General features: G+C 34.0%; 1 protein-coding gene across 1 annotated transcript; it reads left to right on the forward strand.

Annotated features, from left to right (window-relative positions):
- Positions 1 to 34,085: 34,085 nt before the first annotated feature.
- On the forward strand, positions 34,086 to 59,370 carry LOC143637045 (ABC transporter G family member 12-like). Its single transcript, XM_077104516.1, has 10 exons — positions 34,086 to 34,139; positions 37,945 to 38,228; positions 47,052 to 47,127; positions 49,532 to 49,996; positions 50,125 to 50,247; positions 50,330 to 50,455; positions 51,199 to 51,483; positions 51,674 to 51,946; positions 52,028 to 52,135; positions 59,047 to 59,370. The coding sequence occupies exons 1-10, from the start codon at positions 34,086 to 34,088 to the stop codon at positions 59,368 to 59,370; spliced, it is 2,118 nt and encodes a 705-aa protein (XP_076960631.1).
- The last annotated feature ends 321 nt before the right edge of the window (positions 59,371 to 59,691 follow it).

The raw sequence follows: 59,691 nt of genomic DNA on the forward strand, positions 1-59,691 counted from the left end.
GCAAAACAGCACTATTATTTTAGATTTAAGATACTTGAAAGTCCTCTCTTTGTCACTCAAAAAAAGATTAAAAAATAGATTTAGGGCTGCCCAAGTCAGCCAACTAAAAGGCAAACAGGACAAAACTTTCCTTTTCTTGAGTTGCCTGAAAGTGACGGGGTTGGTCTCACGTGTTAAAAAATTCCCATAAAAGGGAAAATTTTGAGGGAAAATTCCCGAAATTGCCCTTTTTTAAGAGAGAAATACTAAAATAGCATTTTTTTTCCTTAAAATCTTTTAGAATTTGGACTGGCAAGATGCTTTGGGAAAAGATAAAAATAAAAAGGGAGCAGACCAAATTTCGAAAGAAAACCAGGTAGGAGACGAGATTTCGGGAAATAATGAAGGTAAAGTCCAAATTATTTTGTAATCTTGGAGCAAAAGTTTAGATTTTTCCAAATCTTTTTTATTCAAAAAACCGTTTTGAAAGGCTGTTTTTTATGTTTCCTACCTTTCCCATCCATATTTTCAAATTCTTGGAAAAATATATTTTTTTCAATTATACCCTTGAACCACCACCACCACCATGAACCACCACCTTGAACCACCTTGAACCACCACCATCACCGACGCCGTCGGTTGCCGGAGCTCCGGCCACCGTCTTCGGTCTTCCTTTCTCATCTTCACTGAAACCCAGGTCAGAACCGGCAGCTGCGGTGGCGGCGGATGCAACAGGGTCACCGTCGCCGGAGTTTGGTGAAGTTGCAGATTGAGGTGGTGAAGTTGCGGATTGGGATGCAATGTGTGGCCAGGTCGCCTGAGCAGAGGCCGAAGATGGCGGAGGTGGTGAAGTTGGTGGAGGATATTCGGAGGACGATGAATGCGGGTGTGTATGAGATGTCGACGCCGGCAACGGAGGTGGCGGTGTCTCCGGTGGTGGCACAACAGATAGGGTCTTCTGTTGTTGCTATGTAGTATTAATGTGTTTTCAAAGAATTCATCGGTGTCTCCGGCCACCAACTTCACCACCTCCGCTGTAACATCCACGTTTTTGGATTTATAAATAAAATAAGTTTTATGTAATTAGCGTGCGTTGTTACTTAGAATTAATAGAGAATAATAAGATGTAAGGATATGATTAAGGTGGATTATGGGCTTGAGAATGGTTACAGGCCTAAGGTCCATGTGCTTGGGATATTTAATCCCTAAAACCCTAGACATTTTCATTTCACCATCTTCATACTCCAGACACATACACACCTCCTATACACACACAAACCTCTCTTCTTCTTCCTATTCCATCCAAGATCTTTAGAGAGCTAACAAAGATTGATTTCCTATTCAAGATCTAAGAAGGTTCAACTAGGGTTCTAAGAGATTCAAGATCTAATCTAACCTAATCTTTAAGGTACATATTAGGTTAAAGGTTCATCCTTCATTTCATCTTCATCTTGTTCTTGTTTTATAATAATAGATGAACGAATGGACCTTGTAAGTTGGAAACAAAACAAACCGGGCCAAACCGACATAAATGAACTCTAATTGAACCAAGTAGGAAAGTTGGATCTCGATCTAAATAATTAGACATAATATATATACGTATATAAATAAGTTGGAATTTGACTCTAGTTAGAGTGGATTGGAATTCGACTCTAACTGGAGTGGATTGGAATTCGACTCTAGTTGGAGTGGATTGGAATTCGACTCTAACTGGAGTGGACCGGAATTCGACTCTAGTTGGAGTGGACCGGAATTCGACTCTAGTTGAGTGGATTTGACTCCTATGTGACTCGAATGGATGGATTTGACTCCTATGTAACTCGAATGGATTTGACTACTATGTGACTAGAATGGATTTGACTCCTATGTGACTCGAATGGATGGATTCGACTCCTATGTGACTCGAGTGGAATCCAAACGACTCCTATATGACTCGAGTGGAATCTAAACGACTCCTATGTAACTCGAGTGGAACCTAAACGACTCCTATGTGACCCGAACGTACCTAAGTAAAACTTGAAACTCGATTCAAATATGAGAACTTAACCCGAACCCAAGAACCGACTCGTTTAAGGATCATAACCTACAAACTCGTTAAGAACCCTCTACCTTATAAGCATGTTAAAAGAATCGTTAACCTAAAAAGACCGGTTCGTTAAACTAATAAAGTTCGGTTCGTTAAAGTAATAAAGTTAGGATTCGTTAAGATATAAGTTCGCTAAGAAACCGTTAACCCGGTTCGTTAGGGAATCATTAACTTGAAAGTTCGGGTTTGTAACTTATAGAGATCTTAACGAATAAAGATTAGTTTCGTAACCGACAAGCTCGGTGTCGGTTTCATAAATAATAGGTTCGGATTAGTTAACTTAAAAGTTAACTCCGTTAACTCAAGGATATAAAATATCAAAATAGAAAGTTAATACTCGTACGTTAATAAACAGTTAGCCGTGCTCAATTGAAGAAGGGTAATACGCTTAACTCAGAGAGGAACCGACTACAGGTGAGTTCTAGCCCTTTCTCTGTGACGTTTTTCGGGGCTGTGTGCATACTCCTATGTGATAGTTTAAATACTTATCCTATGTGATAAGTATAATATACGTGTATGATTGTGCATCATTGTTATTATTATATGATGGTTTTGTGAATGAATATGTGTATATAAATATTATATACATGAGACAGGTAAAGTATGCACGTATGATAATGAAGTATGAAATGAACATATGGATAGCTGATAGGACATGTATGGTTGTATGGTTATGCGAAATAAAGGGACCCGACCCTAATAATATCGGAGATAGTAGGGACCAAACCCTAATAATATCGGAGATAGTAGGGACCCGACCCTAATAATATCGGAGATAGTAGGGACCCGACCCTAATAATATCGGAGATAGAAGGGACCAGACCCTAATAATATCTGAGATAGAAGAAGCAGGATAGTATACGGTATACCACAGGAAGAGTATGAAAGAAAGTATGTAAATACGTATGCATGTATGAATGAGTAATGGTAAGTAATATACGGAATACGTATCTTCGGACACGTTAAGTATGAATATGAATGTATGTATGTTAATTAATTAACTAGAACTCACTCAGCGTAGCTGACTTTTAGTATGCACGCAGGTGAGTAGGATGAGACAGGTTGCATGAGGGAGACACGTGGCAAATAAAAGAAGACTGGCATCGAAGAAAAGAAGAGTCACATGTTATTTATATTTAATATTTAAGACTTATGAAATTTCCGTTTGAGACAAAATATTAAAGTTATGTAAGAATGGTTGACTTTTATTCCGCGAAATGTTTTAATTAACTCTGATTTTTCGAATTATGTGAATGAGTAAATCCAACCTGAGCAAAAGTAGGGCACCCGGGATTGGGGCCTTACATCCGCCATCTTCGGTGATGGTGGTGGTTCAAGGTGGTAGTGGTGGTGGAGGCTGTAACGATTCCGACGAAACCAGGGATACCCTAACCGGTAGACGACAGTTACGTCATATTTAATGTCGGGTACAGGAGTTACCATAGTAATTATACGAGAATACATGGTTCACTGTATTTATTGTACGTGAATATATAATTCATCGTATTGAATATGCGATTAATCGATCGATAGTTATTGAAACCCGAACGAATCGAGGGTTCAATTATAGACGATATCTATGATATTTAGTGATGTTACGAAGTATTAAAGCTTCGGGATAAGTGGATTAAAGCACAGAAAAAGAATTTCGATTTAATGGTACGACGGTACGTCGAACGAAACCTTTAATACCAAACCGAGCAAGAGATGATCGATCAAGCCGAAAAAATGCGCGATAATTAATAATATGATGTTTTAAGTTAATGAAAGTCATGGTTTAAGTTTTTGAAGTTTTAAATCGGTTTTATATAAATTTCATTTTTAAGCCGAAAAACGACCGTTTTAGCCTCATTTTAAGCCGAATTAAACATTTAACCGAAAAACGAACTGAGCCAGATTATCCAAAACATTATCCAGATCTCCGATATCCGAACATGTGGCTAAGAATGAAGAGGTGGGTCCCACCCCACCCCTTCACATTTCCGATCGGCACCTCCCTTGCCTTATTATCTTTTATTTTTTATTCTCTCAAGCATTCCAACATCCTTCATCAATTCTCTTCACATATAATCTAAAACCGAGATTTTGGAGCAAGAAAAACACGGTAAGGATCGAGTTATCTATGTTTTCACCTTCGTTTCTTGAGATGGTTTGCAAGAAAATGAAGTTTCAATGATGAAAACCGATTCTTGCATGATCAAGTGATGTATACGGGTTATACAAGGGATCTTGGTCCAAGAAAGGAGTTAAACGAACCAAAAAAGAATTTTTACGGTTAAATCTTTGTTTTTAAAGCAATAACCGAAACTATAGTGTAAGAGGCTTGATCGTGAGTGTAACTTGATTGGTATTGTGGTATGTTGGTTTTAGGTTCTGTATTTAGTGGTAGATAAGGCGGAAAGACGAGTTTGTAGCTTGTAGTGGCGGAAAACGAAAGGTATATTCGGTTTATGTCGGTTATGGAATTTTGGGACAGATTGTAGATGGTTTAGAGTTGGGTCATGAAATTTTACAGGGATGATCTACACATGAAAATAAGAGTTCTGTGAATTTTTGGATAAAGGATGAATATTTGGTGAATTTATTGCTCGGTTTTGGCCAAAAATGGTGAAAAATAGTTAAATATCATGAAAAATTCTGGAAAATTTCAGATAAGCTTTTTATAACATTTATAAGTCACACACAAAATTTTAGGTCAGTTGGAGAAGTCTAGGTAGGCTTTTCGGTTAAACGAGTTCTAGGGCTTTCTAGCTCGGGTTTTAGTGAAAATGGCATGTAAAAGAAGATTTTAGTTCTGAAAAAATTACAGGGGACTATGTGGATGGCAGGGGACATCCAGGAAAAATTTGGGATTTTTCAAAGATTGTTTGGTATTTACGACATATTTAGTATTTAAATGGTGTTTAAAAATAGATAAATAAATCTTAAATATAAAAATTAATTCTGGAAATATTTTTATAAAATTCCCCACTGTCAAAAAGTCATTTTTGCAAAATTTCTAGATCCGAGATTAAACGGATAATTATTTGTGCAAAAACAAACTTTTAAAGCTTAAAACGAGTAAACCGGTAAAGCTCGCTTAAGCGAGCTGACTGGTGTATAAAAACCCTAAAAATGAACTATTTTCATATAACTGAGTTAAACAAGTAAAAATAAATCATCCAAAATTAATTCGGATTATTTGAGTAATTTTACCCGATTTAACAGTTTCCGGTACGCTAAAGACGGAAACGGGTCCCGCGGCCAAACGGGGCGTCTAAACCGAGCTCTAATTTCACAACTTAAACTAAATTATCAGTCAACCACTACTCTCGGGTCGTGTGTGACCAAACTCATTTTTGAAACGTAAAAACGGATAACCGTGCTAGGCACGCAAAACGAGAAAAACGACTAATAGTAGTTGTGACCATGGAACTCTAAACGACATCACAATCTGAGTCCGGAGAAGTGTTTATGGGTTAACCTTGCCCCCAGAACGGGTACAGTGCTGGGTTAACAGTGTCCCCAGATGTACCGGTTAACTTGGTTGAAGTTATATTAATAATGAGTGTATAGTAACGATCGTAGGGATCATATTACAGATTGGACGTGTTAACTGATAATGATTGTTGTTACCTGCTTGCATGTGCTAAGGTGAGTTTCACGAGCCCCTTTTTCTGAATTGTTTTCAAATATTTTCCCTGGGTGGAAGCATGTTACTATTGAAATGTTTAAATACATACTGAACGCATGGATTTGCGTGTATTTATAAATATTTGATTGTACGGGAATCGTACGGAATGGGTACAGTACTGGGTTAACAGTGTCCCCAGATGTCTTTGGAAGTGTTACTGGGTTAACTGTGTCCCCAGATGTCTTTGGAAGTGTTACTGGGTTAACTGTGTCCCCAGATGCCTTTGGAAGTGTTTCTGGGTTAACGTTGCCCCCAGAATGAGTACAGTACTGGGTTAACAGTGTCCCCAGATAATATTATATCATGATATGGATTTATCACGGTTTACTCAAATTGTGAAACTCACCAACTATTCGTAGTTGACCCGTTTTCTCACATGCTTTTCAGGTACAACTAAGATGAAGTGATTGCTTACGTGCTAAGTGCTTGATGTGTGTAAGATTTGCGTGCGGAATGTTAGGATACATTATAATAAATAGAATTATGTATCGTATTGTATGATGTGTGTATCACCTAGACGGTAATGAAATACAAGATAATGTAATTTGAAGTATATTAATGTATTCAGTTTTCTTTATAAACAATGTGGTTGATATCAGAGGTGTCTGTTGCATCCCGTTTACGTTTCCGCTGCGGTTACGGGGTGTTACAGAAGTTGGTATCAGAGCCATTGGTTATAAAAGAATTAGGATGTCTTTAAAAGATACCTAAAATATAACCAGTAGCTCAAGTATTATAGGATCTGAATATCAACTAATAATATATGGTGACGGGATCTGGATGAACTTGGATGGACAAGTGAGTTATTATGGTCCGCAACATAATAACAGACTTGTCCGCACGAGGGAATTCAGGGGAAGTCACTGGGGACATTAATAGGTAAAAATGGCAACATATGTGTAAAGTATATGATATTATTTATACGTGCTAATGTGTATATATATATGTATGTACATATCTTGTGGGTACATGTATTGAGAAATGGGACCCGGATAAGGAACCGGGGGATGAAATAATAAAAGTACCGAGGATGCTGGAATTCCTAGAGCATCGGTTGATGATAAGTCTGACTTATCGGGTCACAACTATGATAGCACCAAGTTAGACCTCCCGTTTGACATTAACCAGAAATATCTAGTAACCGTCACTCCCAACCAAAAGTGATAAATCCCTTACCCTACCAACACCGGTACCGTATATCTTAATAACCCCTATGTTCACCCGAACCGCCGACCTTCACGTACGGATGGACCTGTACCTGAACCCATTCTTATTCCATTAAGGTAAATAAATAAATAAAATAAATAATAATAACAATAAATTTGATAATAAATGAGCAGATAAAAAAATAATATATAGAAATATATATATGTATTTCTCACTCTCAAACATATGAGACATACCCCGTCCAGATCGAGAATTACCGATTTTAGCGAACCTAGAACGCCTGAGGACATTGACTGAGCAAGTGATAGAGTTTCCCATAATAGCAATTGATAATAATTGAAGGCAACCCATGTTGCGCGATTACCTTGAACTTTGCAACTCCCTATGTTAACCTTACATCCGTTAGATGCCTATACCCATGTATACTCGAATGGAATGATTACCAATACACAAAGAGGTGTTGGAATCATTATAGCATAGTTGGTTGTTCGCTCGTAGGCGGTATACCGTGTATGCCGGATATACAAATAGACACGGATATTATAACTCCATGGTACGTAATCGTTTGGTGCTCACGGTGAGCATGTATCGGTTATGCTGATATGCAGAAGGATATTGAAATCAAGCGTATTAAACATTAATCTTTGTTGAGAAAGATCGATATGTCAGTTGGTGACAAGAGTTATGAAACATATTTAAACGTTTACCGACGGCAGGTTAAGTCCATATGTTATTATATTTGTGGGACATATATACTAGATACTGGTATGTGTAATATGTATGATAATATTTGGTGTGTATGTGTACCTAATTTTATGATTGAGCTGGTAACGAGTTATACGGTGAGATTAGTATTGATTACTGCATTCGGGATGAGTACGGCAGAATGACATAAAAAGAGTAACTCCAATGATGGAGATTGATATGATTCAGTTGATTGCTCAAGGATAGCAGATGATGATACCGAATGTCGTATCACAGATCACTGCTAGTGTTGATGCAAATGTGATCGCAGAATTATAGATCGAGCAATCACATGAATATGAATATTTCAATCCTTAGTAGTATTACTAAGAATGATAATGTCCCACCGAATACTATTATGACTACAAGTATTAATTATAAACTAAACATGAATAGTAGTCGTAATGAATTCGATCCGGTATGAAGGACATGTTTGTTGGTTGTGTTAAGGAAATTATTAATAGTTTACTGATGGTAAAGGGAGGAATAGATTAGCGAGTGGATAGAAAAGATCGAAATGGTTAAGGATATTGGTATGAGTCTAGAACATTGTGTAGTGAAATATGCTACAGATATGTCGGTAAATTATGTCGTATCGTGATGGAACACGATGGTACAAAATTATAGTTAGAAAATTATTACTCAGATGATATGGTCAGAATTTAAAGTTCTTGTGCTAGAGCACTTTTATTCGAGTAATTAAGCTCAGAGATTGGAAACTGAGCTATGAAAGATAGAAATGTTGTGTGCTGATCACTTAAAACACGCTAATCGTTTGAAGGAATTGTCATGTCTGGTAACATGGTTAATTACTCCTGAAACTAAGCGAAGTGAACGCTATATTGGAGACTAACTCCATCGATAAGGAGTATAGTCAATCCTGTAAAATATACAACCTTTGGAAGGGTTGTGTCACAAGCCAGCATTGATATATTTGACTCTATGGGAAGCGGACTGGAAGGACGTTAGGTGAAACGTCGAGTGTTAAAGAAGAGAAATGATAAAGGTATAGTGCAAGATAGGCTTTTGAATAAGTAGGTATGTCCTACAACCCAGAATTATACTAAGACTAGTTCTGGTGTGAAAACATGAACCGCATGAAGGGTCCTTCCCTGAATGTGGAAAAATATGGTTATCGGCAGGAAGAAGAATGTCAAGTGATAGTAGGCCACAGGTGTGGTAAAGATGGACGTAATGCCCCAATTGTGGAACCAATTGAAGCCACGTGAACCGGCAACCCCAACCCATTCGTGTACAACCACTCCGAACCCAACAACTTCAATAACAATCCATCCAAAGAAATCAAATTATGCCAAACAGTTGTACTTGATATGAATGCCGCAGTACAGAACGTTTCAAGAGAAATTGCCCAAAGTTGAACCAAGGTGTCGTTGGAGGACGAACCTCATGACAAGCGTCAACCTCTGATCAAGCAAGGAGCCGTACTTATGTGAGTAATTCGAATAAAGCACGTCATGATCCAAAGGTGGTATTAAGTATGTTGTAGTTTTAAATCAATAGGCTTCAGTGGTAATTGTACGGTCGCCGATAGAAGTTAATTCCTGTTAACCTCCTATCATTTGGAAAGATACCGATTAGCGAAACTATAGAACCCTATACTGTTGAATTGCTAACGGTAAATCCCTAATGGTTAACTAAATTGTTCGGAATTGTCCTATTATTCTGAACGATTAACCTTTCCTTATTGACCTACGACCAGTAAAGTTAAGAAGTTTTGACGTAACAGTTAACATGGATTGGCTAACTCAACATGAAGCTGAAATCAAATATGAAAAGAAGATGGTTAGAAGCTCTCTTTCGGACGATGAAGCGATTAAATACAGAGAAAAGTGTACGGTATTATGTTACCACTCTAATCTCATCTTGAGATGTTATAATATTTACGACAAGAAGACGTGGTGTATTTAACAAACGCAATTGCCAAAGTATTTAAAAGAAAACATATAGAAGATATCCCGATGGTACGCGAATTTCCACAAGTTTTCCCAGAAGAACTTCCTGGATTACCGCCAACCCGACAGGTCGAATTCAGAATCGATTTAATGTCTCAAGCTGGTCCTGTTGCTAAAGCACCCTACCGACTTGCACCGTCCGAGATGCAAGAATTATCCAATCAGTTACAAGAATTGTTGGATAAAGGATTCATACGACCTAGTTAGTCACCATGGGGTGCACCAGTGTTATTTGGGAAATGAATGACGGAAGTGTTAGGATATGTATTGATTAGGGAGAATTGAATATAGTGACGATCAAGAATAGGTATTCACTTCTTCGAAGTAAATGATCTGTTTAACCAACTGCAAAGGGCGATTTATTTTTTGAAAATTGGTCTTAGATATAGTTATCACCAAATGAAAAATTCAAGAGGAGGACGTTGCAACAACAGCGTTTCGGACTCGCTACGGCCATTATGAATTCTTAGTTATACCTTTCGGGCTAACAAATGCGCCGGCAGCATTCATGGAACTCATGAACCGAGTCTGTAAACTTTATTTTGACAAATTTGTCATAACATTCATTGATGATATTTTGATATATTCGCAACGTAAAGAAGAGCAGGAACGACGATTAAGGAAAATTGTGGAAGTGTTAAAGCAAGAGGAGTTGTACGCAAAGTTTTCGAAATGTGATTTTGAATAAAGAAGGCATAATCCCTTGGTCATGTTGTAAAGCAATAAGGATTTCACATAGATCCAAATAAGATAGAAACCATTAAAATTGTGCCAAGCGCCGATTTTAAGTCTCCCCGATGGAGACGATGGTTTTGTCGCGTATTGTGACGCATCGCGTAGAGGGTTAGGATGCGTGTTGATGCAGAATAATAAGGTTATAGCCTATGCTTCCTGACATTTAAAGGTACACGAGAAAAATTACGCTACTCACGACTTAGAACTGGGAGCGGTTATCTTCGCACTTAAAATGTGGAGACATTATCTCTACGATACGAAGTGCACCATCTTCACCGATCATAAAAGTTTGCAGCACATATTCGATCAGGAAGAACTGAATATGAGGCAACGAAGATGGGTCGAGTTGTTAAGCGATTATGACTGTGACATCCGTTATCACCCCGGCAAGGCTAACGTCGTAGCCGATGCTTTGAGTAGGAAAGGTCGGGTTAAGCCATTGCGAGTGGGAGCGCTAGGGATGATAGTCCAGTCGAACTTTTCGGGCCTGATTCGAGTCGCTCAACGTGAGGCGTTGAAAGAGGAACAGCGAAAAGGAGGAACTTTACGGCAATGAGAAGAATTTTGAACAGCGCGTGGACGAAATTCTCTACTTCAAAAATCGGGTTTGGATCCCGACCCTCCATGACCTTCGTGAATTAATCATGGACAAAGCGCATAGATCGAAATATTCCATACATCCGGGATCGGAATAGACTATTGATGATACGAATATCTGAAAGGATTGTATTAATGGCCGAGTTTGGAGAAAGATATGGTTACGTATGTTGGTGAATATTTAAGTTATGTAAGAGATAAGGCTGCACGTCGAAAACCCTAGGGAACGCCACAACAACAGAAAATTCGCCAATGATAGTGGGAATAAATTATAATGGATTTCGGGACGCAAATTCCCAAGATATATCAAAGGCATGGTGTAAATTGGGTAATCGCGGATCGATTAACCAATCCTCGCATTTCGTCCCAATCCATGACGATTACCACAATGAATTCTCGCTCAAATTCATGATGGTGAAATGGTATCTCGTCGTGGAGTACCATTTTCAATTATCTCAGATCGAAATGGTCATCCTACTTCCATTATTGGAAGGCGGGGAAGGAGGCATCGAGAGCTTGAAGCTTTCTATGGGTGAAGTAATTATCACCAATTTGTTAAATTGAAAATGGGCGTCACTCAAGCCATAAGATTTGAATTGATTCGAGAAACAACCAATCGGATTTATAATATTTAAGATAAGTTGAAAGCAGCGCGAGATTGGCAAAGGATTTATGCCAACATTCAAAGGAAACCATTGTCGCTGGAAAGAGGTGACAAGGTATTTTTAAGGCATCACCTTAGAGAGGTGATATGAGGTTTGGCAAAACCGAAAATAGCTCCTTAATATATTGGACCTCATAAGACTATCTCCATGATTGGTCATTTAGTTTATCGATTAAAGTACTCCAGGGGCTAAGTACTATACATAATGTTTTGCCATGTATACGGATTGAAAAGTGCCTAAGCGATGAGGCAACGAAAGTACTAGTAATAGAGGTACTCATGGAAGACATGCCTGATATCATAAATAATTCCGTAGAATTAGTAGACGGGAAAACTAAACAGTTTGGACGTACCAAGCTTCATTGATTAAGATTAAGTGGAATTCACAGCGAGGACCAGATTATACCTGGTGACGCGAGGGTGAATTCTGAAGGAAAAACCCCCCACCTTTCTCTCGAAAGGGGATAGTGGGCGTGTAAAATTTTGAGGACGAAATTTCTTAACGGGGGGAGAATGTAACGATTCCTACGAAACCAGGGATACCCTAACCGGTAGACGACAGTTACGTCATATTTAATGTCGGGTACAGGAGTTACCATAGTAATTATACGAGAATACATGGTTCACTGTATTGATTGTACGTGAATATATAATTCATCGTATTGAATATTCGATTAATCGATCGATAGTTATTGAAACCGAACGAATCGAGGGTTCAATTATAGACGATATCTATGATATTTAGTGATGTTACGAAGTATTAAAGCTTCGGGATAAGTGGATTAAAGCACAGAAAAAGAATTTCGATTTAATGGTACGACGGTACGTCGAACGAAACCTTTAATACCAAACCGAGCAAGAGATGATCGATCAAGCCGAAAAAGATGCGCGATAATTAATAATATGATGTTTTAAGTTAATGAAAGTCATGGTTTAAGTTTTTGAAGTTTTAAATCGGTTTTATATAAATTTCATTTTTAAGCCGAAAAACGACCGTTTTAGCCTCATTTTAAGCCGAATTAAACATTTAACCGAAAAACGAACTGAGCCAGATTATCCAAAACATTATCCAGATCTCCGATATCCGAACATGTGGCTAAGAATGAAGAGGTGGGTCCCACCCCACCCCTTCACATTTCCGATCGGCACCTCCCTTGCCTTATTATCTTTTATTTTTTTTTCTCTCAAGCATTCCAACATCCTTCATCAATTCTCTTCACATATAATCCAAAACCGAGATTTTGGAGCAAGAAAAACACGGTAAGGATCGAGTTATCTATGTTTTCACCTTCGTTTCTTGAGATGGTTTGCAAGAAAATTAAGTTTCAATGATGAAAACCGATTCTTGCATGATCAAGTGATGTATACGGGTTATACAAGGGATCTTGGTCCAAGAAAGGAGTTAAACGAACCAAAAACGAATTTTTACGGTTAAATCTTTGTTTTTAAAGCAATAACCGAAACTATAGTGTAAGAGGCTTGATCGTGAGTGTAACTTGATTGGTATTGTGGTATGTTGGTTGTAGGTTCTGTATTTATTGGTAGATAAGGCGGAAATACGAGTTTGTAGCTTGTAGTGGCGGAAAACGAAAGGTATATTCGGTTTATGTCGGTTATGGAATTTTGGGACAGATTGTAGATGGTTTAGAGTTGGGTTATGAAATTTTACAGGGATGACCTACACATGAAAATAAGAGTTCTGTGAATTTTTGGATAAAGGATGAATATTTGGTGAATTTATTGCTCGGTTTTGTCCAAAAATGGTGAAAAATAGTTAAATATCATGAAAAATTCTGGAAAATTTCAGATAAGCTTTTTATAACATTTATAAGTCACACACAAAATTTTAGGTCAGTTGGAGAAGTCTAAGTAGGCTTTTCGGTTAAACGAGTTCTAGGGCTTTCTAGCTCGGGTTTTAGTGAAAATGGCATGTAAAAGAAGATTTTGGTTCTGGAAAAATTACAGGGGACTATGTGGATGGCAGGGGACATCCAGGAAAAATTTGGGATTTTTCTAAGATCGTTTGGTATTTACGACATATTTAGTATTTAAATGGTGTTTAAAAATAGATAAATAAATCTTAAATATAAAAATTAATTCTGGAAATATTTTTATAAAATTCCCCACTGTCAAAAAGTCATTTTTGCAAAATTTCAAGATCCGAGATTAAACGAATAATTATTTGTGCAAAAACAAACTTTTAAAGCTTAAAACGAGTAAACCGGTAAAGCTCGCTTAAGCGAGCTGACTGGTGTATAAAAACCCTAAAAATGAACTATTTTCATATAACTGAGTTAAACAAGTAAAAATAAATCATCCAAAATTAGTTCGGATTATTTGAGTAATTTTACCCGATTTAACAGTTTCCGGTACGCTAAAGACGGAAACGGGTCCCGCGGCCAAACGGGGCGTCTAAACCGAGCTCTAATTTCACAACTTAAACTAAATTATCATTCAACCACTACTCTCGGGTCGTGTGTGACCAAACTCATTTTTGAAACTTAAAAACGGATAACCGTGCTAGGCACGCAAAATGAGAAAAACGACTAATAGTAGTTGTGACCATGGAACTCTAAACGACATCACAATCTGAGTCTGGAGAAGTGTTTCTGGGTTAACCTTGCCCCCAGAACGGGTACAGTGCTGGGTTAACAGTGTCCCCAGATGTACCGGTTAACTTGGTTGAAGTTATATTAATAACGAGTGTATAGTAACGATCGTAGGGATCATATTACAAATTGGACGTGTTAACTGATAATGATTGTTGTTACCTGCTTGCATGTGCTAAGGTGAGTTTCACGAGCCCCTTTTTCTGAATTGTTTTCAAATATTTTCCCGGGGCGGAAGCATGTTACTATTGAAATGTTTAAATACATACTGAACGCATGGATTTGCGTGTATTTATAAATATTTGATTGTACGGGAATCGTACGGAATGGGTACAGTACTGGGTTAACAGTGTCCCCAGATGTCTTTGGAAGTGTTACTGGGTTAACTGTGTCCCCAGATGTCTTTGGAAGTGTTACTGGGTTAACTGTGTCCCCAGATGCCTTTGGAAGTGTTTCTGGGTTAACGTTGCCCCCAGAATGAGTACAGTACTGGGTTAACAGTGTCCCCAGATAATATTATATCATGATATGGATTTATCACGGTTTACTCAAATTGTGAAACTCACCAACTATTCGTAGTTGACCCGTTTTCTCACATGCTTTTCAGGTACAACTAAGATGAAGTGATTGCTTACGTGCTAAGTGCTTGATGTGTGTAAGATTTGCGTGCGGAATGTTAGGATACATTATAATAAATAGAATTATGTATCGTATTGTATGATGTGTGTATCACCTAGACGGTAATGAAATACAAGATAATGTAATTTGAAGTATATTAATGTATTCAGTTTTCTTTATAAACAATGTGGTTGATATCAGAGGTGTCTGTTGCATCCCGTTTACGTTTCAGCTGCGGTTACGGGGTGTTACAGAGGCAGCTATGGTGGTAGTGACGGTGGTGGTGATGGGGTGGGGCCGACGCCGTCAGTGATGGTGGTGGTTCAAGGTGGTGGTGGTGGTGGTTCAGGGGTATAATTGTAAAAAATGTATTTTTCCAAGAATTTGAAAATATGGACGGGAAAGGTAGGAAACATAAAAAAACAGTCTCTCAAGACGGTTTAAAAAAAAAAGATTTGGAAAAATCTGAATTTTTGCTCCAAGATTACAAAAATAATTTGGACTTCACCATCATTATTTCCCGAAATCTCGTCTCCTACCTGACTTTCTTTCGAAATTTGGCCTGCTCCTTCTTTATTTTTATCTTTTCCCCAAAGCGTCTTGCCAGTCTAAATTCTAAAAGATTTTGAGAAAAAAAGGGCTATTTTCGGGACTCTCTCTAAAAGAGGCTATTTTGGGAATTTTCCCAACTTTCTAAAAGTCAAGTTCCTTCTTTGTCCCCTCACTAACTTGTCGTCGTCTCTCGTTAAGAGTTCAAGACGGCATGTTTATTAACTCGCCGTCTCCCCGCCATGTTAACTCAAAACTGGTCGTCTCACCTTCATGTTAGCTCAAAACTCGTTGCCTCTTCGTCATGTTAGCTCAAAATTCGTAATCTCCCAACCATGTTAGCTAAAAAAAATTCTACCTTATTTTCACTAAAAACATGGATCCAAAACTAATTTAAAAAATATTTAAATATTTTTAATTTATTGGTTTTTAAATTCTTGTACATTGGATTTTGGATAATAAAACGATTAAGAAACTAATGCATACCATCAAAATGATTTTATGTGTACTTTGTTTAAATACAATTTTCTAAATAACGAAATTTATTAAATTTAATGTTAAGCTAACATGGCGGGGAGACGATGAGTTTTGAGTTAACATGATGGTGAGTTGACGAGTTTTGAGCTAAGGTGACGAGATGAGAAACATGTCGTCTCGAACTCCAAATGTAGAGGCGACGACGTGTTAGTAAAGGGACAAAGATGAAATTTGAATTTTATGGGGATATATTTGGAATCTATCTGTAAAAGAGGGACATTTTAGGAATCCCCCCCATCCCCCATAAATCCAGTTTATAAAATAGTTTTCAAATTTGTCCTTCATTACAAACAATACCCAAAATGTCCATTACTAAAAACGCGGAACGACTTTTTAATCATTTAAGACGACTGGTTCGTATAAGCAATAAAAAACAAACACGTGTCTCTAAAGCTGACCCGGAGGTTGGTTCATGTAGTCAATCTAAGGGTAACAAAGCAGTCGGCCCAGCGACTGCATTCATGTCTATGTTGGGCCGAGTAGATTATGAACATTCTGACTAGATCGTGAACATGTCGACTAGATCGTGAAAATGCTGAGTAGATAACAACTGACTAGTAAACGATATTAAAAACCCAGGCCGACTAGTAAGTTATGTGGGACGAGTAGATCATATCACATGAAGATTTCAAAAAACGTTATCAAAAAATTGGGCCGACTAGATCGTGAACATGCCGAGTAGATTGTGAGCAAATGCCGAGTTGATCACAGCCGACTAGTTTACTATATAAAAAAACAAGGCTGACTAGACCACGAACCATGAGTTTTTTGCAACTGCCATAAATAAGGCCGAGTAGATCATGATATAAAAAAAACACGATCTAGTCGGGCCGACTAGATCACGAGGCGAGTAGTAAGAGACACAAAAAACACGATTTCCAGTCAAATGAAACCATAAACCTCAGCTATCTCCTTTACTGGATTATCCCCCTTACACATTCAAACAACATAAATCACGATGTCGAGGCTGTCAAATGAAATCCCTCCCATAATTCGTCACCGGTGCAACGATGGAAGGGTTATTTATTTGTGCAGTTCAGGTACATCATTCGCACATCTTGGACCGAAGCAAATCCCAGTAGAAGATTTTATTGTTATACGGGTGTAAGTTATACTTATTTTTAACCTATTGTTTTTAGGTTAAGTTTTGTTTTTTTTAATATGTAGCCATTAAGATGTGGTTTTGTATGCTAGTTGGATTCCCCATTGTGCGAAAGAGCGCAAGAAATTGTTCCCGGTCTGTTGAGATCGATTAACAAACATGAAGCCACCTCCAGAGTAAACAAATTGCAAAACAAGTTTGAAGTTGAAAAGGTAAGCATCACCGAGAGCATTACCGAGGGCACAAGAGTTGCACATGAGAGTTGTATTTTCTTTCAGGTGATTTCGTTTTTATAACCTTTTTTGTTTTATTAGTTTTTGTGTTAAGAGTGTAATTGTATTAATGTATATTAGTTATAACCATCACATTAGGCCTGGTTTTAAAATTATCAAGGTGAATTTTATCCCCGTCCATATTTTATTTGTTAAATTTTAAACATTGAGGATAATGTTTGCCTCAATTGTGGGAATGGGGGAGAAATTGAAAATTTTTAAAAGTTTAAAATGTTCCTTGAATTAAGAATTTTTTGCAAAATAATGGAAAATGATAGAAAAATCGAGGGTTATTTTTCAAAATTATTATACAATAAGAGATAATAAAAAACGAGAACGCACTTAATTTGGGACGTGTCGGTAGGCTTAGCCTTGAGAATAAAAGGATAATTTGGTTGTAGACTTAATTGAACTTTAAAATGCTTGATTTTTAGTGGGAAACGCCTTTAGGGTTTTGATTGTTTAGCTAAGCTTGTGTAAGGACCGGAATGAAAGATTAGGCCATACTCAAGCCTTTTGTTAGATTTGATTACCAAAAAGAGATTTTAAAATCTGAATAGTTATTGTATAATGCTTGGATAGGCTTAACGTTAGAGTATGCTAGATGGCTTGTGATATAAATCTAAATGAAAATACTGCTAGTTTATGTGGTTAACACTTCATAGGCGTATGATTTTATAACCTTAAATCCTGTATTGATGGGATGCTCTGGGGTTCGCAGACCATGGGTCTGTATGCGGTTTATCATCTGGGTATGCGTAAATTCTAAGTGGATTTATGTATATTAAATAAGCTTAAAATGAGCAAACCCGCAGTTTATCTGCCAAATCATAAGTCATTAAACATGATCACTACGTGCTTTAAAAAGTACAAACTCACTACTGACTTGATCATACACGCTGTTAGTCATATAGGGTCCCCGTGCTCGTGTCTCATTACCATTAAGAAACAGACCATATGGGACACGTCATATGTAAGCCCTACAGATGAATTCGTGCCTACTCACATATGGTGATGGACTTTGGGGTATTGCTTGATAACGGGGGTATGTCATGTAGTGGGGGCTATTTGCTAATTAGTTACTTACTTGCACCTTAATCGTATATAATAGCCATTCTGGTAGACTTTGATGCTTAAGTTTAGGTTTTGGTTCGATAAAAATATCCATGATTGTCTTAGCTATTACATATGGGCTTAAAAATTGTACAAATGTGCAAAATTTGGATCGTCTAATTTTAAGGTTTAAGTCAAGTTGGGGTGGTCTGGTTCAGTAAAACTATAATGAAGCATGGTAAGGCGGCTTCAGGGCTTTGAGGTGTGGGTTCCATTTTAATCATATGAACTAAGAAAACTGTCACACCTTATTTTTCCCGGTAAGTATTGAAGCATGGGTTTAAGTGGACAACAATATCAGCAATCGCGGATTTTGTGTTCCTTGTGCTTAATTAAGATAACCTAAAAAGCATTTTGTAAAAATGATCTCTGATTCTGATTCCATTGCAAAGTCTTTTTCGGGACGAAAAAGGATAAGTGTGGGGATGTGATGGTTGGTAAAAGTTAGTTATTTTATATATTAATTAGTTATATTTAGGTAAATAATTGAATGAACATTGGTACTTCAAGCGTTGCTATGTGTTTTCAGGACATTGGAAGTTAAGGAGTTTAAACGAGCTAATTCAGAGCTATCCAAATGAAGATTAAGCAAACCTCGAGAAGATGGAAGCATGGGGAAATATATATGGATGGTTAAGAAGGATTCGGGAAAGGTTTGGATGAGAAACTTGAAGCTGAAGCGAAAACTGAAAAAGACGGGTTACCAGGAAAGTGTCTTTTAGTAAAACGAGCATATCTCGGCCTAGAAAATGAGTTACGGAATCCATAATATATTAATTTCGGGTTTCTCAATGAGACAAATTTGAATATGAAGTTAGTTTTCTTTGCGCGACGCGAAGAAAGGGTGAAACAACTTCGCGCGACGTGAACTGACATAAAAAACCGAAAAAGTTAGGGTTAATCACTAATAAACCCATTTAAACCCCCATTCGTCATAACACAACTTCCAGAGGCAGAAGAGGTTCCCAATGACGACTTTCAGCCATCCCGAAGCTTCCAGTTCCATCATTGATCGTATGTTCATCAAGATAAGTGTTTTAACCGATATGTCGATGCTCAGCTAAGTTCCCGTGTTCATTCTAGGCTAGGGTTTGTGTACTTTAACTTATGACCAGATTCAATATGCTTAAAGATTAAGAGTTTGATTAAGTTTATGATTTGATCTTGCTTGTTTATTGCTTTGATTGTTTAAACAATTTATGCCATTGATTATTACTTGTTGCATCACTTGTTTGGTTGTGTTCATCAACACTTAGGGTTAGGCTCTTGTGTCATTGAACTAGTAATCATCGGTCATTGCAATTTAATTGGTTTTCATAACATAAATTGGTAATTTGGTAGGCTAAGTTCAATTGTGTCAACAATTCGGTTAGGATATCGTTTGTCATCACAATCCAACTATTAGGTCTAGCAATTACTACACAATCAAGTCAGTTGAATATGTGATTAAGTTGAATATCACATTACCTGAACCTAGAGTGAATACTTTTCCATAATACTGTTTACAAAATCTTTTTAAGTAAATCATTTAGTTTTAATTAATCTTATTCAAAAACCACTTGGCATCGTCTGTCCGTCTTAGTTAAATAATTAATTTAGTTAAACTTATAAAATATTAAATTAGCACTTTCCTTGAGTTCCTATGGAGACGGCCTTACTTACCCGTACTTATTATAGGTATTTAAGTCTTTAAATAATTGTTTTTGAGTAGACCGCGACAAGTTACATCAAACCCTTATGTCGGCAAAAATTATGGAAACTCCTATTTAAGCAATTTTTACAAACCTAAACGATTTAACAAACCTTTAGCCGTCCCTCAGGGACCCTTGCAGCAATTTTGGAGCAGGAGAGTGATCGGGATCAAGATATTAAAGGCCGGTGCACGAGATTGATCATTAAGCGAGCCTCGAGGTCGTTTATTTGGTTGTTCTTGTGTTTTCATCTATTCCAGAGCATGCATTTGAATGATTATGATCTTTTGCTACTGTTCTTGATGATTGTTGGCTAGATTCCTGTTCTACCTAGGTTTTTGATGATTACTTGGTGATTTACGGATTTTATTGGTTTATTGGATCTTATTGTTAGTTTAATGCTAAAGTAAAAACTTGATTACAATTGTTATGATGTGTATGCATATTTAGGTCTGATTTGTTGTCTTTCTTTGTTCCGCATGTATGTTGAATGTATTTCAGTTATAGATGCATTTTTAGGTTTCTTACTTTGTGTTTGTGATTATTTTATGGTTTTGCTAGACGTAGTATTCCATAGGAACATTGGTTGGTGATTTATGTTCTACCTATCTAGAGACTGAGAGGTAATAGATAGTCGGTTTGTCCTTGGGATTAGATGTTTAGGCTATAACTCTCTGACAAGAGGTTTCCTAGATTTCTCTAGTTTCATTGTAATTCTGTATTTTACCGATTGTTCTTAGGTTACCCCTTGCACTTTAGGGTGTATTGAGATAGTGAGACTGACAGGTAATCTATCTTTTAGGGTACTTCAGTATTGTTGGAGAGACTGACAGGCAATCCAACTAACCGGTAAGTTTAAACGGCCCTTAGTGTTTCCTTTTAGGTCACACCCTGAGAATGATCAGGGATCCACTAGGTTGTCTAAGGGTGTCGTATTTTAAGATCCTGGTTCCATCATAGTTTTCATAGCCGAGAGAGATCCAAGATTCACAAGTATGATTCTAAATCTAGGTAGTGCTTCTCCTATCTTTGAGTTCGTCTAGGGCGTAGAGTTAAAGCCTGTTAGTGTCAGTTTTTAGTTTAATTAGTTAATTGTCAAATAAGTAAAATCATTAAGTTTTAAGTCAGAGTTTAGTTTTAGGTGTCGCTAGTGTCCTTTGGGTTCGATATCCTGGACCTCATTAGGCTTTACTACAGTCAATAGGTACACTTACCTGTCTAGTGGTCTCGCATTAGGAGAGTCTAGGTTTATAAATTTAAAACTAGAGTGTCTAGGTTATTCTAAAAATAGTTGTAGACTTTATGTTTTGTAGAGCTGATCATATTGTACTAAAGCCTAGATATTGTCATATCAAGATTGTACATTGACTATTTTGGATATATATGAAGATTTTAAAGTGCTTCTTGTGTGTTTTCGTTTTTAGTGGATTCCGCACATTAAAGTAAGGGTAGATAACATTACACGCCGATCCTACATCATTACACGACATCAGTCTACGTCATCTTTCAAAATGTAGATCTTGATGGTTTGTTAGGAAATTTCATTTTGAAGGAGATATTGAACGAATTTTATAGCTACGTTCATGTTTTAATATTAAATTCACAAAAAAGTTAACAAACAAAGTTATCACTGTCAAGTGGCAGTTGGCGGTATGGTTTTCCGGGGGAACGCCTAAGCCAAATGTCACACCCCAACCTAAGGCGGAAATGCCGGGGCGTGATCCGATTGCTCACAGCTCGAAGATACTATCATAAATATAAATGACAATATTTAATTAATTATTTTGTTCAAATAATACACACAATAATCAAATACAACCAAACAATTCAAATAAATAAATACAACAAGTCTAAATCCATGTATGTCTTCATTATAATCCTAAGGTCTTTCTAAGTATCCATCCTTCAACTCAGGCAACCTGCATATGCGTAGAAAATGGAGTTTTGTCAACAAACATGTTGAGTGAGTTTACCACCAAGCTTTGACACCAAAAATAATGTTAATATAATAAATAAGCAAAACGTAATAAATGCGGTAATGAAATCAAACCATAAGCAAATAAGTTGTCGACTAAACCATTGCAAGCGAATTGGGCGCCGGTAAATCAACCATGAGCAAATAAATAGAATACCGTTGCCAAGAGAATCGGGCGGTGGTCAATAGAATGAGAACCCAATACATGGGGATATGCGTGACCTATCCGAGCACGAATGCACACATAAACAAGTAAGCACATAACAAATAGATTTGATTAATCACACACAGTTACACGTTTGCTATTTTTGATATGTATGTATAGATAGGGAGAGGATCAAGAGAAAACTCACTTTTAGAGAGAAAACTTAAAAACTCTTAAAGAATTATTTTTAATTAAAAATAAAAAATATTTTCAAAATTCTGTTTTAGCCATTATTCTTATATTTTCTTATATTTCACTCGAAAAATATAAAAAAATAAAAAAAAAAACAAAAAAAATCTGCTGTAATGCACATACGTATTACTGTGCGAGACCGTTGTATTACACATGTGTATTACTATGTATTTTTGAGTTTAATAGTGTTTTATTGCATATATTCAATATTTGTATATTGTATATGTGTAGTAATATTATATTATATGGAAAAAAAATAATAATAAAATAAAAGACGATATGGTGCACATGTGCGTTAATGTTGTATTACACATACGTACTAATGTGTATTCGATGTATGTATTAGTCTTATATTGCATATATACAATAGTGTGTATCAAATATGTACAATGATGTTGTATTCTATGCAATACAAACGCTTTTATATATATGCAATGCATACTCATGCGCACTATACCGACAAGTTTTTTTTTTTGAACCAATAACAACATATAAGAATAATGGAAAAAAAAAGAAACTTCAAAAAAAAATTTTAAAAAAAGTTAAAAATAGTTTTTTAGAAGTTTTTACGAGTTTTTAAGTTTTCTCTTTAAGAGGAGTTTTCATTAGAACCAACCCCTGTATAGATATGTATATATATATAGTATAATATACGCATATGTCCCCAAAACGTTGTAAAAATTGAGTAAAATAGGGGAATGATAAAACTCACCTGATCGAATAAACCAAACAGGAATGTTTATGACAAGAAACGACAATCACACTTCTCGAGAATTACCGACAAGAATCCTAATTAAATAATGTTATAAGTGAATTATAAATGATATAATACGTATAATGGATTTGGGATTTCGATGTGATTTGAGTTACAATTATGATTAGTATGTTATAGATTGAACGATTGATCTCTATGATTATTAGTATTGCAAGAAAAACAATATTATTAGTTACCATTTAACTATAAAAATCATTGTTTGTCATAAAAATCGGATTTACGAATAATTAATTTAAATAAATATGATTTAAGATATTTTATAGCGATAAATGTTTAATTATATAATTATCGTAAAATTTATATTTTTGAAATTTTAACGAAAATCTGATAAATATAGATAACACGTTTAATACGTTTATTACAGTTTTGTTTAAAAAACTAATATATATATATATATATATATATATATATATATATATATATATATATATATATATATATATATATATATATATATATATATGGGAGGGATATTTTGAGAACCATGTTGAGTTTTAAGAACTTAAGAACTCAATTCTAGACCACACATTTAATTAAATGGATTGGAATATGTGGTTGAGATTAAATCTGGCAAAAAAGTCAAAGTAGGAGAGAGAATAAATATGTAAGTGGTTACACTAACTTTTACGTCCGTTACACATGTGTGAAAAGTCGACTCGGTGCGTAAAAAATTCTGTAATTTTTTTACGTGTATGTAACTTACATATATTACGCAAGTGTAAAAAAAATTCGAAAAAAAATCATTACACTGAGTTCTTAAAACTCAAAGGGGTTCTTAATTGAAATCTCCCCTATATATATATTATATAAATATATATTAAATATGAGCAAATTTATAAAGACGTTTTAACAACAATAAATATATTGGTGTCGGTTTTAATAAGAAAATGATGATTTATTATTAATAAGATACATATACTTTATACACACACACACTCACACACAAAAGCTTGTAATGAGATTAATTGACAAGAAACGATAACTCACTGATGTCGGGGTAAATAAATAACGGTTATTTGATTTTTAATATTAATTATAATTTTTAGCAAATCATTTAAAAGAATTAAAAACAATAAAAATATAAAAATACAACAAAAACGGGTTGGCTGGGATTCGGTCTCAGGCTGATGCCGTCTCAAAGAAGTTAACACACACACCCTAGCCATCTGTGTTAGGGTGTCAGTTGATTAACAAGTGTAAACATATAAATATATACAGAAGTTATTTAAAACCAATTTGATTATGAACTCTAGATATTCAGTCATTCAATCCGTTAAACGTTTATTCAATTAAGGTTAGGGCTAATGATCAACAATGATAGGCGATTTCAATCATATAATTCATTACCTGCTTTGAGTTTTAGACATGGGTTAATTAGAAGTCAACAGCGCCGGCCACAAAGTGATGACGAACAGGTACAAACAACCGCTTATAATCCAATTAATTAGGGGGCTTTAGTTCGTCAGGTTATAAAGGAGGTGCAGACGTGATGAATTGAATTATGATGAAGCCTAAGTTATATAATCAATTTTAGGTTTAAGGCGGTTTAGATTATAAATCAAATTCGTATTATTCTTGATCTTGTTTTCCTAATTAACTACGTCGGTTTGGCCGATTATGGCAAGATTAATCATAAACACAATCCAATTCTTAACTTAGATCCTTAATTTAGGCTCAAGTAATCTATACGGATCAAGGTTTCCGGTTAACAGGTCATGGGTTACCGGATTACGGGTTTGGTTAGACGGGTTATAAAGATATTATGCATAAATTGGTCCTTGGAGTTTTGATGTGGGAACGATAGAGGGTTAAAGTTCATGTTTCAGTTTAAAAACGAGTATTTTCTAAAGTTGAACATATATTAAATAAGTATATAAACAATTATAAATTTTATACTAATGTCTCGATAAACGTGCTTACTTTTTTGTTGTTTAAATTTTCCGAACATAAAATCGGTCGGGTAAGGTTGTATGTGGAAAAACCCGAGTTGTTACACCAAACTCTGTAGCCAGCGTGGGCCTGGTTAAAACAACATAGTTTGACCAGAGTGGGCCATCGGGGCTCTCCAAATTTTGAGAGCGGGATAGCCTAAATACAAGAAAGTCGTCGTTCTAAAAAACATAAATTAATAAATAAAAAATATGATTAATATCATTGAATTTATTGTTTCAAATATACAAATTACACTATAAAAAATTTAAACCAAATACATGATATTTAAATAAGTTGATATGCGTGATTGGAACCAGCAACTAGATGTGTTGCTTTCTCTACATCCTTGACTTTACCGACATACAATCATAATGCCGAGTGTTCAAAGTTCTAGATGGGTCGGCTCTCTAAATATCCAGTATGACTCCCCGACGAAACCTTCCCAGCGTAATATGATGGATGGAGCGAAAGCTATGGTAGCTGGAGTAGTGATACCCCACTTCCACACTGATTGCTCACATCCTAATTCTGAGACGACCAATTCTAGCAATGGATACGGACCGTACTAGAATATATTGGTTTTGGGTTTGGACGTTCTGTTGTTTTTTTTTTAAACATGGAAGGCATTTTGCAAGGGTATTGGGCAAGTGTCTGTGTATATTTTGGTGTTTCATATTGTCTACTCAGGATTCTTGGCTATTTATAGAATAAAATGTTAGTATTTTTTAATAACATGATCTAGTCGGCCCGGGTTTTTAATATCATGATCTAGTTGGTACGGGTTTTTACTACAAAAATAGGTATTTTCCACTGATTTTTGCTACGGGAAAAGTCGGTAGCAATTTTTGCTACGAATTAGCTATGGATTAGCTAGGGACGCATCTTGCTACAATTTTGCTACGAATATTCCGTTGCAAATAAAAAATTGTTGCAAAATTTGTAACAAACTTGTGAAAATAAGTATTGCAAAAATGACTTCATGAAAACGGTAGCAAAATCCGTAGCAAACTTAAAAAATAAGTGTTTTAAAAAACGATTTCATGAATCGATAGCAAAATCCGTAGCAAACTTGGAAAAATGAGCATCATAAAAATAATTCCAAAAATTGGTAGCAAAATCCGTAGCTAAATCAAGAAGATAAACATTTAAAACTTCACAAAATAAAGTTTAATAAAAAATCGTTAGCAAAATTCTTAGAAAACTTGAAAAAGTAAAAATATTAAACAATATCAACATAAAATTCATTGTAACTTATAGGCAAAAAAAATAAAATAAAATCCAAAATCCGTAGCAAAGTTCATAGCAAAATAAAAGAGGCATTCGTTAACAACATGTAAACCTATTTTGAATTTCACTTATCCTGAAAAGAGATCCGTCAAAAACCATAAAAACATAGGTCTGAAAATTTCAATATATATATATATGCATGTTCGCGCACACTCTATAATGTTCCATATCTAATACCTTAACACAAGTTTTTGGCCGTTTGTTTGATCGTTTAGATTCACGGTGATCGGCTGTCCTACGTTGAACGAGAACCCACACTAACTTGAATTTTGATATTATAGTGGTTACATTTGGATAATTGGATTTGGTTATCTTTCGTTAATATTATAAAATAAGAAATGGAAAAATAATTGAAATTACTTTTATAAAATTTGTAGTAAAACGAGTACCAAAATGGGGAAAACTAGGTGTCTTACCCATCTTGTTGCGACTGCCTAGTGTGTTTGCTTTTAAATTCTAAAATTAATTGACACCAAATCAACCAGAATCAACGACGTCTGCACTAAATCATACGGAAAAAAACGTGCATTGCGGTGGCGAATCAACAACTCGGTCAATATCAGGTTACGGAACTAAAAGGAAATAAAAAAACGTCTACACCAAAATACAACATATAAACATAAACATATTTAAATAAAGAAACTCGGCAAACAAACAACACATGCGTGCTGCACCGAAGAACTTATGTGAATCCGCCCGAAATTGATAGACAAAAAACTTGTAGCGAACAAATAAATGTATGTTACGACTGCAAGTTGATGCGAATTGGGCCATCAATCTACACAAATACGGTCGGAAACAACAATGTTGGTACTAAACCAAAAACATGACGTTTTAACTAAGAAATTTGTTTTAAATACAAAAGAAAAAAAACAAAAAAAAAAGTATTTTGATTCAAAAATATCGAAGATGAAAAGATAAACCTCAAAACGAATTTTTTGTTAACATCGAATATTTTGTTTCAAAAGATAACTATCAAACTCAAATATTTTATATTAAATAAAATAATAATAAACATTAAAACAATATAGAAATATGCGAGATTAGTTAATACGAAAATGTTAAAATAAAAAAGAAGATGAAAATAAGAAGTGTGAGAAATATTTGTGGTTTAAAATATCTTTAAAAAAATTTAAGAAAAACAATAATAAAAAATTATAATTTAAAATATAAATAAAGAACAAAAAATGTAAAAAAAAAAAAAAACTAAAAGCTAAAAAATGTTTCCCATGTCTTAGTCGTTAAAAAAAGACGAGAAAGACACAATGTAGAGAAAAAGACACAAGATCACCGAATATAACATAATGTCGAGCAAATACAACGCAATGTGAGTGATACAACACAATATCAAGAAAAAAAAAGAGATAATGTAAAGAGAAAAAACGCAATCAATGACCAAAACAAACAGAAAGACAATAATAAATAAAAAAGACACAATAAAAATTTTCCCTCAATATTGTGTCTTTTTTTGGAGCGAGAAAGACAGTGGAAACATTGTTTTTTGTTTAGTTTTTTTTTTTTTTTTTTTTACTTTTTTTCGTTTTTTTAATTTTAAGTTATGATATTTTTAATTATTTTAAGGGTTTTTTTTAATACGGCTACAAATATCAACACACAATTACAAATGCTAGGATTTAAGAAAATAATGCTAATATTGAAAACATTTAATTCAAAATTTACAATCTCATTCTAAAACTTGTCACTCGAATGCTCCGTCTTCTGTTACATCACGAAAAGCAAACCTAAATCATGATCTCCGTCAATATCTCCAGTACATTCAATTAGAATAACCACTAGACGACGAGATCAGAAGATTAAATCGGTTAAGCTTTGTAATCTATGACAACCGCACAGAAGTAGCACCAATAGTGCGTGCCAATTTCCTTATGCCAACTAATTGAAAATACCTACTATATGATCTTTTAAAACGCAATACAACATAATAAAACCCTTCATAGTCATTAAGATATATCAAGACCGAATATGAGTCATCAAGTCCTAATAAGTATTACTATGGCCCATTAAGACATATGTCATATTATTTGTTAGTTACATCTAATATGACTTACCAAAGCCTAATGTAAATCTTTAAAACATAATTTGACATAATAATGGAGAGATTCCATAACAATGCAATTTAAAAAAAAAGTAATTAAGAGGTCAAAAACATCATGAAAGACACATTGAGACCAAACATGATGCGGATATTTCCTATTGAAGAACCTTTGGGTTTAAAGTTTGTTTGACTAATCTATGAGAATTCTTGAGCCGTTTGAATGCTAACCAAGAAAATGGTTCAAATAAGAATAAAGAGTTTCCTAGGAATGGTAAGAACCAATAGATTTTTGACATTTGGTATTAAAACACATGGTAAAAAAATAATTTTAGGAAACTATGTCGGTTATAATAGTGAAAGAGTAATTTTAGGAAACTATGTCGGTTTTTGGTAATTATAAATCTTAACCATTGAACATGATCCAATGGCTATGATTTATTCTTAGTCTTCCTAGAAAACTACTTCTTTTTACTATAACCCTCCCCTGCTAACCAAAACTGCATCAAAACATATTGTCTAAGACGTGTTTATAAGAAACATTTCTAAAGTCTTTTATTTATGGAACAAAAATAAACCCTAGGACATTTTGGAAATAAGTCATTTTAAGAATTTTCCATTTGAGAAAAAATGTTATAAGTATGAACTTAAAAAAAAGAATAGATTTTCCTTTTTTATACGTCACATGCATTTTTGTTTATACAATTAGAGTCATATATCATTTTGAGGATTAAAATGAAAGTCCCACTCAAACAATTAGCCCGCTCCTTATCACACCCCGTTGAGCGATCTGCAGAAGCGTAAAACAGAAATGCAACAGATACAACCGGTATCAAATACATTGTTCATAAAGAAACATTACGAACTAATTCACAATATATTACATCGTTCTAACATCTTTTACAAACTAAGTGATTCAAGCAAACTAGTCCGTTAACTACTTCACTTCATACTCGAATGCTCATAGCATCGATCACAATCCTAACACGAAACACATAAGCAATCTATTCCACCTTTCTGATTACCTGAAAAGCATGTTTAAAAAAACGGTCAACTACGAATAGTTGGTGAGTTTAATAAGTTTAACGAAATCAGTTCTGTGTACTACACATTCATAGTTTGTATGTACGCGCGTATGTAAAAATATGTATTTATGTTTGTATAAATATGTACAGCCGTATCCTTGTGTGTGCATATGCACACATGTAAGTTTATAATATGAATTATAAATTTCGGTAAAATCGTGATTGTTTGTTCGTACTACGTGTTTTCAATTTCCGTGTTTAACCAACCACTGTGGACCCCCTTCCTCCCACAACGATTCCACATAAACTCAACCACTGTGGCCCCCCTTCCGCCCACAACGGTTCCGCGTAACATCAACCACTATGGTCCCCCTTCCGCCCACAATGATTCCACGTAAACTCAAACATTATATAGTGCACACGCAATTAATTAGTATTTTCTACACATAGTATTTACTACGCCTATTCACATAACATGTATATATACACATATACACATATAGTATTTATCACGTATCACCAAACAATGTGGCTCCCCATCCGCCCACAATATGTATAATCACATAATTTTCTTAACATTCATGTCATAATCAAGTTAGTTCGTTTAATAAGTTGCAGCAGAACTTGGCTCATAGGCCATACTCAACTTTAGTTTATAAGTTGCAGCAGAACTTGGCTCATAGGCCATACTCAACTTTAGTTTGGTACTACAGACCACGTTATTCACCCATGCCCGTTACAGACCATGTTATTTATCCATAGCTGTTACAGACCATGTTATTCACCCATGGCCGTTACAGACCACGTTATTCACCCATGGCCGTTACAGACCACGTTATTTCCCCAACCTGTTATGTTTAGCATTATATAGCGTATTTGTATAAACAGGTTGTCACGTACGATTTCATTATGTTTTGGCATTCATAGTGTTTCCATTTAATATATCAATCACGATAATAATCACCTTTCATCAGCACGTAGTTTATCATTATGTTTGTAGGAATTTTTCATATATGAAGGTTCAGGTATTTTTCGTTCTGAACCTTTTTCAAATAGATAATGCATATGAACATGCTTTTCACCCCAAAAATTCGTAACACTGTTTAAAGGGTGGGGTCATGAAACTCAAGGTTTTGTAGGCACTCAGTGCGAGATCGGCTCGGGGTTCGTTTCCCTTGCTATCACTTAGTCTCTTTGCGGTTTTCACCCGTTTTTACTCTCTTAACCCAATTTCCGGGTTCTCGTTCTTCTATACAAGCTAAGTACAGGTCCTATATCACAAACCAAGCATGTATCATCAAGAGAGTAGCCATGAAAGTTAGGGTTTTGGTTAGGGTTCAAAACAGAACTTTTGAACCGTAACAACGTCGTTTAAACCCTCTAATCTGTGTTTATGGCCAAAAAAACTATCAAACCAGGTTCCTAACCATGTGTATGGTCAAAACATGTTTTTGGACAATTTTTAGGATTTTTGCATGGTTAGAAGTGATTTTTGGTAATCAAACTATGTTTATTTGATATTAAACTTGATTAAACATGTGTAAAAGTTGCTTAAATAAGCAACTTACCTTAGGGTTTGGTGTTTTTGGTGTAAGAACAGCAGGGGTGTTAACTTTCTGGAGAAGAATGGACACAAAATATCTCATTCATGTTTATTTATATAAAACAACATTCTAATATATATATTAAAGGCATTTTTTTTCAACTTTGGCGGGCTGGGCTTGTTGGACCCCCTTTTGGGCCAATTTGGCCCACTCTTCTCGATTTACGTCCCCGAACGCAAAATGCCAAGTCTAAAGTTATTTTGGGTTTGGTTTTTGGTGCGAAAAATATATCGGGTACGACAAACAGTGCGAAAACGAGTGTTTTTCGGCTATTTTTGTGTAAATTTACAAAAACATAGTACTTGTTTGTAAAAATTGAAAATATTTTCATTGATCACTTAAAACATCCCCAACAAGTGTTTTGTAGATCCATTTCGGCTTAACGGATGATACAATGCTTGTTTCGGAACTATCTTTCGCGTTTAAATCCATAACGGGTAGTTAAACGAGCATGTTTTCGTTTAACTAGTTTGCTATCATACCAAGGCCTTAATATCAATATGTTGGCTTATCATAGACATATATCACTTATAGATGGCCCCTCGGGATATCTGGGTCATAACCAGACCCATTCGGTTAATCGTTCGTTCGTTACGTAATAAGCGGTTAATCGCTTATTCGATATATGAATACTAAGGTGTACCTGGTTTTTCCATGGATGTCACGCTCCTTCCTCTCATAAACAAGTAAAACCCTAATCTACCCCAAAACCGCCATTTCCTCTTCCCCACCTAGCGATGATGAAGCCCTAATCGGATTCTTCCTCACATTCTTTACTTAATTAGACTCCTCAATCGAAGGTAATCTCTCTTATTCTTTATCAATTAGTTGTTTATTTTTCTAATAAACCTTTATATTTTATAGTAGATGAACAATATTTGTTTGGAAAAGTTTTTGATTTCGTACATAGTTTTTTAATTATAACTTTAATTAGACAATTGTGAATGCGCTATTAGGTACTTCTGCTTGATTTTGGACTTTTAGTTTATTATTATTGGTTTGTATTTTGTCTTATAAACTGCCGTTTGAAAGTTAATTCGATTCATATTTTATATCAATCTAGTTTATTTGATGAGACTATTAGTTTAATGTGAAGTTTTCTTATACATGGAGTTTGGCTTGGCATTAATAATATGCTAAAAAATAGAAACTACATAACGCATCTGCACAGTTTTGGATGTGATTTAGTAGACGTTAATTTTTTTTGGCTGTGATTTAGTAGACGTTAATTTTGGAGAAGCTGATGATGTGGAAGACATTATTCAGAGCATTATGTGGATTGGGTCGACACGAGGGCGAGTGAAGCTTACGTAAATCTCATTACTTTTTGTATGTTTTTTTAACTGCTTTATTGTATAATAATGTACAAGGTTTCTCATTAAGAAAAAAACAAAACAGAGTTTGGTCTTTTTTTCGCCCCAATTAAAGTGTGCACCGGGTACAACCTGAAATCGGACTCGAACTTGGAACCGAACCTATTAAACACAGGTCAGTCCGAGTTTTGAAACGGGTTTTATGGGACAAGCTCATGGGTTTCACTGGTTTGTTAAAAACTACAAACTGTGATGAACGGTTTGATTTGCGGTTTATACCAAAAGCCGGAACAGAACATAGAGTGTTATATAATTTATATCGGGTTTAATACTAAACAAAATGACTAACTTACAAACTGGTTATAGGCATTTACAAACCAATAAATTCTTTAGGTACAAGAAGCTTTTTTAATTTTGTGTAAAGCATTGAACATTCGTCTGTTCTTAAGAATGATGTGTGAATTTAATATTACAGGTGCAATATTTTGAGGAAAAAATAGTTGAGTTGGAACGAGAAAAAATAGCGGAGTTGGAATGATGAAAGGTAGAGAGCAAGGCTATGTTGGAGAAAATTGAAGAAAATGCGAGATTGTACGTTGAAATGGAAGAAAAACTTCAGTTATTGGCACGAACCTAACTACAAAATTTTGTACCAAGTTAAGATATATGAGTTTATGTTGGTAAGCTAAATTTCAGTTTTTATTGTATTACTTTTTGGATGATTTAGATCATTTTATATTACATTTGAATATTTATGCTATTTGGTTTGGATATTTTTCTTTGGTATGATATTTTATAAAATTAGAATATAATATTTACAGGAAAAAAGTAGAAAGAATATTAAAAAAAATATTGATAAGTTCCATCCAAAATCTATGGCTAATCCGTAGCGAAAACATGCAAATTTATGTAACTAATTTGTAGGAAAAATAACCCAAAATCTGCAGCTAACTTTCGTTGCAAAAACCATAGCAAATTTTCGTAGTCAGACCGCAAAATCTTTGAATGAAATTCGTAGCAAAAGTTGTAGCTAAAACTCGGTAGCAAACTTTGTAGCCAAAAATTTTGTAGCTAAATTGCGTACTTATAAAGTTCTAGCAAAATTTTGTAGCTAAATGTCTATAGCTAAAAAAACGTAGCAAAATCACATAGCTAATAATTTGTAGCTAAACATCTGTAGCAAACATTTCTGTAGCAAAATCTATAGCTAATGTAGCTAAAATAGCAACGTCTCCTTTTGAAGCTAAAATCGTAACCAAATTCTAATTTCGTAGCAAAAACCCGTCGCAAGTAAGTTAGCTACGAGACTTATAACTACGAACCAAATCTGTAGCAAATCCGTAGCAAACCGTGTGTTTGCTACCAATTTGCTACAGATTTGGCCGTAACAAATACTTCTTTTTGTAGTAGTATGTGATCTAGTCGGCTCGGGTTTTTAATAATGTGATCTAGTCGGCCCGGGTTTTTAATAAAGTGATCTAGTCAGCCCGGGTTTTTAATATCGTTTACTAGTCGGTTGTGATCTACTCGGTATATTCACGATCTGGTTGGCATGTTCACGATCTAGTCGGAATGTTCATGATCTACTCGGCCCGACATATACATGAATGCAGTCATGGGGCCGACTGCTTTGTTGGCGCTTAGATTGGCTACACGAGCCAGTCGCAGCGTTAGCTTTAGAGACATGTGTTCGTTTTTCATTGGCTATACGAACCAGTCGTTTGAATGATTAAAAAGTCATTCCACTTTTTTAGTAATGGACATTTTGGGTATTGTTTGTAAATGGTAGATAAATTTGGAAAACCATTTTATAAAATGGATATTATGGAATTTTCCCTCAAGAATTGCAATCATTTTAATTCGTATTCGTATTTTTTTAAACATACACATATGCTTTATAAAAACTTACTCAACTTTATCAATAAATTGTGCATTTAAGTTCTATAAAATATACAAATTTTCAAAACTTATATTATGCTTTCTCTATTTTACGGAAAATATATATAAGTTTTATTTTAATTTTTAAATTGGAACTAAGTTATCGACGACTAGTTACCGAGAAACATGTGCCGATAGTGTTTCATTTATTCCAGCGGTAATCTGACGGTAATTGTGTACGTTCCACCAGTGCAGATGTCAACACCTGAGAAGACATGTCGGCCAGTAGAGGCGACATGTTGGCTAACATCTCAACAAGTTTCGGTAGTCCCTCTCTATATTATTCGAGTAACCAGATTATCCATACGAATATACGATATTATCATTGAAGTATCACAAAGAAATACTCATAGATAGCCACTTACAACGAGAACTTTTCAAGAGAAACCTTTATCAGTGATATTTATTTGTTTGGCAGCATAGTTAAAGCAAATGAATAATCTAGTATAATTAAATAAGACCTAATATAATAGAAGAAAAGTCCTTACATGTAACACCCCGGCTAAAGCGGAAACGCCTGAGTGTGACGTACAGATTGCTCAAATACACGTGACACTATTAGGTGACCATAATAACATTACTTCATTTAAATCATCATGTAACACAAGTTTATCAAATAATACAAGTTGAAACAATAAATAAATAAATGTTAAGTTGTTCTTTAAATATCCTATAGGTATGCTATGTGTCTTCTAACTTTCATCCTCGTATCTTTACATCTTTAACATATGTATAAAATAAAGTCAGCTATGAACATAGCTCATAGCTGGTGAGAGTCCCACTGTTTGATATAATACGTAAAAATCATACAATTCATGGACAAGTGATAAACGAGCAAGTAAAGTCCTTTCCAGTTGGTATCAACCAACGTACTCGGGTAATCGCGCAAGTAAGGTCCTTTCCAGTTGGTAACAACCAACGTACTCGGATAATGAGGCCATTTTCCACTCGATACAAATGGACCTGAGTGCAAAGGGGGGCGTATGATCATATTTAATGAGGCTTCCCAATCGTGCAAGTAATATTCGTGCAAGTAATACAAGTAGCACACAAGTCCATATACGAATTGTAGTTTTGTAATAGAAGAAACAATGCTTGAATTTTTATAAGGATACACATGCTACCCCAAAACATTAAAACATTAAAAAGGGGTGGTGAAAAACTCACCTTGAAATCGAAGATAATCATGCCATAAAAGCCGGAAGCAAGATAACAAAACCAAATCAACCGAAAATGCGTTAAAGAATCTGAAACGATTGAATCTCTCGAACTATAATTAAAACAAAACAAAATCTAACTAACGATATTATAAAAGTTATAAGATTTGGTTTTAGGGATTTTACATTATTTTAAATATGTATATTTTATTATTTTGTGGCATAGAATATTATAATATTATATTTAAACCTTAACGGAATTTTAACGAACTGTATTTTAACGAATTTAAGTTAACGAGATGGGATTAATGAATTATTATAAATTAACAACCGGTTATGGTTAACGAAGTATAAGTTATCGAATTAAAACAAATGATTTAAAGCGTAATGACTAAAAGTGAAAGAATTTATTAACGGTTTATTAATATTTTAATACTATTTAATTAATAATTTATTATTAAGAAGAGAACTTTAATATTTATAGAATACGAATTATATCGGTCAAATTTTATCTCGAAAACGTTTACATTAATTTATTATGAAAAACACTAATTATAATAATATTATATTAACGTTTGATACGAAAACTTGATGGGTAAGAAAAGTAGGATTTTTAGACGAAAGATAATAAGATATATTTGTAATTTATTTTATCTAAGTTAAAAAAATAATTTTGCTAGATTTTTACTAATTTTTAAATATTTATTTGATTAATATGTAAAAGAAAAGGTTCTAAAAAAATACAAAAAAAACCATGCTATGACCCGGGTTTGGACCCAGGTTCCACGCCCACGTGATATTACCACTGGACTAGATGAGTTTGCTGGTCTAAGGACACAATTAAATTATATGTATATGTATAACCAATATCATCTTCCTCCCAAGAACCCTAGTTTCAATTCGCCATTTTAGTTTCATGTTGCTCAAATTAGTATAGGGGTTTTGATTATTGGTTAAAAGCAATCAACAAACATATAAAAACTACCTTAAAATGTTCGGATTTGATGGAACACCATAGTTCACCGGAAAACAATACTTACTGCTTTATTAAGGAACTTAGGGAGTGTTTTAGATGAATAGGAGGGTTGGTGCGAGTTTAGTAGAAGGTTTACGCCCTATTTATACTAGTAATTGAGTCTTATGGCGTTAATTGCTCGTAATTGAATTGCTTAAACATGGCCGGCAATTTCGCCGTAATTTACGGGGTTCGTTTGGCCGTTAAACGTGTTATTATGGTTGCTTAATGTTTGTTATTGAAGTCTATGGTCGCTATACAAATTAAACGAGTCAAAACGCGCATTTTTAGGGTGTAACGGAGCTTGCCGGTGCCGAGATTCCGGTCGTCGGAATTTACACCGGAAAAACGTGAGTTGGGAAAATGGGCTGTTGACTTTTTTTGTTAATATAATGAATTTTATACTTTAAGTCCTCCTAATTTCATCATGTTTTTAAATAGAATTTAAGTATAAGTATAACTTACAAATGTAACCTTGTACTTTGAAATTGTTATTAGAAATGCAAATAATGTTATAAAACTTGGATATTTTTCGTATTCTACCTGTATAGTTTGAAGATCGTTTTAAATAGAAACTTTAAATATCGGGGGCTCGATAAATAATCAAAATAAATAAGAAAATGAACGAACAATAATCGTAAAGCATCGTGGACATTATATCAATGACGAACGAATATCAAAACTATATTGAAAAGAACAAACGAGTCAGTTTAACGAATGAGAAGCCATAAAAAATGCCACATAACCACATATATATATATATATATATGTATATATATATATAATATTTATAAATAAAAACCAAAAATTCAAAACGGCCGGTTTTTTTTTTTTTAAAGTAACGAACATTACATTACATATCCTAGTATTGTGATGGCAAGTTGATACAAAGAAGTATGGATCCATATTCTTAGTATTAATACGTAAGCGGGGAAGGGACATTTATGGGTACTACTCATACACTGCTCAATCTTGCACTGTCACTTCATTTTTACTCTCAAGTAACCACGAACCACAAAATCGCTGGCAATACTCACCCAAGAGTACGCTAGAACTTTTTGTTTGTTTATAGTTCTTCAAGTACAATAAATGCCAATAATGAATCAATTTTTATGTGGCAAACATTTTCCATAGAATGAAGCCACCCTACCCACATGAGGTGGCGATGGTGTTGCCATGTGATTTGGAACATGCACCCTATCCATATTGGTGTCCCGTCCTCTCTAACAATTCATATCTATTAAATATAGTAAAAACTTTCGTCTAAAGTAAAATTAAGTCTTTTGACCATATTACCCTCCATGCTCATTTATATATAGATGTGTGCATTTATCATTCTAAGAAGCATTTGTGCATCAATATAGTTGTTACCACTGAAAGATAGATATATAGCGAGAGGGATGGAGATAGATGAGGTGATAATGGTTGATGGCAAAGGGCAAGAGAAAATGGAGGTGAATACAATGGAAGATGATGTTTACTTGATGTGGGAAGATTTAACAGTGGTGCTTCCGAACCACGATTCCAAGAAACACACGCGGCGAATACTAAATGAAGTCACTGGTTTTGCTCAGCCTTCCAGGATTTTGGCAGTCATGGGTCCTTCTGGTTCTGGAAAATCCACCCTTCTTGATTCTTTAGCAGGCAAGTCTTGAAATGAATATTTGCATGAAAATGTTAATATTAGTGCAGTTACATTTGACGGATAGAAAATATTTTAATTATAATAATTTCCTTTTAAAAGACTGAAAATGGTAACCTAAACAATAATAAATAATTGTCTTTACTTAATACACTAGTTTCTGGTTTGATTTCCAAATAGACCGGAACTATGTGTTTTAGCATGCAATAACTATTTGTTTTATTTCAGTCAGACAAAACATAAAAACTGCAATTCTTCTGGCATTGTTTAGATGGCTGTAGTAATTTTGTGCTTGAATTTACACTTAGGTAAAATTTTCAACTTCATCCATCTTTTGTCCTTCAGAAATTTCAAAAGGCTTTATATAAATAATGAATTTCATGAAATTATTTTCTGTCATACTAAAAGAATAAACAGTTATTACGGTATGAGACTATGTGTTTGACGTATATCAAGTTAAACAACGTAAGCCAAAATCAAACTATTAAAAAATTTAAAACCGGACCAAACCATTACTATTTAAAATTGAACCAAACCATTACTAACGGTTTGGCTTCGGTTTAGTTAGAAGATTGAGCTTATTGAGAAGTTATACACAACTAAAGTTCGATTGATAGATATGATGAAACTATAAAGAAGCAATGTCGGTGCTCTAACATCTTACCAGTTTAATTTATGAATATTTTATTGATAGTTAAAAAAAAATTCCAACGTACCATCTCATTTGTAGTATTATTAAGTCCAATCAATGTTGTAAACTTGATATCGAATAAACGGAGTCGTATCACAAATACCTAAGGCAACTGTTTGATATGATTTAAAAATTCTCAAAACTGATTTACTGAAAAATTTTAAAATTTAAAAATTTAAAAAAAAAATTAACTGAATTCTTTTTGAATAATCCGAGCGTGAAGCCAAATCACTAATCAGTTTAGAAGATCAAGTATTCACATTTCATATATCATTTTTTATCGTATAATTTAACTAAAATTTATACTTTTAAAAATTTAATACTCATTTTTTCAAAATCTCTAACAACACATCTACCATTTTTATCTTTAGCTTACTCACTCACAATAATTTAAAGAATGATGATATAAAATGTTGGTATACCAACTTTTTATAATTAGGGTTATGATAAACAAATGGTGTATGGATATAGTTAGATTTTAATAGATTTTTTTTTAAATTTAAAAGTGAGAAAAGGATAGATGAATATGAGATGAGAATGCTATGAGAATTCAACTTTTTTTTAACATAGCAAAGGGAAAAGTATGATATAATAAATATGGATGCATGTCGAAAAAAAAAAGTTTCCCTTCGTGTGCTAGCTTCGTAATTGGCACACTCTTGTAGAAATTAAATGCAACTATTAAATAACTCATGTTTCAAGCCAGGTCCAAGTTATTTACTTCATAAATGTTATGATTTATTTTAATTAATAGAACTTGGATTCATTATACTTGTTAGATTTTCACATATGTTAGATAATTAACAATATAAATATTTATTTAAAATTAAGCGTGACTTTTAATTAAAATCATTAGATTACTTATATGTCTGACTCGACATTTTATAGAATTGTAACACTTTTTAAAGTTCGGTTGTATTTGTAAATTTTTTTTTATATAATTTTAATACGTGGGAATATAAATGGTGATACATTTTTTTGTTTACGATTGGCAAACTTCAACTTAAAACTTGTACATTGGACCCGTCATTGATTCTTACACAACGAAAATAATTACTATATATTTACCTTAATCAATGGCCTTCCTTTAGTTGGATAGTAATATTGTGTGTTTATTTTCAATATATAACTTATCCATCTGATGTTAATTATCTTTGCATTGTTTTGGTGTGAGATGGTAAGTTGAGCCCTCAAAAAAATGTGAAAGTAGGTCGACATAGTGAATGCTCTTTACATTTCCTTCAAGACAGACTATCTTTCAATTTTATGTTATTTTGATCTTAAAAGCAAATTTTAACTATGTTTTTATTTAAAAGATAAAAATATACTTCAATTCAGAACCGAAATATCTCATATTCCTTTTTTTTGTTTTTTTTTTTGCTAATCATTATTAAAGAATTATTTTGTAATATATACTGTTTACTAAGCATGAAAAAACATTATTGTGCTATATATATTTATAACTTTATTTCGAAATCAGAATTTTATTTAAGAAAAGAAAAACTTCACTCAATATTAACCAAGTTTCACAAGTCTTTTATTAGTCACTCAAAATTTTTTAAATCCTCTAAATTACTTAACTTTTCCTAGATGTTTCATTCGGATGTTGCTAAACATATTCTCCTCATATGACTTTTACTAAATGTACACCCCTTTGAACTTATCAAAACAATCATTATTTTCTCTTAACATTATTTACATACATATTAGTCCTTCAAATATTTTGTTTCATTTAATAGTCTCCACTAAATATATGAAATTAAAAACTATTTTGTTATTAATAAAAATAATAGTAATTATTTTTATTATTATCATTGTAAATATTATTAATATTTTTTTTAGTTTTAATAATATCAATATTAGTATCACTATTTCACAAACACATATTTATATATAGTTTTATAAATATAATAATGCATTGACAATGATAATAATAAATATTATTATGATCAAGGATAATAAACAAAAAAAAAAAAAAGAGAAAAACAAAAAAATAATAATAAAACATTATAGAAATAAAAAAAATAAAAAGAAAGCTTTTAAAGATAGACCATAAAATTTTAAAAATTGCTTAATGGTAGTATTATGTCAAAAAAATTGTTGAAGGAAATCAAAGTTCAAAGGAGGGGTATGACAAATAAAGGATGGGAGGCGATACGTTTAGCCTCACTCTTTCATTCATACATAACTTATTTATAAATTTTAAATATAATTAAGCTAAATGAAACGTATATCAATATTGGTTACTAATAAATGATTTTATTTTATTTTTTCAATTAACTTGAGTACAAGAAATCAGTGAAGAAAAAAATTTCATTAATTGAATCAAATTTTATAACAGTTAATTTTAAATTTAGGAAAAAAAAATAATAACTGGATACTAAAGGTTAAAAAAAGAGCAATAATAATAATAATAAAATTGAAGAGGTGACGCATTTCATAAACTTGATTAGTATATCATATAAGTGTATCTTTACAAACTCATCAAACTTTGGACACATATATATGAGGAAAACCGTTAATAAACACACAATTTTATGGAATCAATGGTAATTTTACTATATATGAATTCTAATATACTTTAGTAATTATCTTATTTATAAAGAACTTTTTATCAATCATGTTTGTTGGGTAAGTAGAACAATTTAAGTCAATATTTGTTACATGCTTTGGATGTGATGCTTAACACTGTGTAAGCATCATCGGAATGTATTGCAACTTTTAAGGATGGTTTTGTAACTTAATGTCTTTAATGATTTATTTATTATACCCTTTTGAATATTGTTTAAACTTTCGACCAACATTTATACATGGGTAGATAAGGGGTGTTCTTCGGGTTCATTTTTCGGGTTTCGGATTTTTCGGGTCGGGTTCTTCGGGTTTTAAAGTTTAAAATCTTAACCCGAAACACAACTCAAATCTCTCACGGGTTTCTCAGGTTCGGGTAATTCGGGTTTGGGGTTTTTTCGGGTTGGGTTCATCGGGTTTCGAGTATCCTAGAAAATGAAACAAAAAACAAAGAATTTTAAATAACTTCAATGCTAAAATTAAAACAACTTATTCTTCTTTGCTCGTAACACAAATAATCATATAATAAACCAACATAACTTGATAAGGTCATAAAACAATTCAAAAAAAGAGTAAAACTAAGTAATTAACTCGAAACTTAATCGTCTTCAATCAGACATGATTTAGTTGTTCGATTACGGTTGCTATTGTTAATAAACAGAAAACATGAATTAGCAATAAACAATCGATCCATAATATTTGGAATGACAACAGTTGATTAGGCTCTAATAACTTTAGTGACTAAGACTAAGCCAATTATACCTAAAAATATATTTAATTTCAAAACTAAAAAGTTTATTTGGGTTAACCCAAAACTTATAAATCAAACCCGAGAACCAACCCGAATTACTTCGGTTCGGGTTAGTCTTTTCTCGGGTTCGGATTAGTTCAGGTACGGGTTTTTTCGGGTTGGATTTCGGATAAAAGTGACAGTACTAGGTAGATATCCATCCACCAGTGAATGAAATATACCTAACGGGTAAACATGTAATTAGTTATTATTAAAAGTTATTGTATATTCACTTGTAAATACAGTATATCTTTAGTGTATTGTATATTCGAATGATATACATATAATATTACACAAAATGTTGCAACTATTATTATAAGAGCACTTTAATTTTACTTTGGATGAAGATTAAAATTAAAAGTATATAACATGAAGCATGCATCTTAAGGATGATATTTACAAAACTCGAGGCTATGGGTACGTTTGGTTGAAAGTAATGGAATGCAGAGTGAATGGAATGGAATAGACATGAGAATGAATTGAATCATTATCATTCCTTTGTTATATTTGGTTAACACATAAAAGGAAATAAATTATTACTTTATATTGTTTGGTATAGGGATGAGATCGGGGCCGTACCGGTATCGACAGGTCCAAGTCCCGAAAATCCCAGTCCCGAAAATCACCAATTTTTTGTATCGGTACCGGTACCGAAATCTTCGGTTCGGTACCGGTACCAAAGGTTAAAAAATTGGGAAATACCGGTACCGGTCCCGATACCGAAACTCAAAACTTTGGTACCGTCGGTACTAGTACCGAATTTGCCTATCCCTAGTTTGGTAGCCAATAAAAAAAACATGAATGAAATGGAAATGATAAAAATACTCCTATCTCAAAATAACAAAATTGCAATTACGACGATGGAGACGTCGAAGATGGCGATGGTGGTGGCGGTGGCAGTGGCGACGGTGGTGTTCAGACTGTGGTAGTGGTGGTGGCGGCGATGATGGTGGCGATGTTAAGCAGTAGAAGTGGTGACGCGCGAAGGCAGTGGTGGTGGCGATGGTGATGGTAGTGAAGGCGGTCAGGTGGCAGTGGTCAAGCAGTCCTCGTGGCGGCGACAGTAGTGTGGTCAGGTGGTTGGGGGGGGGGGTTAGTTGGTGGTGGTGGTTGCTAGGTGGTATTGTTGAGAGAGTATGTGAAAAAGGAATTGAATGAAAAAAAAGGAGTGGGAATTAATGATTTTTGTGGAATGGGATTTCATAGGTAATCATATTGATTCCATTTCATTGACCAACCAAACACTCATTTTTTCATTCCCTTTCAATGACTCATTTCATTCCTCATATCATTGCTGCATACCAAACGCCAACTAAGAATTAGATGAAAGGTTAAAGCAATCACATGCATTCCTTTATCTCCAAGCCTAAAATCTAACTATGCTATTAAAAGAATACATATTGTTCATAAGACATTCAACTAGGTCCTCCACATAGAATGTTATGTAGATGTCATGTAAGTTATTCCTATTATATCATGACCCATGACTGATTTTTTTATTATAACCATAACCCGTTTTCCTTATTATATTATGATCCATGACCCATTTTCCTATTATAACTCATGGCCCATTTTCCATGGCACTAAAGCTTTATAAAAATTTTGAAAATAAATTATTATGTAATACATATATCGAACCCAGGTGAAAACTAAATTATTGTGTAATACAAGTATCGATCATACTAGGACATTATGTTTCAAAGTAAAGATGCCTACCTACTCCACTTAAGTGGTAATTGTGTTATATTTATCAACTAAACATATATAAATATGTTTCTCTTCAAGTATAAAACCAAAGTTATATTTAATTGTTGTCATTTTCATAACTCATAATATATAAATTGTATGATATTCAAACGATTTATAGCTTTTCTTTTCTTACTCTTATTAACCAAAATCAAATAATTGTTATGTTTAATTAAATATGGTTATGTATTGACATTTTCTTAATATAAAACCGTTTTCAAATATATTAGAGTTACGACATTTTCAAAAATCATAAAATACAATCATTTAATTGTGGTTTCTAATTTGTAATAAAGTCATTCAAAAGGTAAGTCATTTTATTTTCAACAATATAAGGATTCAGTTATCTTACATTTTTATCACATATCCATCTATCTCTAACCATATATGTTGGTTTAATCACACAACCTTTCGGAAAGATATATTTTTATCTTTCTTGCTATCGTTATGTTGTTAGCTGTTTACTGTAATGAACTACCTTTATACGAATTTATCTAGTTTAGCTTATTTTTTAATTATATTATTTTTTCCCTTTTATTTTGAATCACCTTATTTTTAGCTATTATTCACAACCAAATATTTATCAAACCGTAGAGAATTTCTATTAGAATTGCTATGCAAGTTGGACTTGAATTTACATTGACTTTTTAAGATGAAGCATGATAGAGGACATGCATATAATATAATCGAAAAAGTTATGATCAGTTCAAAATTCATATGACCTTATGCATATTCTATTATATTGTTACCACCTTATTTTATTATATGTTAAATTGGATGCTATAAAAAGTTCTTACGTTGTTGTTGACTAAGTAGAAAATCATGTTGCTGTTGAGGACTGCTTTATGTAATATGAAAAGCGTTTTTGTTTTCAAGTTCAAAGCAACTTAAAAAGAGCTACAACTTTTGCACATTAAAGAGGTCAAAGAGAATTATAGAGGATTACAGAATGAATGTTGTCTCTGAGATGTATTAATTTTTTTTTTGGCCAAATGCACAAAATAAAATTTTGCCTGTAAAATTTTTTTAACATTAAAATTTTTAAGTTATCTTACTTGGTTATGATTTGGTTGTTCAAAAAAATTTATGTCTCAAGTGAAACTAGAACCCGCAACCTTTTAGTTGAGAGCGATACACTTTTATCACTATACCAAACTAGCGATTATGTACTTGAGTTTAAAGTTTAGAAGTACATATTTGTTTACATCAAATATATAAATTAAAAAAAAAAATCTAGTCTAGCAGGTTGTCTGGTCGAGGGGCGGTCGACCACCCCCCCACTCTTATGGCCGACCCTGAACATTGCCTTGAATTTTGTTGTTGCATTTACTATTTGAGGTTAAAATCTATGTTAATATCAATTTGTATTTTTAAAATATATACTTTTCTCGTTATAAAAGAATTTTGATAGTAAATAAAATTTTCCAATTCAAATTAACATGAAAAGAAAAAGTATAATTATCACAATCATTTTAACTTTTGAATTTTGATTCACTTTTATTTATATATATGTTTTGTTTAATATCAATGCATACTTATCTTATATATAGTTATACATTGTTTATCTAATCACATTGTCTTTTTATATCTCTCTAACTCAACTATTTAAGATTCATTATTTCTCTTTGTATTTTATGAACATAATTTCTTTTTTATTTATTTTCTTTTACAATAAAACCTTAGTATTTGTAAATTTAGTTTTTAAATACGTGAAAGTATTTTTTTATAAATATCATTTTATACACATACTATTTAATATAATAATATCGATATAAATGTTTTATATTTAAAATAAATCAAACACCAAGGTTTTGTTTGCAACTTAAAATTAATAGTGCTTAAATATATCAAAAACTTATTAAAAAACTTATAATGAAAATTTATTATATGAAATAACTGACATACATATTATATATAGTACTTTTTTTATTTTATTATATTTTCCACCTGTATGAAACATAAGTTTTAACCTAGTTACGCTACACTATAGATACTACGTTTTCTATTCACGTTTCTAAATAATATTTTCTTATACATTTATCATTACATTTTTCATCTCCTTCACTCTACCAGTTTTTAAAAGATATTAAAAAAATTATAGGGTAAAACATGAACTTTTTAAATATACAGAAAAATTATTATATATATATATATATTTTTTTTTTTTCACTTACAACGCCTTAAACCACTTCATATATTATAAAAACTTCACTCATATGCAATGAATGATAGGATATCTATACTTTTATATTGAACAAAATTGGGAAAATGATGATCAAAAGAGGAAAAAAAAAGAAAAAGAAAATGAAAAATAACTGAGGACATGTAGTTGGACAATAAATCAGGATTAGACCAGATATGAATGTATGATATTCATTACAAAACTTTTCGGCGAATTTGGAATATGTACGGTAATAGATGAGTCGAGTGGCACTTACCCAATTACTCAAAACTATTGTCATGTTTATTTATCTGTACTAAAAAAATATTAATATATTTTGTAAGTCCTAAAACAAAATGAATTATATTAATACATTATGAAGTTGTATGAGACTTGTAAATCAAAATAAGATCTATTATAAGTGTAAATAGTTGAGCATTTGTCATCTAAAATTGGTTTTCGGGTGAGTTGTGTTTTGGATGATTACAATTCAAAATTTTATAATCATATAAAATGAAAGTTGAGAAACTTAAAAACCAGAAAAGTAATCGGGTATTTGACAACTATGCGATCAATTTTTTGAACGATAAATTTCTGTTTAGACACTCGTGTGTAACTATGTTAGTATCACAATATGTAGAAATAAATATAAGACTTCAAAATTTGCACTTCCGTTGTAATTTTGATAATGTATAACTAATAAATTTTAAAATTTATACAAATTGTACTACTTATCTGTAGTTGTCTTTAGCCTTTGACTATAATTCTATAGATTAAAGTGGTGCGCTTGCTTTTTGTTTGTTTTGTTTTGTTTTTTTTCCTTTATATTATTTTGTTGCAATTTATATTTAATTTATACATGCATGCAGGAAGACTAGCCAGAAACGTTATCATGACCGGGAATGTTCTTCACAATGGAAGGCTAAAGCGCCTTGACTACGGTGCTGTTGTGAGTACCCATATAGATACAGACTAACCACGAACACTGATCAAAAGGAACTAATTTCCTTATTATGATCTACTACTAAAAATCACTTATTTGTTACAACAAAATTTTATGAGTTAAGTGTCATTTTGGTACTTGTGGTTTGATCAACTATACAACTTTAGTACCTATATTTTATTTTATGCAAATGACTACCCCAGTTTCAAAAAACTTGCATTTTTAGTATTTTTTTAACTCCGTCTATTTTATCAGTTAAGTCAAGGGTACTTTGGTAATTTTGTAATTTTCTTATTATTTTCTTTTCTTTTAAATGCCTTCCCCCAATCCCCCCTTTTAAATGCCGGCAACATTCACCCCCACCGGAAGTCTACGACCGGAAACTACTTCAGTTTGTCAGCGAACGCACCAGGTTTGCCGGAAATGTTCGTGAACTCCATCGTCGTCGTCGCTTCGTCCTGAACCATCATAAGCCTAATCCGTCGCTGCTCGTTCTTCCAAGGTCATCGATGATGGCGGTTAGGAAGGCTGATGCCTGCTGCCATATCTCCGGCAGTAGCAGCAGCGTCGGCGACAATCTGGTTCAATTGATGGCGATGACGATGACGACGACGATGACTATAGCGGCTAGGGTTCCGCCACAGTATCCGACAATGGTGGAGAAGAACGAGCAGCAAAGGATTAGGCTTATGATGGTTCAGTACAAAACGACGACGACGATGGAGTTCACGAACATTTCCGACAAACCTGGTGCGTTCGCTGACGAACTGAAGTAGTTTTCGGCCGTGGACTTCCGATGGGGGTGAATGGCGCCGGCTTAAAAAGGGGGGATTGGGGGAAGACATTTAAAATAAAAGAAAATTTTAAGAAAATTATAAAATTACCAAAGTACCCTTGACTTAACTGATAAAATAGACGGAGTTAAAAAAAAGTACTAAAAATGCAAGTTTTTTGAAACTATGGTAAATATATAAATAAAATATACGTACTAAAGTTGCATAGTTGGTCAAACCACAGATTTCAACATGACACTTAACTCAAATTTCATCTTTGGTTACAACAATTAATTAAAGGTTGACACATGTGCAAATAGTATGGGGCTTTTCAGCCTTTATGAAGTCAAAGTCTCTTCACTTAGACAAAGGAATTATGTTACTAACTAGTCACCGGATTTAGTGGCATATACTAGTAGACACAAAAGGTTTCTATCACCAATGATGAAGTATTAGTAACAAATTTGTTTTAGTATGCATATGTTTCTTCCTCACAAAATCTAGGGATGTTATTACATAATTTTGTTTGGTTTACGCATAAGTTTTTCTTCATATATCACATCGACAAGATTTTTACCAAAATAGGGGTTGGGGAAAAACAATTAATAAAAAAGGGTAATTTGAAAAGTATTTACTAATATCATTTTTTTTTCATCTTTTAAAGTTACATGTTTTCACTCCTAATCTTATAAGTTAAAAAATAATTTATATTCAAGATTTCTATTTATAAAAACAGCAATATATGAATTTAAAAAAATAATAGACGTGACTTTAGAAAAAAAAAACTTATTTTATTAAATGTTAGATTTTATCCCTCCGTAATACGGGGGTTGTTTTACATTATTCGTTTATAGTATTTATATATATTTTTTAAATTTAATTTTATTTCTTGTAAGAAAGCTAATAATATACTTAGAGTTTGATGATGAAAAAGTTTCACAAATAAATAAGATGTTATAAGCTCGTTTAAAAGCTATCTGGGTTTGATAATACCCATGACTCGCTTATTTTTTTTTTTACTATAAAACTGTTTCTTAATTATAAAAAATATTTTTTTTTAAAAAAAATCGGAGATTAATTTTTAGTAATCCTATTTTATAGGTTTCATATCAAATATTTGATGAGACTAATTTTTAATTTAATGAGATGTATAGTCCGTTTAATGGGCTATCTGGGTAGGGATGGGCAACCAAATCAGTGCCAAAGATTTGAGTTTCGGTATCGGGATCGGGACCGGTACCGGTATTTCCCGAATTTTTTACTTTTGGTACCGGTACCGGTACTGAACCGAAGATTTCGGTACCGGTACCAAAAATTTGCGATTTTTGGGACCGGAACTGGTCGGTACTGGTACGGTACCGATCTCATCCCTATATCTAGGTTTGCTGAGACCCATACCCGTAAATTCCGCTCAAATACATGGGAGCCTAATCCTCCATTTATAAATAAAGCAATCTGATGACTTAAGAGAATATAGGGAACAACCAAAAAGTTTTTAAAGATTTCGTTTATATATATTTAAAAATTTTCAAATTATCCATTTTGGTATAATTTAACCACCACCCCCATTTTGATAAAGAAAAAATCTCTCATATCGACATGGTTTTCAAATATATTAATTATTATCAATGACCAAGGCTTATGTGACCCAAAAAGACATACTACTCGGAACCCTCACGGTTAGAGAAACTCTGATCTACTCAGCAAAACTAAGGTTACCAGGAAGCCTAAACACACATCAAGTAAATGATATTGTTGATAGAACAATTATGGAGATGGGTCTTCAAGAATGTGCTCATAATGTCATTGGCAACTGGCATTCTAGAGGAATAAGTGGTGGTGAAAAGAAGAGACTCAGCATTGCACTTGAGATTCTGACTCGACCAAGCCTCTTGTTTCTAGATGAACCCACTAGTGGCATTGATAGTGCGGCAGCTTTCTTTGTCATTCAGGCACTTAGAAACATGGCTCGAGAGGCTAACCTTACCATTGTGTCCTCAATCCATCAACCAAGCAGTGAAGTCTTTGCCCTTTTCGATGACCTGTTTTTGTTATCGGGTGGTGAAACAGTCTTTTTCGGTGAAGCCAAAACGGCATTGAAGGTATAACAACTAAAACATATATATGATTGTGAAAATATATATAAGCATATAATTGATTAGTGATTAATAACTAATTTAACTTCCATTGTTACCTTTTCACTATATATACTCTGTCATGATGATTTTAGTTCTTTTCTGACGTGGGGGTACCATGCCCGAGTAGAAGAAATCCTTCGGATCACTTTCTTCGTTGTATAAATTCAGACTTCGATAGGGTGAATGCAACTTTGCAAGGTTCTCAAAGGCTCCGGGTACCAAATTTTGCTTGCCATATTTAACAGGCTTCTAATATACAAAATGCATTACAACCAAAGTTTGCGTGTTACATTGCAGGACATGAAATCCATATCCACAACTCATGCATTAACAGCAGAGATCAAAGCAATGCTTGTTCATAAATACAAGTGCTCTGAGTATGAAACTACCGCAAGAATAAGAATTCAAGAAATCTCATCAATTGTAAGTTCAAAAGTTTCATGATTCTGGACTTTCTCATAAACATTGGCTTTCTAAACCATTATACGTGTTTTGTTGCAATTAACCATCATCCTTAATTCCTTATAAGGAAAATTGGAATTTAATGATCAAAACTATGGCCCACTTGCAAATAATAATCCATACTATCAAGGCGACCAATCACACTCTTATAATTTTCACTTCCGTTATGAGTGGTAGAAGGATTATTATATACTAGTTAATAATGTGCCACTGGATTTGCCTTCTTAAACATATGGTAGTGAAAGTAATTTTTGTGTGACACCTTAGGCGATCCTACATCGGCCAGTCATGTTCACATGAGATACCGAGCGTATGTCCCATCTCGAATATCGATCACTAACGCGCTCTGGGCGCAGTGAATGCGGATGAGAAGAGAACTCCATAAATAGTCATACTCAGGTAGGGTAATCCAAGGATGGATGACCTGTAGGGAAACTTAAAACTAATTCAGTGAGCTCCTTGTGGGAAAAACGAAAATATTAGTTAATATGATGCGTCGAATGCTAGATTTCCAATAAGACTAAACTAGGAAATCTTCTAACTAGCACTTTCTCCAAACAATACTATGCACTTCTTTTTATATATATTTGGACATAAACAAACCCATTACTTAGATGATTTTAAAACTCAATCACTCTTGTTCTTAGGCAATATTTCATCTCTAAAGATGATGTAATAACTCAAGAAGTGGTTTTGATTGGTAGGAAGGGCTTACCATTGAAGCACAAAGTGGCAGCCAAGCCACTTTGTGGAAGCAACTTACAACATTAACCAAAAGATCTTTCATTAACATGTCTAGAGATATTGGATACTACTGGTTGAGGATAGTGGTCTACCTTGCTGTTTCACTCTGTGTAGGCACTGTGTTTTTCAATATCGGCACAAGCTACCATGCGACAGTGGCACGTGGAGCTTGTGCAGGATTTATCTCGGGTTTTATGATTTTCATGTCCATTGGAGGCTTCCCCTCGTTCACTGAAGAAATGAAAGTATGCATTACACCTGTTGACAATTTCAATCCATTTCTTAATTATTAACGAGCTTTGTTTTAGGGTCTGTCTGTACATAACCCTCCCCCCCCCCCTCCCACTTGCCGAACATACTCCAAAGTTGGTTAGAGAGGGGGGTTACGTTTAGAAATATCTGAATTATTCTTAATGCATGTTGTGCCATATCCAGGTCTTTCACAGAGAGAGGCTTAATGGACATTATGGGGTAGCCGTGTTTATGCTTTCGAACTTCATCTCTTCTATCCCATTCTTGACAATTATGGCGTTTGTTACTGCAATTGTAACATATAACATGGTGAAATTTCAATCGGGTTTCTCCCATATCGCCTATGCCTGTCTTGATCTTCTGTTCTCCATTGCTGTGGTAGAAAGCTGCATGATGGTTATTGCTTCACTTGTTCCCAACTTCATGATGGGAATCATTACTGGTTCAGGTTTCATTGTAAGAATAAACGCTAGCTAATGTTGAATGCTACGTACACTAAAGATATGCATGTTTAGTACCATTTTCTTTTTCATGCAGGGTATTATGATGATGACTGCAGGATTCTTCCGTCTCCCCCCTGATCTTCCCAAACTGTTTTGGCGGTATCCGGTTTCCTATATCAATTCTTTGTCATGGGCATTACAGGTAATCCTCAAATTAAAATGCTTACAAGATACTACATATATGCAATTTGTATACACTTCGGCTTTAAATAATTGCATTATGTTGAAAGTGAATACGCCTTGCTTGCGGTGCGCACATATAATGTATATATGTGTGAACCCTTGGGTCGGCAAAAGTAAAATTGCACTAATTTTGACGTTATTTTACTAATCACGTGAAAATAACGTTAAAAGTGGCGGAAGGTTAATCAGGCATCATGTGGTGGCGTTGATAGCCGAAAGACAAGGGCACATGCACCAATCAGCCGGTGTCCCGATGATTGAGTGTTATGTGTCTTATGTCCAAGGCTTGATTCAAAACTACTATCGAGCCGGGGGTCTCACCGGAAGCAGCCTCTCTATCTCTATGGGATAGAGGTAAGGCTGTCTACATCTTACCCTCCTCAGACCCTACCATAGCATTGCTATTGGTGGGATATACTGAGTATGATGATGATGATGATGATGATGATGATGATGTTGAAAGTGAATCTGAATCGGTTCCACTTTAAACACCAAAGAAAGTAAGAATGAGAATAGAAAAATTGAAATGAATCAAAATATCACCAACCCTTTTTCTGCTCATCAGAATTATATGAAAAATATTGTCTCCTCATCGCGTGTGAACTCTCTTGATCTCTAACTAACATTAATTATATCTAGCAAAAGTTCAAAGAAAAGAGAATTTATACTTTCATCCCCTAAAACATTGTAAAGTAACAGATCGTGTCAGCATTAGTTACTACCAATATCCAATGCTACCGACCACTATAGTTTCTCAATTTATATGATATAAAAACATGTTAATTTATTTTTGAATAATATTACAATGATACAAAGTCTTATATTATACTATTAAGTCAAAGATGAAAAATACGGAAAAGCCAAAGAATGTGGCAAAGACATTGAAGCTGATTTACTTTCTAAATATGGTGATGATTTGATCAATATTCCTTTACTCCCCCCTCAAGGTGGAGCATGTAGATTGCAAATGCCCACCTTGTCAAGAAGAAACTTTAATTGTTGAGCACCTAGTCCTATCTATGATATATATAAACAAAAACCAAAAAATCCTATGTGTCGTGATGTAGTCGCTCCCCCTTTTTATGAAAGCCACCAGATTTCTTGAATTTTAAATGGAGGCCTCTCATTGATTTAACCCAAATTCATGGGTATGGGTCTTCCCAAAACCAGATAGCTCTTAAACAGGTTATAACATCTCATTAAATTAAAACTTAATCTTACCAATTATTTGATATGAAAATCCTACAAAATAGGAATATACTAAAATTTAATATCCAATTTAAAAAGAAAAAGATATTATTTATAAGGGTTAGGTTATAATAGAAAGTATACTTTTTGTAGGAAGGATAAGAAATAATCTTGTCTATTGATTTTGAATATGGAGGGTTGAGATTAGTTTAGGGGGAAATCAAGTGTGAACACAAGGTAAAGGGCATAAAAGGAATAACACATTTGTTGACTTTCTCTCTCCACATGCAAGGCACATGCCAAATTCCCCCATCATTTTAAAACGTCCATAACTTTTTTACGACGTTTTTATTGAAAAACAAATTCACCATAATAACGAGTGTCTTTTTATCTTTTATATGAGTACCATATTGTAATATAAAAATTAAAAAAAATTAATGGGTTTTCTACAAATTGTGTTTTACCGAATTGTGTTTTACAAAATTGTGTTATACAATTGTATTTTTTATTGTGTTTTTTTTTTCATTGTGTTTTTTCCATTGTGTTATTTACATTGTATCATGCAATTGTGTTTTTGATTGTGTTTTTATCATTGTGTTTTTTTTAATAGTGTATTTTTTCATTGTGTTTTTCCGGACTTTTCCGCCGAGGTGGTGGCGGTGGGCGTTGGAGTGGTGGTGGTTGTAAGAGATGAGTGAAAATGTAATTGGATTTTATGTAAGTGGATTTTTGAAATTAATTTAAGTGGGTTTTGAGATTAAAGTAAGTGGGTTTTGATATTAAAGTGTTAGACTAAAATACTCTCCTTCCTAGCCTTCTTAGGAAAATCAAACTTCTTATTTGAACCTAACCCTTATTTATAATTAATAAACAATTTTATAGTAAAAACATAAGCGGATTATGGGTCACCAAATCCAGATAGCTTCTAAACGGGTTATAACATATTATTTATTTATGAAACCCTTTCATCATCAAACGCTAAGTATATTATTAACTTTCTTACAATAAAGAAAATTAAAAATCCAAAAAATAAATATTAAAAAACAAAAAATGTAAAACAACCATTCTCTCAAACCATTAGATTACTTTATTTGTAAATGAAGGCTTCTCACGCATTTGACCCGGATTCACGGGTAAAGGTCTCACCAAACCCAGATAGCTCTTAAACGGGTTATAACATCTAATTATATTAAAAAATAATCTGATCAAATATTTGATATAAAAATCCTATAAAATAGGAATATACTAAAAATTAATATCCTATTTTATTTAAAAAAAGATATTATTTATAATTAAGAAACAATTTTATAATAAAGAAAATAAACGGGTAATGGTATCACCAAACCCAGATAGCTTTTAAACCAGATTATAACATATCATTTATTTGTGAAACCATTTCATCATCAAAACTCAAGTATATTAATTATTAACTCTCTTACAATAAATAAAATTAAAATCCAAATATACATATATAAATATTAAAAACGAATAATGTAAAACAACCCCCGTAATACGGGAGATAAAATCTAGTTGTGAATATATCAGCAAGTTGCATGTTGGTATCGATATGCATGGGTCATACTTCCTGTGCTTCTACTCTTTCCCGAGCAAATTAACAATCCATTTCAACGTGCTTTGTTCGCTCGTGGAAGACGGGATTGTTGGCTATATGACGAGCCGCTTGGTTATCACAAAAGAGATTCGTAGGCCCAATGGAAACGACATCGAGTTCCTTAAGAAGCCAACGTGTCCATAGTATTTCACTAACGGTGGTCGTCATAGCGCGATATTCGGCTTCCGCTGAAGATCGAGGTACGACAGATTGCTTTTTTGTTTTCCATGATATCGGTGCACCTCCAAGAAGTGGGAGATACCCACTTTTGGAACGCCTTGTAAAGGGGCATCCGAGCCAATCCGAGTCACAAAAGGCAACAAGTTCAGTTCCTCCGTTGCGTGGCAAGATGATGCCTTGACCGGGAGTGGCTTTAATGTACCGTAGGATTCTGTTGGCAGCATCTAGGTGACTTTGATGTGGGTCCGAGACGAATTGACTTCGTACGTTGACCGTGTATGCTATGTCAGGTCTGTGACTTGTAGATATAAGAGTCTTCCTATTAATCGATTGTACTGGTTATCATCCACTTTAGGTCCCTGTTCGTCTTTATTTAATCGCAAGTTTTGCTCGATTGGAAAGGCACTTGGTTACATCCTTCCATGCCGGTGTCTTTAAGAATGTCGAGAGTGTATTTTCTTTGACTTAGAACCAATCCTTTTGACGTTCTAGCTACCTCAATGCCTAGAAAATATTTTAGGGTCCCAAGATCTTTGATACTAAACTTTTCATCAAGTTTGGTCTTTAGTTGTTGGATTTTGGGCATGTCATTTCCCATAATGTTCACATCATTAACATAGATGAGAATGGCAATAAAGGTATCCCTTTCTTTGTATACAAAGAGGGAATGATCGGCCTTGGATTGCTTAAAGCTTAGCCCAATGAGGACCATAGTAAACTTTTGGTATCAATTATGTGAAGCCTGTTTTAAACCGTAGAGTGACTTTTTTAGTTTACAGACTCTTGTTTCGTTGTCTTTAGCGAATCCTTAATGAATTTTCATGTAAATATCCTCATTAAGGTCTCCGTGAAAAAACACGTTATTTACGTCAAGTTGGTGAACAAACCATTCATTTTCGACGGCTACGGCCAATAGTGCTCTGACGATAACTAGTTTAGCTACCGGAGAGAAGGTGTCGTGATAATCTACGCCTTCGGTTTGCGTGTAGCCTTTCGCAATGATCCTGGCTTTGTATCATCACACTTCCCCATTTGGTTTATATTTAATTTTATAAACCCACTTGGAGTCTATAGCACATTTTCCATTGGGCAATCGTTCAAGCGTCCAAGTTTTATTTTTCTCGAGTGCTTGTATTTCCCTTTACATCGCCTCTATCCATTTCTCATCCCGCATGGCTTGTTTGAAAAATTTTGGCTCATTGTTTGAACTAATGGCTGTTAAAAAAAAATGCTTTGTGAGGTTTAGAGATTTTTTCATAAGAAATGTAATTAGCAATAGGGTGGACCATTGAGGATTCTTGATTTAGTACGGGTTGTGAAGGGTTTATAGATGGGGGGAGCTTCACAATAAAATCGTTTAATCGTTTCGGTTGAGAGCGGTTTCTTCTCACCCTAGTCACAGGCTCTTGATTATCTATTGTCACATATTCAGTGGTGGTGGTTTCTATTTCTTGTTCAGCAGCAGACTCTTCTTGATTTAGAAAATTTTCATGGCCCAAGATTTCATTTTGGTCCTCATTTTGGTGAGTTTGGTCGAGACCCACATGGGCCTGGTCTTCATGTCTATTATCATTTGGGACTTCTTTGTTTTGATTTTGGTTGAGACCCACGTGGGTTTGGTGTTTATGTTCATTTTCTCCACTATTATGCTCTACTATGTGGAATACATAATCATCTTATTCGTCTAAAACATGGGCCTGCTCGGTAGGGACAGTAAGGAGCTTAAGAGATCAAAATTGTCTTCATTTTGTTTAATACTTGAGAAAGGAAAATGATCTTCATGAAATTTTGTATCTCTAGAAATGACCATTTTTCTTTTCTCCAAATCAAAAATTTTATAACCTTTTGTCCCCGGTGGATATCCCATAAAAACTCCAAGTCTCCCCCTCAACTTAAACTTGTCTCCTCTCATCTCGTTGCTTCTATAATAAACCAAACAACCAAAGACCCGCATGTGATTGTACTCGGGTTTTTGGCCAGATATTAACTCATAAGGCGCCTTTTGCTTTATAACTTTTGAAGACAATCGATTGATAACATAAGCCGCTGTTAAGACACACTCACCCCAAAATCGTTTTGATAAATTTGCCTCAAACATTAAGGCCCGAGCCATTTCAAGTAGGTGCCGATGTTTGCGTTCCACCACCCCATTTTGTTGGGGTGTGTGTGGACAAGTAGTTTCTAGTAAAATTCCCTTTTTTTCATAGAAGTCTACCATAAAATTTGACGTAAGTTCACCGCCATTGTCACACCTTACCCTTTAGATACGTTTTTCAAATTGGTTTTCAACCATTGTGTGAAAATCTATTAGGCATTTGCTCTCTTGACTCCTATGTTTAATAAGAAAGACCCACACCGCTCTACTGAAGTCGTCAACTATTGTTAGAAAATAGTTTGCACCTGTAAATGAAGGGGTACGATATCTACCCCAAATATCACAATGTATAAGCTCAAAGCAACCATTAGTTTTAATTGAGCTAGCAGGAAAAAGCTTTCTGGTCTGCTTGGCCTTTTCACAAGAATCACAAATATCTTCTTTATTCTTAAAAGAAACATTTTTAAGAAAATCTACTCGAGCAAATTTATTTTATGATGGATGACCCAATCTTTTGTGCCACACATCAATCGTTGTTGCCATAGCCTTTCTTTCGTCCCCAAATATCCCCATTTTATATAAACCCTTTTTGTACTTACCTACACCAATCAAGCTTCTCGAAAGAAGCCTGCATAACACAAAAATCGGGAAAAAAGGTCATAGCACATTGAAGATTTTGTGTCAAACAGCTAACTGACAATATTATAATTAAACTTTGGAATGTATAGAACTCCTTCAATCTTATTACCACTTGGGAGGGTATAATTACCCCCATCCTCAACCGGAACGGTGTCGCCATTAGGAGTCATGACTGATGTTTCGTGATGATACTTTGTTTTATTTTTTAGTATATCGGTTCTATAAGTTATATGTTCTGTGGCCCCCGAATCAATAACCCATTCATCATCATCAAAATACTTACTAGTCATGTTAGCAACGGACTGTATCTTGTCTTTATTCACGTTTCCGGTTCTTGAAAAGTGTTGAAGGAAGGTTTTGTATTGCTCCTTGTTGAGACCCAGAATGGGACTCGATTCCACTTCTGCCCCCAAATTACCCTTTTCAGCCTTTCCTTTCCCCGGCCACCACTCCGGGCAACCGATTCTTTTGAAACATCCGTCTCGATTATGTCCCTCCTTTCCACAGAAAGTACAACGTTCAGCTTCATTTCCATTCATAGTGGCTGATTTAGGGTTTGAGTTTGGCAGGTTCAATCCTACTCTGATACCATCTGAATTTCTATGATATCAAAAACATGTTGTTGATTTATTTCTGAATAATATTACAATGATACTAGGTCTTATATACTAATAAGTCAAAGATGAAAAATAAGGAAAAGCCAAAGAATGTTGCAAAGACATTGCAGTTGATTTACTTTCTAAATATGGTGATGATTTGACCAATATTCCTTTATAGTTACTACCAACACTATAGTTCATATCAACCAGTAAAATAGTTGCTATTGACTAACTATTATTGTTGATACATCATTGCTCCAGTTAACTTATATTTGACTTCCAAGATTAAAGTCTTTAGAACATTCACAATACAATGATATTATTAACGTTTTTAATATTTTATAAAACCACAAATTGTTCAATTATAATGATAGATATAAATACAATACAATGACAAATATCTATTAAGTATAAATTATGTGCAATCTAATTGTATGGAGGCCATCACTCCAATATATTGACCAAGCATGACTTGTTTTTTCATAATCAATTGATTTGATCACGTCACTTGATAGATATAGGAATATAACAGTTTTTATTTTTTGACATTTTGACAGGGAGCATTGAAGAATGACATGATTGGAATGGAATTTGACGGTCCATTTCAAGGGGACGCAAAACTATCCGGTGAATTCATCCTAAGCACCATGCTTGGAATTTCAGTTGAACACTCTAAGTGGTGGGACTTATCAGTTGTTGTAGCCATTCTCACCTCGTACCGTTTGCTATTCTTTGGCATACTAAAGTTTAAAGAAAGAGCAGCACCCATATATCGGAAACTGTATGCGAAGAGAACACTGAAACATCTCAACCAGAGGCCTTCTTTCAGGAAAACATTGTCCCAACCAATATGCTCGTTATCTTCGCAAGAGGGTTCTTAGTTCCCCACTTCAGTAGTCGAATTGATTTACAAACCGCAGCTTATAAGCCTAGCTAGCTATATTTTATTATATTTGAAGAATAATCATGAATTATTAATAAAGTTGAGGGTTTGTTTTGTAAGTTTATTTTAATATGGATTAAACTAGAATAAGGTTGTCTTGTTTAACAAGTTAGGTTTGGCTTGGAGAGTAAGTTTAGTTTATCTATAAATAAGGTCTAGATTATTAGTTTTATTTGTGTGAGTCAAGAAGTCTATTCTCCATGTAAGTTTTTTATGTTCGTGAAGTTCGTTTGATAAGTTCGTTTGGTTATATGAAAAG

Source organism: Bidens hawaiensis, unplaced genomic scaffold (genome assembly GCF_021521415.1).
Source record: "Bidens hawaiensis isolate Kalapana, Puna unplaced genomic scaffold, B.hawaiensis_p1.1 tig00008100_1, whole genome shotgun sequence".
Lineage (NCBI taxonomy): Eukaryota > Viridiplantae > Streptophyta > Magnoliopsida > Asterales > Asteraceae > Bidens > Bidens hawaiensis.

Coding starts and splice junctions, on each gene's coding strand:
- LOC143637045 (XM_077104516.1), top strand. CDS start 34,086: ATGGGGCCGACTGCTTTGTTGGCGCTTAGATTGGCTACACGAGCCAGT. Junction 38,229..47,051: donor CTTGATTCTTTAGCAGGCAA/GTCTTGAAATGA, acceptor GCATGCAGGAAG/ACTAGCCAGAAACGTTATCA. Junction 47,128..49,531: donor GCCTTGACTACGGTGCTGTT/GTGAGTACCCAT, acceptor TCAATGACCAAG/GCTTATGTGACCCAAAAAGA.